General features: G+C 51.2%; 1 long non-coding RNA gene and 1 pseudogene across 1 annotated transcript; both read right to left on the minus strand.

Moving 5' to 3' along the window:
• Window positions 1-15,326: 15,326 nt before the first annotated feature.
• LOC142069107 (uncharacterized) lies at window positions 15,327-21,348 on the minus strand. The gene is made up of 4 exons (XR_012664958.1): window positions 20,164-21,348; window positions 19,488-19,603; window positions 17,191-17,241; window positions 15,327-15,487 (listed from the first exon to the last, which is right to left on the minus strand). It is a non-coding gene; the product is annotated as an uncharacterized LOC142069107 (long non-coding RNA).
• A 1,664-nt stretch (window positions 21,349-23,012) lies between these two features.
• On the minus strand, window positions 23,013-30,452 carry LOC142068972 (zinc finger protein RFP-like; annotated as a pseudogene).
• Window positions 30,453-70,898: the final 40,446 nt, after the last annotated feature.

The raw sequence follows: 70,898 nt of genomic DNA on the forward strand, positions 1-70,898 counted from the left end.
AGGACTGAGCTAGGCTTGAGTCAAGTTCTTCTTGTCCTGGTTCAGTGTTGTCCCTGGGCCTTTAAGGGGACCATGCTCCAGCCCCTGCTTGGCATCCCAAAGCAGGTGCGGGCTCCCTTGGCAGCAGAGCAAATGAAGGGTCGATCTCAAGCTCCTGTCCCCCAGCATCTCCTGCAGAGGGGCTAAGAGGAAGGAGCCCTCTGGCCCAGGGGGGACAGGGAGCTGAGAGGAAAATGCTGATGGAGTCCCCTCTGCTCTCCCTTCCCTTAGATCTCAGCCGAGTTCCCTCGGATGGGTCACCATGTGGCCCAGCTGGCTCTATTTGTCAGCGATCCAGACAAGGACATCAGCCGGCAGGCCAGGGAGGGGACTTACCGGCTCTACCAGCTGCTGCTCCAACAGAGGGGTAAGGAACCCAGCTGGGAGACGGAACCCAATAGGGGACTGAGAGTGACCACAGGTTGATAATGGGACCCCAGACCATTTCTCTCAGACTGACCCCAGCCGGAGGACAAGTCTCTCTCTGCCTCTGTTCTTCTCCACTCCACTGTGCAGCCACCAATGGGCTTGGAAGGACATGGAAACTGCAACCAGAATGAGGAGAAAAGTCTCTCTCTCTCTCTCTCTCTTCCAGGCCTGACCATACATGAGGCGGAAGATCTCTGGTGCTATGACTGGCACCAGGACAGCAGGCTCTTGGGCTACAAGAACACAGCCAGAGTGGGGGAGGTAAGGGCACTGTGCCAGGGCATGACACAGCTCAGGGAGTGGGGCTGGCTGGGTTCCCTGTAGTGGATGCCTCCTGGAGACAGGAAAAGAGCCCACTCCTTATTTCCAGCTCAGAGTTCCTCATCCAGCAGCCAGTGGGACAGGCTGGTGCTAAAGGTCCCACATTGGAACCTCGCTAGTTGCCGTGATTTGAGGAGAATCTCCCGTGGGTGAGTTAAGATAGGATTATGGCTCTGGGTGTCTCTCTGCTCCTTGTCCCCCTGGCTGATCCCCAAGTGTCTGAGAGGAGAGCACTGGCTCAGCCAGTCACGATTGCTTGATCAGACCCTTGTTTCATTCCCTGCACCCTGTAGAAGCAGAGAAAGGAGGTGGGGTTTGCCCAATTCCATTGCCGGTCAGGAAGCAGAATGCCCCAACCTGGGAACTGGGTAGGGGACATAGTGAGCTCCAGAGCCAATATGGACCACATGGGCCCCCCTCATGTCTCCAGACCCGGCCAGGGAATGGCAGAGTATCTGGACCTCAGCCACTGTTCCAAAGAAGCACATTGTCACTGAGCCAAGTTGCGGCTCCTTGCTGCACAAGTAGAAAATCAAAGACACCTCCCACCCCCGTCTCACAACTGTGGTGAGAATATCCAAACCTTCGAACACACCGGAACACAGGGCCCCCAGACTGGAGTCAAAGGTGAAATGGGTGATTTCCACAACATCACAGAGGAGGCCTTGGAATGGCTCCTGGATCGACAAGGGCATCTACAGAACGCTCCTCCACAGACGCCCCGTGAGAGAGACTGTGTGAGCTTGTCCCGCCTCCCACAAGCTGAATTGCTGCAGCAGAAGAAAAGTCTCCGAGGAGCATCTGGGACGGGGACTGGGCCATGAGTCTCCTTGTCCTTGTCAGGCTGCAGGTTGGATTTCACTTGAAGAAACCAAGGAGCTGCAGAGGCCATAGACAGCAACTAGAGAAATTACTTAGCTGGGGGAAGAGACCTCTGGTCTGTCAGCTCCAACCCCCTCCCCCCCACAACAGCACACACAAACTCCTCTAGCCGCTGAGGTGCAGGAGATCTCTCTGCTGGAAGCAAGACAGGGTCCCCTGTCGTCTCTGTGCCCTGCACAGCAGAGTGGGCCTGCTCACACACATTAGAGATCCATTTCCAGCCCATCCTGGCCCCTGCCATAAATTGCCTTCCCGAAAGAGCCACCGGAGGCTTTGGTCCCTCAGCATCTGCGACCTTTTAATAAAGGGGCTTCCCTGAGCCCTGGGACCCTGAAAGCCTCCTGGGGAATGAAGTGCCTTGGTCACAGCAGCTCTCTTCCCCACCCTTTGGGGCACTAGACACCATTGTACTGCCAGGACTTGGAGGCTGGCTCTGGGCAATCTGCTTGATCCTTGTGTCCTCTTGGTTTTAGGTCTTTGGTAAATTTTTCTCCATCGAGCAGAGAAGATCCTTCCTGCGGACAGCAGTGCTGGCCATCCACGACCCCCTGCTGCGTATCAGCCAGGCTGGGCTGGTGCTTGTCTACTCCCTCCTGGGGGAAGCCCAGCAACTGATGGGGGACACAGTAAGCAGCTGCAATCGACTGAGGAGCTTGGGGTGGGGCCCAGGGCCCCATTCCCATCCTATCGGCATTCGCTGGTCTGGTAGCAAGGAGCCTAGTGGGGACTTCTGGACTATGAGGACTTCTGTTCTTAGGATGTGGTGCTCTGCTACCACTCCTGGGAAGGACAGGAGAGTCCCCTAAGTGCCCTCTGTGAACCTTTCCTACCCCACAGAGCTGCACCCATTTCCCCATGGCCTAGTGTCCATGTCACCCGAGCCACTATTGAGAGTTGCTCCCTTCCCTGGCAGCCTGGGAGGCCAAGGACTGACTGGTGATGGCGACTGAGCAGGAAGGGCTGAGGCACATGGGCGTGGGAAGCTGGTCTTGCTGCTGGTAGGGCTGGACCCGCTCTCAAGAGATTGGGAGGATTCAGTCAGCAGGGGTTGCTGACCTGCCCCGTTCACCAGGGCTGCCATCAGCTTTTGTCACTGGGGTGACTTGGGGAAAGGTCTCAAGCTCTCCCCATCCCACGTCACTGCTGCCAGAATCCCTCCTGCCCCCCGCCACCCTTCTAGAGCCCCCTCTCTGCCCTACCTGGGTGGGGATGGAGGTGGGGGTGGAGGAGAGGGTACTCCGAATTTGAGCGGTGTCCCCAGGTGTGTTGGAGGTGGAACAGCTGTCAGGGGCACTGATGGGGAGGTGGCAGGAGCTCACCCGACAAGGAGGGGGGTTGGCACTGGAGGTCACTAGAGAGGACAGCAAGCCTCCATCCTGGGGGTCAGGAGGGTGAATCCACCACTCAGACATGAGCAGCTGCTGGGTGGAAATGATGGCGCTGGTTCCAGGTGCCCTTCATCCTCCCTGATTCCTGGGGAGTGTCTCAGTCTCTGACATGTTCTCGTTCCCCTGCAGCACGAGGATGTCACAGCCAAGGTCATGGGCCAGCTTCACATCATCCGGCACTTGCACCAGATGCCCGAGGCGCTGCAAGGGCTGTGGCTCATCTGATGCTCTTAAAGGTTCCTCTCCCTGTTCAGCAAGTCCCGCTCCCTGCTGCAGGTACTGCTGTGTCTCACTATAAATGGGGGACTAGTGGAAGCAGAAATGGAGGCCCCTGGCACTCACAGAAACTCTCTCCTCTCTGTGGAGCTGGGTCCTTCCCTCGGCCCCCCAAATTCCTTCATCTGGGGCAGGAGCTCTTTCCCTCACACCCACATCCCTCCCCTCTTTCCTTGATCTCACCCCCATCCCATTCCCCGTGCTCCCAGGCAGAGATCTTCCTGCCCCATATGGCGCAGAAGGACCTTTGTGTCAGGGCAACAGACTGTCTGCCCAACTGAAGCTCAGGAAGCTCAACATTTGAGGAGGTGAGGATGGGACAGAGGCTCCGGGCTAGCTTCATCTCCTGCCCTTTATTCTTCCTTTGGCCCTTCTCTGGGCTCTCAGAGTCTGACATGAAGAGGAGCCTCCTCCCCCCGTATCTTCTAGGCCCTGGAGTGTGTGACACCCTCCCAGATGGGTGCAGTCAGAAGCTGAACCACCTCAGGGAGCAGTGGGGACAGGTCCCTTGTCCTAGGAAACCAAGCAGTGGTAGTTCTCAAAGAGGCTGAGAGGGAAGAGCCCGCTCCCTCATGGAGGTAAGAGCCATTGACTTCTTTGGGCATATGGGTTTCTTGGGGGAGAAATGGGATCCCTGCTGCATAGCCTGGCTGGGAGCTTCCCCCATTCCTGGGACAGAGACATCTCCATCAGTGTGCCACCCTTGTTTTTTTCCTAGCAAGAGGCTCCTCAGAGAGCTCCTCAAACCTGTTCTCCTGGGAGCATTTCTGGGAGGAGGCTCCCGTCCCTCAGTCTCCAACTCCATCACCTAACATCTTTCACCTAACATCTCCGCTCTCCAGCTCCACTTCCCGCAGCGGGAGAAATGGACCTTCAGCTCCCAGAGAACAGACTCTGACCTCCTTCTGATCAGCAATGGGGTTTCACCATCCCCTTCAGCCAAGCTGTCAGCTGGGCTGGACCGGATTTGAAGGAGGAGGGTATCTAACAGGGTGGCTTGGCCTATGGCTGCCTAGCCTGGGGCTAGGCCAAATTGATGACCAAGTGAGCCCCACCTGAGGGGACACAAGCGAAAACAGCAGCAAAAGTACAGAAGCAGAGTGAGCTGTTCAGTAGACGGCCTTGGTCCAAACCCTGGAGTCCAGGGTAGGACTGGCTTCTCTCACCGTCCCTAAGGAAGGGGACATAGAAGACCCTAAAACCAAGAAGGGCAGACCGAAGCAAAATCAGGCTGAGGAAGAACTCCCCACGAGGGTGGAAGGCCTTGTTTCTGTTCAAGACATTTTTGGACTTTGTTTGCAAGGAGCTTGACCCAGGAAGGAGTGGAGTAAAGGACAGTCACCTGGTTGGAGGGCTGAGTTCCCAGCCAACAAAGTGCAAGAGTGAGTATCAGCGGGGTTGCTAGCCCAGCGAGAAAGCGGTGACACGAGGCCTGGTCAGCATCTAGCGGTGAGTGAACTCTGGTACACACCCAAAGTGGCTGTGTCTTGAGCCCTGGTAGCCTCTTCTGTGGGAAGTTCCCATGGGTCAGTGGGGCCGGAATCTCTCCTGCTCCTTTGGTCTCTTTGGGCTTCACATGAGATGTCTGGTGAACTGCCCTTGGACTCTGGGCCCAGCACTGCTCAGAAATTATTCGCTACCTTCAGAGAGACAGGGCACAGCTCAGCCTGTTAGGTAGGCTGGAGACTCACACTTCACTGGAACACACAACACTGAGGTGGTTTGGGAAGCATAGTGACAAAGAGAGATTTAAGTGATACTAAGCAAGAGAAAGAGACAAATTTCAAAGAGAGAAACAAAACACAACACACTTTGTCATGACTAAAACTGAATCTTAACAAGTCACAACCTTTGCCTTAGCAGTTTCCAGACTAACATCTCAGCTTTCCTAACAGACCTTCTTTGATGTCCCTGTAGGGTAGAAAACTTCTCTGTCGAATCCGCTGATTTGATTGCTTCGTCTTCTGGTTTCAGACCCTCTGTTCTCCTTCTGGGGTGCCTGGACCCTGATTGTAACATCTCTCTGGCCCAGCCTCTTACACAGATGTGTGCTGCAGCCAGCCCAGCACAGGGAGCAGTGGGGACAGATGATCTCCTCCTGTCAGACCAAGCAACAGGGGTCCCCTTGAGGCTTAGATGGAAGATCCCAGGCATCTCCTGGAGGTAAGAACTGTCCACTCTTCTGGGCACTTGGGGCTGTTGCAACAAAGAGGGGGCTCCTGTTCCATAGCCTATTTGTCCTCATGACTGTGTTTTTTTTCTTCTCAGAGGATGCATCCGGGACCCTGGAGACTGTTTCATGCAGGAGGTTTGAGCTGGGAGAGATCACTCACTGTCATGACCCATGGGTCATTAACCCGGGTCTGCAGGGTTTCTGGGAGCAGCCACCCTCCAGGACGCCACCTGGAAGCCTACGAAAAACTGCTTAAGCTCGGCTGACGAAGTCCAGACCCAGTTTGAGGCTCCTATTGGCAGAGTCCCAGGGCAGCTAAATGGCCCCCAGGAGCTCATTAAACCAGCAGCAGGAAGAAGAAGCTGTCTGAACAGCCGCGCTCCTCCCCGGCTCTGGACCGTTTGTTGGCTGTTCCTGCTCCCACTCCCCAGGCTTGATTTCCTGGCATCCGGACTCGGGTTGACTCATCTGATTTGAGGTTCTGAACACAATTTGGTTTTTTGCTTCTGCTCTTCCCGTGTCCTGACCCAGCTGACTCTCGACTCCTGTCTTGTGAGTGTGGACTCTGCCTCTGACCACTAGGTCTGGGTGCCCATGACCCAGCCATGACACTGACTTTTCTTCAATTCCTCCAATGCCCTTTTCTGCTCTCCAGCTCTGCTCTCCCAGCAAGAGTGCCCAGTGACTGAGCCGGCAGCTCCTTGAGAGACTCCTGGGGGCAGCGTAGTCGTGTTTCACGGTGACGGTGTGGCATTGAAGAGACTCTCCTGCTGTCCCAAAGGGTTTCTGTTCTCCTGCACGGTCAGACCGTGGGGCCAGGTTGCAGAATGGGGAAGAGCTGTTTGGCGATGAGTCGGAGGATTCACCATACAGGTGGCTGCAGCTGCCGAACCTGGAGTCCCTGTGGTAGGGTTACCATGCATCCAGATTTTCCCAGACATGTCCAGGCTTTTGGGGTTTTAAATTGCCCTCCGGGAGGAATTTGTCAAACTCTCCAAAGGTCCAGGATTTCCCTCCCAATGCAGCACTCTGGAGGCCGGGGGGGGGAGCTGCACGCTCTGCGGGAGAGCGCTGAACTGTGTCTGGCTCCGCACCCCAGACACAGTGCTCTGAGCCGCAGGGTACGGGGGCTGGGGGGGCTGGAGAAGGGGCATGGGGTCCCAAGGGACAGCCAGGGAGCAGGGAGGGGTTGGATGGGTCAGGGGTTCTGGGGGGAGCCTGTCAGGGGGTGGGCATATGGAGAGGGGATGGGGGAGTCAAGGGACAGGGAGCAGGGGGGGTTGGATGGGGCGGAGGTTTGGGGGGAAGTCAGGGGCAGGGAGCATGGGGGATTAGATGGGTCAGGGGTTCTGCGGGGGCAGTCAGGGGACAGGGAGTGGTTGGATAGGTGTGGGAGAGCCGGGGGTCTGTCAGGGGGCGGGGGTGCGGATAGGGGGCAGGGCAGTCAGGGGACACGTAGGGGGTGGAGTTCTAGGGGGGCAGTTAGGGTGGAGGGGTCTCAGGAGGGGGCAGTTGGAGACAGGGAGAAGGAAGGCTTAGATAGAGGGCAGGGTCCTGGGAGGGGGCGATCAGGGGACAAGGAGCAGGCGGGGTTGGATGGGTTGGCGGTCCTGTGGTGGGCAGTCAGGGGGCAGGAAGTGGTAGGGAGGAGATAGGGGGCAGGGCTACCACTCCCCCCCCCCCCCCCCCCGCCACCGGAGTGTCCTCTGTTTTGAAAGTTCAAATATGGTAACCCTACCCTATTGGCCCAGCCTCCACTCCTAAGAGTTCAGGCGAACCTCCCCCTGTTCTCAGGGAGTCTTTGGCTTTGGCGGCTGGGCCTGCCTGCAGAGACAGAGGACTCAGTGTTTCCATCAGGCTGCTCAGTTGCAAATGCAGCCATCCAAAGACGTGAAGAATGGAAGCGAAAGAGCAAAGCTGGACCATCCGCTGAGCTCCTGCAATCAAGTGAGCCCAGCCTGGGACAGACCAGGGAAAGCTCCAAGGTGGCTGATGGGTGCAGGAATCCAGGGGAGGAGAAATAAATAGTTCATGATGAAACCTACGGGCTTTTTCTTGTGTGGTGAAGGGTTTAAAATGGGTCTAGTTACAATCACATTCAACTTTACAATCGCTGTGTCTGATTGAAGGGCAGGTCTAGAAAGGTCAGAGGTCACTCAAGGAGCTTCAAGTCTCAGATTCTGTCCCTATTGCCTGCTTTGACCAGCTGATCTCAACCCAACACATCCCTCAGGTGGTAGCAGTGGTGAGCTCTTTCCCTCTTTTTCTGAATTAGCCACCAGCATGGGGACAGGATACATGTGGCTAAGGAAATGGAGAGGCGTGGGGGTCACGTGCAGAGGCATGCAGATAACTTGCAGAGTTGCCTGTTAATGCAGCTCCCATGGGGGAAGAACGGTAGGGTACCGTGCACTCCGGGGCACCATTTCCAATTTTGGTGGTGGCGGGGAGGATAATTTCACCCTGATTCCAGGGGCTACTTAGGCACCTGAAAACTCTAGTGTTTTGACAGATAACTTAGCAATGAGCTGACAGAAACACTTGCCAGACTCTTTTCCGGGGAAGACAGCTATAAGAATGGATCCAGGGAATGGTTCTGTATCTCTGAGCTGTTTGGACACTTTCAGGGAACATTCCCGATGCAAGACAGAGATTCCCAAAGTTATCCTGGGGAACCCTGAGAGACTTATGGAAAACTAGCAGATCCCACATCTCTGCTGTCACTTTGCACGGACAAACTTGGACTGTCCCAACCTGTTCATGTATTTTACCTACTTTAACCTCTCAAGAACTTTCACATATGAAAGAAAGAAAATTAAATAAATGACGTAGTTACACTGATATAGGGCTGTAGCGTAAACCCGGCCTCAGAGTTGTCCCATTGAAATGGAAGTATTCACAGCAGTAATTAAAGTGAAACATGCACGTAAGTGTTTCCAGGGCCAAGATTAAGGCCACAGCTTATGAGAGGTGCAGACGCAAGAAGAGAAGAGCTGTGCAAAAACTGAAATGCCACTCGGAACTTGGCCCAAACAATGCATCACGAAAAATAAACTCATCCTGTTATACAGTAATAGAGCTGGTTCAAAAGGGTTTTACACTGACAATGCAACCTTTGAACTAAAAATGCCACTTTGGATTACATTGACCATTTGAACAAAGTTCCCTTTTTAAAAAAAACATTTTGGATTTCTCTGCCCACTTGAGAGAGAACGTGGAGTTTTTCCCACCAAAACTAAACAAAACTTTGATCATTAAAAACATTTGCAAATAAGTTTGAAGACTATGCGGGGGGGGGGGGGGGGAGGCAGGGGGGCGAGTGGTTTCTTCTTCAATTTTCATGAACCTCTCCACCCTTGCTATTTTTGACCAGTTCTAATTGTGAATAAATGTCTGTATGTACATGAATAATAAATATGTCTGCTACTGAAACATTTACAAACAACGGCTCTCATCAGGAGCACTGAGGTCACATTGCGCAGAGAAACACCCAGGCCTGCAGGGTTCATATTCTCAAAGACATAAACTGCCCCAGGACGGGAATGTAACACACAACACAGCCTGACTGGCACGGGTTGGTTAGGTGCATGTTTTGCTGTTGCTGGCAAATTGTGCTTTTTTGAGGTGGGGGGGAGTTATATTTGAAAGGAGTTCTTCATCCTCTCCCACTCTCATCCAGGGGTGCCACTCTCATCCACTCTCATCCAGAGGGGAGACCAGGGCCCACCACTTTTTACTGGCCATAAGTGTGAGCGACTGGATGAGTGGGGAGAGAAGGGAATGGGGGGGCGGGGGGTTGTTTGGGGGCAAGGGGCGGTGTGAAGTGGGAGCTCAGAGAGAAAGGCTGCGTGAGGGGGGGCCCCAGGGAAAGGGGCAGTTTGAGGGGGCAGGACCTCGAGGAGAAGGGGTGGCAGAGGGGCTGGGCCACAGTTTGGGTGCCAGCAGCCCCCCCACACTTTTAGGAAGCTTTTGCCCATCCTGCCCTCATCCCAAATTAATTTATTACAGTAAGAAAACTTTGAGCAACAAGGAGACTCAGAGACCCACAATAGAACTGCCAAAATCCTCACCCGCCCCTGGAGCTGGGAAAACAGAATTTTTTGGTCGCTGGCAATTCCAAAAAAAGAGATGGAAAAAAACTGGTTTCAGGCTGAACAAAACTAACATTTTTCCAAATTTTTGAGGAACCAAAAAGCTTAAAAAAAAAAAACCACCCAGGAACATTTCAAGGGTTGTAACTTTTTGAATTTTTAAAATAAAACTGAAAGACATTTTTAAACAAAAAATTATTTCAAGCTGAAAAATCAAAATGGTTTGTTTGGAAAGTGTCTAAACGAAATGCTTTGACTTGTGAAGAACGGGGGGAGGGTCTGGACGTGAACCATTCAGCAGACCGGATACGAATTCGCAAACTGCTGAATCTACATTTTTCACCTCAAATAGGTTTAGATGAAAAGTTTCACCCAGTCTAGTCCCCACCATTGAGGGGCATCGTAGGAGGGATCAGCTCTTCTCGCTGGTTCCCGAGCCCAAGTCTGTCTCCATTTAATGGGCCCCTCCCCCCACTCCGGTTTAGGGTTGCCAATTTTAATTGGACGTATTCCTGAAGATTTTATCACATGACATAATCTTTCATTCAAAATTAATCTTTAATTCCTGCAGACTCCCGGTCACCCTGGAGGATTGGCAACGCTGCTCCAGTTTCCTGGGCCACACCCGTGTCCCCACCTAATGGACCCCTTCCTCTGGGTTCCTGGGGGAAGCGTCTGTCCTCCATTAGCAGGTCTCCTTCCCCATTCTCCAGGGCTGGGTCTTGATTCCTGTTTCTGGTTCCCTGGGCCTGGTCCCCGTCCCTGTCACACACTGCGGGGAGCTCCGGTTCCTGGGAATCCTGCCGACTTCCAGGCTGCGGGGAGGGATGAGTCAGCAGCTTCCTGAAGACGAGTTGCGAGTAGGCAAACACTTTTCCTCTACCTTTCCAAAACCCACATCGGTACAGTAAGACTAGCACCCCCACCACTGCCACCACTCCACGCACCAGGAGACGATTCCAGGACGCTGGCTCTGAAACAAAAGCGAGAGAAAGGCCCCATGACTAAGGGACTCCGTTAAATCATCCCACTGCTGCCATGAGGATCCCAGAAGATGAAGACGTTCCTGGGATACAGGAAGAGCTGAGCTGGGTCGTGTGCACATGGGCAGCACTCAGAGCAGTGGGAATGAGATCTCCAGGCTCATTATCCCCATCGGCCAACCTGACGGAGGGAGAAAGGTGAGCCCGGCAAAGCAGCCATTACCATCTACCAATGTGATATATGCCATCATGTGCCAGCAATGCCCCTCTGCCATGTACATTGGTCAAACTGGACAGTCTCTGCGTAAAAGAAAAAATGGACACAAATCAGATGTCAAGAATTATAACATTCATAAACCAGTCGGAGAACACTTCAATCTCTCTGGTCACTCGATCTCAGACCTAAAGGTCGCAATATTCAAACAAAAAGACTTCAAAAACAGACTCCAACGAGAGACTGCTGAATTGGAATTAATTTGCAAACTGGATACAATTAACTGAGGCTTGAATGGAGACTGGGAATGGATGGGTCATTACACAAAATAAAACTATTTCCCCATGTTTATTTCCTCCCCTCCACCCCCCACTGCTCCTCGGACGTTTCTGTTAACTGCTGGAAATGGCCCACCTTGATTATCACTTCAAAAGGTTTTCTCCTCCCCCGCCCCGACCCCCGCTCTCCTGCTGGTATTAGCTCATCTTAAGTGATCACTCTCCTTACAGTAAAAAGAAAAGGAGTACTTGTGGCACCGAATAGAAACACAAGTAAGGTGCTTTGCATGTTCTTGTCTTTGTTTAATTGTTGTTTCTTTTGCTTTTTTGGTTGCTTTTTTTTTTTTTTGCAAGCAAGTAAGTCTGCTGCTGTGAAAAGTGATGTTTGTACGTTTGTTAATATCACGTCTCACAGCAGGAGACTTGCTAGCGAGCTGGGAGGCAGCGAAAAGTGATTCACAAACATACAAATATCACTTTGCACAGCAGCCTTCCTCAGACCCAGCAAGCTGGGGGACAAATTAAGGCCTGGATGGGAGGTGGTCAGGGTCCAGGGCTGGCCTGACCATGAGGCGAACTGAGGCGGCCGCCTCAGGTGCCAGACTGTGGGGAGGCACCACTAGGACCCAGAGCGTAGAAAACTGTGTCTGGTGCTGGGGCATCTGTATTCTCTGCTCGAGATGCCCAGAGATGGGGGAGTGCTGTGCTGGAGGAAGGAGGGCACAAGAGACCTAACAGGCAGGCAGGAGAAAAGGTGAGGGGAAGAGCAGAAAGCAGCAGGAGCTGCAGGGAGAAAGAGGAGGAGGAGCCTCTTATGTACCTCTCTAGCACCCCCAGGAGGCTGGCCTGATTAACCCCAGCTTCTCAGGCAGCTTCCTGTTTCCTGCTGCTTCCCTGAACCCACCTGGGGAGAACAGGCAGTCAACTGAAACAGTAGGAGCCAGTTAGGCCCTTAAGACGCTGATATCTTCCCTCACTCAGGCCTGTTACCAGCCTGCTTATTTGTCCCCTTCAACTGAGTGTTGAAGGCCACTATAGCTGGCACAGAACAGCAGTCATGAGTGAAAGAAGAAAACGCCCCTCTGGGGCAGCACTCAGAAAAAGAAAGAAAGTGAAGGAAGCTTTTCTATCTAAGCAGGAAGGAGCTCTCCTGAGATACACAGACACAAATGTTCACGGTGAGCCTTCCGGCCCCAGTGAGGATGTGAGTGGTGAGGAGATGTCTGATCTTCCAGTTAGTCGGAGTGCAGGTGACCTGGCAGCTACTGCAGCATCCCTGTCTCCATCTCAAATGGATGTAACCATGCACATTCCAGAAGAAAAGTGTAGATCAGAGAAGAGTGTGGTGGAGGCGCAAGAAACAGCTGCTCCTGAGTTTAGTTCCTTAAGTCTAGATGATCCAGGACTGTGGACCCACTTGAGCAGTAACCCAAGGGACTTCCTTGTACTGCATTGGCCTCAACAAGTCAAAAACTTCATGTTCCCCAAAGACAATGAAAAGAGAAGTTTCCAATCAACACTTTACTGGCGTGAAATCCCCAATGGTGACAAAGTGGAGAGGCCATAGCTTATGTACTCAAAAACCCAGAATGCTGCATACTGGTTTTGTTGCAAACTCTTCCCGTCTAATGTTCCAGCCACATTGGGTTCTACAGAAACAAAGGACTGGAAAAATCTGGCTAGAAATCTGGCATGCCATGAGAAGGCAGCAAATCACCAGAGAGCATTCCATAGGTGGAAAGAGCATGAGATGAGACTAAGGTTAAAGGCCACCATAGATGATCAGCATCAAGAGAAGATTGCATCAGAGTCTCTTTACTGGCAAAATGTTGTGAAAAGGCTCATTGCCATTGTGAGAATGCTTGCTACCCAAAACCTAGCACTGCGTGGCACTTCAGATCAGCTGTATGTGCCAAACAATGGAAATTAACCTTAACTGACCTTAAAATTGTGGAGCTGATGGCTGAGTTTGATGCTGTATTCTAGGAGCAGCTAAGAAGAGTCACCACCCAAGAAACGTGTACACACCACTACCTTGGAAAAACAATTCAACATGAGATCATACAGTTACTGGCAACAAAAGTCAAACAGAAGATGGTGGCAGATCTGAAGTCAGCAAGATATTACCCTGTTATTCTGGACTGCACACCTGACATCAGCCATACAGAACAAATGACTTTAATGGTGCGTTTTGTAACAACAACAGAACCTAGTGAAAATGTCCCTGCAATGGTGACTGTCAGAGAGCATTTTCTAGAATTTATTGACATTGATGATACCACAGGAGCTGGTATGACAGATGTGCTTCTTAAAAAGCTGGAAGATACGGGAATTGCGAAGGCTGACATGAGAGGTCAGGGCTACGATAATGGTGCCAACATGAGAGGAAAGAACAGAGGAATACAGACACGGATCCGAGAGTTAAACCCTCGAGCTTTTTTTGTCCTATGCAGTTCTTATTCATTGAACTTGGTGGTCAGTGATGCAGCATCAGCTTCTAGTGAGGCTGCTGAATTTTTTAATGTAATTCAAAGCGTCTATGTATTTTTCTCGGCATCAACTCATCGATGGCAAATTTTGAAGCAACATCTGGGAACATCCTCTCTGATACTGAAACCACTGTGTGCCACTGTGACGAAGCGGGACTGTTCGTACTGTTTCCTCTGAATATTGTGGGGGTGCCTCAGTTTCCCCTAGGCAGTTCTTAAGTATCTAGGTGGTGGGATAAGGGCATATGATCGTTGCAGAGCCCTAGAGGGCAGGTATGTGCAGGGTCTGGACACAGAGAATGGCCAACACCCTGTTTCCTGGCAACTGATGGCCTGGGCCCTTCCCCCCTGCAAGGTGAGAACTAAAGGGTTGGAGAACAAAGGAATCAGGTGACCTCCTGGCCCGGGAAATGGACAAAGCCCAGAAGAGGAGGGGCTGGAGGGAGTTTCAGTTTTGAGGCTGGCTGGGGACATGGAGTGAAGTACAGATGTGGTTGTCTGGCTCACTGCCCCCCAAAATGGACCCAGCTGAGGGGTCCTGGTCTCTGCACCTACAAGCTCTGTGTTAGACCATGTTCCTGTCGTCTAATAAACCTCTGTTTTACTGGCTGGCTGAGAGTCACATCTGACTGCGGAGTTGGAGTGCAGGACCCTCTGGCTTCCCCAGGAGCCTGCCTGGGCGGACTCGCTGTGGGAAGCGCACGGAGTGGCAGAGGATGCTGAATGCTCTGAGGTCAGATCCAGGAAGGTGGAAGCTGTGTGAGCTGTGTGTCCTGCAGACAGTCTGCTCCCAGAAAGGAGACTTCCCCAGAGTCCTGACTGGCTTCGTAGGGAGCAGTTCCAGAGCATCACCCAGGGACTCCGTGACAGCCACACAATAGGAAAGTTGAGTGGAGGCGATAAAGCCTATCAAACACCAAATTGGGAAGATAGATGATGCCATAGTTGCTATTATGGAGGATAATGCTATGACAGGAACTGTTTGTGGGAGAACAGTGGCAGAGGGAAATGGAATCACCAGAAACATACATAACTTCAAATTTCTGTGTAGCTTAGTGTTGTGGCATGACATAATGTTTGAAATAAATGTTGTAAGCAAGAGACTCCAAGGTGTTGACCTTGACATATCTGGAGCAATGGAACAACTGGACAAAGCAAAGTCATACCTACAGTTTTACCGCTCAGATGAGGGATTTCAAAATGTTTGAAAAGTGCAGAGAAGTTGTTAGAGGAACTTGACACTGAAGCTATTTTCCCACCCATTCAAGGATATAAGAGTCACCACAGAAGAAGACATTTTGATGACGAGGCACGGGATAATCCCATCAGAGACCCCAAACAACAATTCAAAGTTGAATTCTTTAACCAGGTGCTAGATTGTGCAATACAGTCAGTTGAAGAACATTTCATGCAGCTGAAGGAACACAGCAGTATGTTTGGGATGTTGTATGATATTCCAAAACTCCTCACTGTCCCTGAAGAAGACCTACACCAGCAATGCAGGGCACTAGAGACAGTGTTGACACATGATGATATTGATGCGAGTGATTTAGGTGATGAACTGAAAGCCCTTTCAAGATACATTTCAGCAGGATCAGCTCCAAAGGCTGTCCTGGAATATATGTGCACAAAGAAGATGACTCACCTCTTTCCAAATGCTTTTGTTGCTCTGCGCATACTTCTAACACTTCCTGTAGCAGTTGCCAGTGGAGAACGCACCTTCTCCAAGCTGCAGTTAATAAAAACGCATCTGTGCTCCACAATGACACAGGATAGGCTGGTCGGCCTTGCAACCATCTCAACAGAGCATGAGCTGGCCCAGACGGTGGACCTTCAGCAGGAAGCAGTTCAAATCTTTGCAGCCAAGAAGGCATGGAAAGCACCACTTTGATTATTCAAACAGACAAAAATGCCAGTGTTCACTCTGCAGACAAGAAAAGTTACATTTGCTGTTCAGGCGTTTAAAAGTTAAATGTTACTTAAAATTTTGGAACAAGGCATTTTAAGTTGTTAGTTCAACGCTACGAACTGCTGCCTGCACAATTTGCGACCTGTAGTTGCTACTGACATCTCTATTCTCCCTTTTACTGCCATGAAACAATTTGCTGCCTTTGCCTTTCCCCATCCTGCCGTCCAGAGGGAGCATTCCCATCGCAACTTGCTACCTGTCACCTTTCCCCATCCTCTACCTTTCCCCATCTCCTGGCCCAGGGGTAACAGAGCGCGATGATGGGGGTTCCCCTCTCACAGTAGTGCTACCTCTCCCTTTCCTCATGCTCTGGTCCAGGGGCAGCGCGTTATAGGTTTAAACCTATCGCCTATTAATTTGAAAAATATGAAAAAAGAAAAGGAGGACTTGTGGCACCTTAGAGACTAAAATTTATTTGAGCATGAGCTTTCGTGATCTACAGCTCAAAGTGAGCTGTAGCTTATGCTCAAATAAATTTGTTAGTCTCTAAGGTGCCACAAGTACTCCTTTTCTTTTTGCGGATACAGACTAACATGGCTGCTACTCTGAAATTTCATTTGGTGACCCCTAGTTTTTATGTTATGAGAAGAAGTAAACAACACTTCTTTATTTACTTTCTCCACACTCGTCATGATTTTATAGACCTCTATCATATCCCTGCTTAGTCGTCCCTTTTCCAAGCTGAAAAGTCCCAATCTCATTAATCTCTCCTCATATGGCAGCTGTTCCATACCCCTAATAGTTTTTGTTGCCCTTTTCCGAACCTTTTCCAATATATCTTTTTTGAGATGGGGCAACCACATCTGCACGCAGTATTCAAGATGTGGGCGTACCAGGGATTTATATACAGGCAATATGATATTTTCTGTCTTATTATCCACCCCTTTCCGAATGATTCCCAACATTCTGTTTGCTTTTTTGACTGCCGCTGCAGTCCTGATTCTCTGCCTGGTTCAGTACTGGCCTTAGCGTGGTCTCCCCGCAAGGGACCTTCCACCAGCTGGGGATGGATAGAGCCCAGCACGAGTCCATGCTCCTGACGCTAGGGTGAGAGGGAAGTATAGCACAGGAACTGGTGGGAGACACTTCCTTAACTCTTTATTTCCCAGTTTTCAGAGGTTGACATATGGGTTCCTTTCATGTTCTGGGAGAGTACAAGGCACTGATGGTCAACCTGCACTCTGTGTTAATGATGTTTTCCAGTAGTGAAGCTTGTCTTTCATATAAAAAATAAAAATTGAGCAAATTTCTAGTCCTTATAATTGCCGAGAGAAGCAGAAAAATGTGACCTGAGTGTGCCCTAAAGGCTGATTATTGGACCTAAAAAATGTACCCTACTTTCCAATTGTAAATAGTATGTGCACGTTCATACATCACAAAATGGGAATGGGCGATGGGCTGGATGATTCCCTGTTCTGTTCATTCCCTCTGGGGCACCTGGCATTGGCCACTGTCGGAAGACAGGATACTAGGCTAGATGGACCTTTGGTCTGACCCAGTCTGGCCATTATGATATAATGGTTCCTTCTAACCTTGGAATCCATAGCTCTGTATTGGTGGAAACCTCTCTTGTTTGAATTCAGAAGTGTCTTCTAAAAAATTAATCTGGAGATTTTAATTAATAATTGTCGTAGGAAAATATCCTTATGAAAACTTACCCTCTTTCTCTGCCTTGGAGATCAGAAAGTTCAGTTGATAGGGCAGGGTCTCTAGAGGAAGAAAAGATCAGAGGAGAGGTGATTTGCCCCTTTCTTGTAGGAAAATAGCCTCATGAAAACGGGGCTGGATTCACAAAGAAATTTAGGCAAGCTGACGCTTAGCATCACAACACCCAACGCTTAGGCACCTAGAAAGTCACTGTGATTCACAAAGCCAGAGTCAGGCTCCCAGGCAATCTGCACCATGAATGGGGAGAGAGATGCGCCTTGGAATGAGCTTCATAAAAGCCAGCATGCTAGGCGACTCCCTGCTTACGCCAGCCAGTGGGAAATGCCAAGGTGCGGGGGTGTGCTAAGCCCTGTCCCCCTCAGGGAGTTCGGCGACCGAATCTGGGCAGCACCGTAGGCGCCTCCCTCGGCGTGGGATTCTCAGCTGCGAGCCCTCTCTTGATGACCGGCACCTGTGCCATTTTTTTTGGCAAGAAGCCTGGCGGGGGAAGGAAACCCACCTCGCTCGTAACTTTTAGCCCTGTGGTTAGAACACTCAGCTGGCCTTTGGGAGACCCCTGGTTCAAGTCAAGCCTGTGCCGCAGAGGGAGCAGGGATTTGAAATGGGATCTACCACCTCTCAAGGAGTGCCCTAATCTCTGGGCTGCAGGATTGTCTGATACTGGGTGCCCACATGCTCTCCTGTGGGAGAGGTTCCACTGGGGATAATCAATAATTCATTGGGCCAGAGGCAGAGAGAAATCATGAGAACGTCCCAGGTGGTTAGAGCATGCTCTTGGGAGGGATGCCCAGAAGCCTGTCCCGCTGCTCAATTATTTATACACAGTGGATCAGATTCAAAAGGGGCAACAGAGAGGCCTATATCAGACCCCTGTTGGAATCCCTTCTTCCCCTCAGGGGGACAGAGGATTGGAACTGGGGATCTCCCACATCCCAGGTCAGTACCCTAATCACAGAGCTATACATTATAAGGGAGCTCCTCTTTCCCTAGAGCCTGGTTCTTTTGGGTAAGTTCACATATAGGGCCCGAGTCAGTAAGCGAGCTCAGAGCAGGCATTTCAGATTGTGGCCCTGTAGGTGAGTTAGGAGGAGGAACCCCTTTCTTTCCCCAGTTCGTGTATCTCTCTGGGGCTTAGGTGTCTTGGTAGCTGGACTGGAACTGCAGTGCGCATGCACAGAGGCAGAAACATAGGTGCCTAGGGGACTTTTACCGCAAAAATAGAGGTGATGAGTAATTTTAGGCACCTACAAGGTTTGGTTGCAGCTGAGTGGGGGGTCTTTGTGAATCCCAGTGTGGTCTGATTCTGGGACTGAGGTGCCTAAAATGGCAAGTAGACCCCCTCACCCCAAGTCCTTTTGTGAATCTAGCCCATACCCTTTCTCTCTGCATTTGAGCTCAGTTCATAGGGCTGGGTCTCAAGAGAAAGGAAGGATTGGAAGAGAGGTGATTTCATGTTGTCTTGACTCTGGTGACATTTCTACCGTTAATTAATGTAACCGTGATTGAGAGAGACAAGCTTTGGAGCTTACTCAGAGCTCTTCTTCAGGTCCGTGTAGCTCAAAAGCTTGTCTCTGTCACCAACAGGAGTTGGTCCAATAAAAGCTATGTCCTCCCCCACCCTGTCTAATATCCTGGGGCTGACACGGCTGTCGCAACATGGCATGGAACCGTGCTGTAATTCTGAGACACAGCCCAAAGGAAAAGACCACAGAATGAGAGGCAGGTCGGAATGGGGAGACCTTTCCAGTGAGACCAAACTAAAGTGAAATCATCGTCCAAAATATATCGTCCATCTCCTGCCTTACTCCAATGATCTCAAAGCACTCGGTGGCATTCACTACTTAGCACAACAAGGTAGGATGGCCATTATTTCCTCCTTTTTCAAGATGGAGGAACTTGAGGTACAGAGTCTGGGATTTTCAAAAGGGCTGAGGCCACGTGGTGGCCAACTCCCATTGACAGTCAGAGAGAGATGGGGCCTAAATCCCCTAGGTCCCTTGGAAAATCCCAGCCATGGAGGTGAAATTCAACATTTTCTAAAACATCTGGCGATTGTGTGTCTCTGAAATGCTGAGTGGCCAATTTTGACACCCATGGTTGGGTCTGAGACAATCCAAGTGGAGGCCTGGCAAACTGGCATCAGCCCTGAGCCCTCCCCATCCCACCCACAGACGTCTAGCTGTGACGAGCTGAGAACTAATAGGCCAGAGTCCAACTCCTTCCACAGTCAGAGGCACATCTCGATGTGCCATCGCCATATCATGAGCCCAAATAACTGTTAAGTTACCTTTGAATTTCTTCAGAGCCTCCTGTAGACAAACATTTCTTTGGGAAGAGACGCCAATTCTCTCGCTCACATCCTGTGACACAGCCATTGGTTTCTTGAACTTCACCTTCTCACACCTGGGGGGGGGGGAGGGGGAAACACCCTAAATCTTTTCTTTCTTGAGAATGAGCTACCAGAGGCTGCTCTCTTGTGGGCTCAATGAGAGCTTCTAACTCCCACTGGTGAGACAATTCATCTCCTCACTGGAGTTTTTAAATGCCTAGCTCCTCCAATGGGAGTTAAAGAGAGTAAGGGGTCCACAGGCTGCCCCTCAGAGAGAAGGGCCTAATCTCATGGGAAAGGATGCTCCAGTGGTTAAGGGGTTGCTGTAGGACTCTGGAAACCTATGTTCCACTCCCTGCTCTGCCACAGCCTCCCTGCATGGCCTTGGGCAAGTCACTTAAGGCTTGATTTTTAAAGGTGCCTCCTGGGATTTTCAAAAGCACCTAACCAAGTCAGGCTCCCAACTGCCACTGACCACAATGGGAGGTGCCTAACTCGCTTAGCTGCTTTGGAAAACCCCACCAAGTGCCTAGCTACGTCTCAGGTGACTAAATGCCCTGCAAAATCTGACCCTGGGGGGAAGTCCCCTTCTAGCACCACGACGCGTGAGGGGGAGTGGGAAGGAGTCACATACCTGCTCCAGGTGCTTTTGATGTCCTAGAAAAGAGAAAGAGTTCAGTCCCAAGTGCCACAAGATGCGGATCGCTTCTGCTCTGCAGGGGACTTGCTTTGCCATCCCTAGTTGAGCTCGAGATGCAGTTCTCTGCAGTTAGCAACTTCAAAAGTCCATTCACAGATTTCGATGGAATGGGACCCCTAAGCACACACCATGACTGTGGGTTTTCTCCTTCTAAATTCTATGGCATTTGCTCAAACAGACTGATCAGACGCATGAATCCTTGACTGCCACATGCAACTGCTGTGTCCAGAGCGTTTGCCTTTCTCCATGTATGCAATTCTGCTCAGCAGTTCTGGAAGCTGGATTCATTCTCATTTCTTAATAGGCCCTGCAAAGAACTTTGCTTTCCTAATCTCTCACTTCCTAGAAAGTGGAGTTGTGCCTTTTATTGCTTTCATATCGTTAGGGCCCTTCATTTTCAGTTTTTATTTTAGTTAATTTTTCCTGGGATTTTATCAGTGTTTATTACCACAATAAAAACAGGTGCAAATCAGTGCAGAAAACTATTAAGTTTTCTGGTTAAATATCGGGGTTTGTTTTGGTGGATGGAAAGACAGGGAGAAAAAGTATTCAGTAGATGAATGCTTTGAATTCTGTTCATCCCTGTGGTTTGCTGCAGAACTAAAACAGAACTCAAAGCACAAGGGCCCCCCTGAGTTTAAGAAAACAATATATCTGTAATCCCCAAATAAAACGTTTCATTTGAACAAACAGGTTACTGGTGTAGAATCACAGAATATCAGGGTTGGAAGGGACCTCAGGAGGTCATCTAGTCCAAGCCCCTGCTCAAAGCAGGGCCACTCCCCAGCTAAATCATCGCAGCCAGGGCTTTGTCAAGCCTGACCCTAAAAGCCACTAAGGAAGAAGATTCCACCACCTCCCTAGGTAACCCATTCCAGTGCTTCACCACCCTCCTACTGAAAAAGTTTTTCCTAATATCCAACCTAAACTTCCCCCACTGCAACTTCAGACCATTACTCCTTGTTCTGGCATCTGGTTACCACTGAGAACAGTCTAGATCCATCCTCTTTGGAACCCCCTTTCAGGTAATTGAAAGCAGCTATCAAAAAATCCTCCCCCATTCTGCTCTTCTGCAGACTAAGCAATCCCAGTTCCCTCAGCCTCTTCTCATAAGTCATGTGCTCCAGCCCCCTAATCATTTTTGTAGCCCTCCGCTGGACTCTTTCCACATCCTTCTTGTAGCGGGGGGCCCAAAACTGGACACGGTACTCCAAGTGAGGTCTCACCAATGCCGAATAGATGGGAATGATCACGTCCCTCAATCTGCTGGCAATGCCCCTACTTATACAGCCCAAAATGCCGTTGGACTTCTTCACAACAAGGGCAGATTGTTGACTCATATCCAGCTTCTCGTCCACTGTAACCCCTAGGTCCTTTTCTGCAGAACTGCTGCCTAGCCATTCGGTCCCTAGTTTGTAGCAGTTCATGGGATTCTTCTGTCCTAAGTGCACTTGTCCTTGTTGAACCTCATCAGATTTCTTTTGGCCCAATCCTCTAGTTTGTCTAGGTTCCTCTGTATCCTATCCCTACCCTCCAGCATATCTACCCCTCCTCCCAGTTTAGTGTCATCTGCAGGTGCAATTGCTGAGGGTGCAATCCACACCATCCTCCAGATCATTAATGAAGATATTGAACAAAACCGGCCCCAGGACTGACCCTTGGGGCACTCTGCTTGACACTGGCTGCCAACTAGATATGGAGCCATCGATCACTACCTGTTGAGCCTGACAATCTAGTCAGCTTTCTATCCACCTTATAGTCCATTCATCCAGCCCATACTTCTTTAACTTGCTGGCCAGAATGCTGTGGGAGACCGTATCAAAAGCTTTGCTTAGAACGATTAGTCTATAAATATTCACCTTCGATAATTGGGCCACACCATTTGCAGCGCATACGCTCAACTTCATCCTTCTCTCCTGTTGTTGTTTCTTTAGCCCTTTTGAATACTTCCTTGTGTTCTGAAATGTATTCTGATGTAGATTTTCATTTTCTTCCCATTTTAGTGCGTCAAATCTTTAACCCATTGTCTACTAACAGTTTGAAATGTGTACTTGGTGGGCGTGTGATTTATCAGTAGGTTCAGACGCACACGCACTTCAGAGCTTGCGTGCGTGCCTGTTGGTTTATTGTGTGCATCTGCTAGAACAATACGCTCTTTCTTCAGCGGGCAGCTTTGCATATACACACAGACTAATGTATTATCGGAATACAGAGATCTCATGCAATGTATTGTATTTTCTTAATAAAACAAGTTTTTTGTATATATTTGAATGATAAAAAAGTAGGATGAAAATCAGAAAAACCTCAATAATACTTTTTTGTAAAACCCAGAAATTTTTTGGTAAAAATTGGTTTAAACTGAAAATGAAAGGGCTTACACAGGATGTCTCAAAAAGGCCTGAACCATCTGCCTTTAAAACAGCAAAACTGTTTCCACATTGGAAATATTAGAAATGTCACATTTTGTTTTCCCTCACTTCGCTAAAGGACACACTGACAGTCTCCATTGTGGAGTAGGACCTCTCCAAGAACTTAATAAACTCCAAAGCTAATCAATCAGAATCTCTCCCTTCCCTGGGCAGGGATCTGGGTGTCTCTAACTGTCTCACCTGCAGGAATTCACTTGTTGGCTGCTGACACTTCTCTTCTATCTCACTGATCAAGTCACCGAGACGGGAAATCTTTTCAGACAGTTTGGTGACATTTTCATCCTGTATCTTCACAATTTCCTTGTCCAGCTCTTCCAGTTGGGCCAGCAGGAGTCGCTCTTGCTCATCCAGGAACTACCGCAGTTGCTCAAATTCAGACATGATCTTCTGCCTCTCAGCTTCTATCTTTCCCTATAATGAAGGGACAGAAACAGGAAAGGACAGATCAAAGACAAGGGTTGCCAGATGTCCAGTTTTCAACTGGGAAGTCCAGTCAAAAGGGAAACCTGGCAGTGTCCGGTCAGCACTGCTGACTGGACATGAGAAGTCCGGTTACCCACAGTAACTGGCTTCCACCACCAGAGGGCGAGAGGAGCAGCAGATGCTGCTGGAGCCTGGAGGAGCACTCAGGGATGGCTCCATGGGGGGGAGAAAAGTACCGGCATCTCCCCCATCCTGCTCCAATCACCCCTCCACCCCTGGAGCGTGGCCCTCCCTCTCCCACCCTGCCCCAGTCACCTCCACCACACCCCTAGAGCTCTGCTCAGCTGGCAGGGGGAGGGAGGTGGAGAGAGCAGCAAGCGACAGTGGGAGAGGGACAGAGGAGGGGGGGGCGGGACCTCGAGGGAAAGTGGCGGCAGGGCACAGGGCAGGTTCCAGTGCTCAGCATCCGGTTTTCACAAATGAGAAAGTTGGACATCCCAGACTCTCCCCATGTCCCTGATAGGAACAGTTCTTAGAGCCCTCTTTTCATATCAACCTACTACAAACACATGGTTGAGATTTCAGGAGAATATGCCTGACAGTCTCTCAGCTGGCCTGAATGAACAACATGTTCCGAAGTGCCTTCGGGACGTACGCCTCCAGTTCCCATTTTCAAAAGGTCACTTTGGATGCTAAGGAGCCTAAGTTTCTTTGAAAGTGACTTTTGAAAATAGGACAGCTCTCCCTGCATTTTAAGCCCCTAAATACCTTTGAGAATCTGGCCCTTAACCACTTGCAAAATTGTTAACCCTAGGCTCCGAAATCACTTAGGCACTTCTGAAAATGGCACCCAATCTCTCTAAAATGATGAGTTTTCAGGTCTGAGTGGCTCAGTATATTCTGTTGATCATCTAGAATCTTCCAATAGCAGAAAGGTTGGAAGGGGGGAGGTCTGACTCAGAATCAGAAATACATTGGCAGAGAGTTGTGGAGAAGACTGAAGAAGGAAAGGGTTCTGCTGGTTATCCACATAAAACACCAGTTACAAAACACACCATGCAAAATGCTTCTTCTCCAGCTTTTGCATGTTTCATCTGGCATTCTGTTAATTACACTGTCCCAGAGGAAACCAGTTGTGCCTGGTGGAGATTCAGGAGGAAGATTTCTGAGATACAAAATAGCCACTGGGTGCCTAAGTCCTGCTGACAGTCCATATGAATTAGGCACCTAATCACCATACGTGCCTTTGAAAATCTCCCCTGAAATCAGAGTTTGTAGCTGGATGTGTGGGGAATAAGATCAGTGCTTTGAGTTGAAACTGGAAGCCAGTGGAGGAATGAGCCCAGAGGGATGATAAACAAAGATAAACATGATCACACCCTGCAAGGGTGTCTCAACAAGAGACAAAGTGCTTGAGGTTATCAAGATGATGTTTAAAAAAACTGTGAATGGTACAGAGTAGAACCGTGGTTCTCAAACTTTTTTACTGGCGACCCCTTTCACATAGCAAGCCTCTGAGTGCGACCCCCCGAATAAATTAAAAATACTTTTTAATATTTTTAACACCATTATAAATGCTGGAGGAAAAGCGGGGTTTGGGGTGGAGGTTGACAGCTCACGACCCCCCATGTAATAACCTTGCGACCCCCTGAGGGGTCCCGACCCCCAGTTTGAGAACCCCTGGAGTAGACGTTTCTGGATACCAGGGAATAATGTACGGATTATCAAGAGGAGCGAAGTTCGGTTTCAGATCGAGAGGCGTAAGGAATCCATACTCTGCAATATCCCCGATTGGGGGTAAGAGGTTAAGGGGTCAAAGTACAGACACTGAGACATGAGGGTACGTTGTTTATATAATAGCTATGTTCAGGTGTGGTGTATAATGGGTGGACACAATCATGAGGATGGACTGACCCTCATTTTGTGAGATTTAACGTTCAGTGAGTTTATGGTTCCAGTTCATATGGTCCAACGGACAAAGTCTCTCGGTCCCCAATACATCACAGCTCACCCTGATCTGAGCTTGACCTTGCTCCCAGTTAGCACATTTTATCTCAGTTTAACTGGACAAGGTGAACCCTACACACCACACTAGGGTCAAATTAAACTAGGTTCAAAATGTTTGCCTGTGAGGGCCTTGCACCAGAACAAAGACATTACATTAAAAAGTGATTTGAGGTACATCTGTACTACACAAATGTTGTGGTGGTGTGTAGAGGACGTACACTATATGCACCCGCTAACATGGGCATAAATAGCAGTGTAAATGGCGAGGCATGGCTTAAGCAAGTAGAGTCGCAATATGCCTGAACCCTCTGGGTATAAACCCTACACACAGGGCTCTATACGCCCCCAAGCAGGGCCTCCCCCATCTACACTGAGTGTCCCGCTGCTTCCCCAGTGCCAGAGCCTTTCCCCACCACAGGAAAAGGCTCCAGGGAGTGGAGGAAGGCTCCGGCCGCTCCGCTGCCTCCCCCTGCTGGAGTCTTTTATTCACACATGTAGCTACACATGACAGTGTGGACACAGCCTGTTTCTCACTGTGCTGTGTAGCTACACATACCCTACAGGATGCCCCCAGCGGTGTGCCGTGTAGACGTAGCCATAGCTAAATCAAAGCAGTGCTGCGTGTAGACAAGGGCTGACACTCTCCCCACAGAGAGAAATATCACCCCTGACTGATGTAACTTCTGGACCATAACAATGGGGACCTACCAGATATTCCTGGCTTTGCGTCTCTGCATCCTGTTTCCACTCCAGAAGTTCTCCTCTCTCTTGCTTCAGTGTGTTCAATTGGGTTTGAATTTGTTCCTGAGGCAAGAAAAAACAATGTTGGGGTGGGGGGGGGGGAAGGTCAGCCTGCTGAGGAGTCTGTCCTCTGTGCAATTTATATACAGTGCAGTGCTGATTTCATTATCTGAAGCTGGGATTTTCAAAGAAGTCTCATGAAGTTGGGTTCTCAGCTACCATTGACTTTCCATCTCCCTCTCAAGTTGCCCCAGGACGGTGCTCATGGCAATGTCACAATTGACTCTTGAGAGGTGGGAGATTCAAATCTCTTCTCCTCACCAGGCAGAGGGAGAACTTGAACTGGAGTCTCCCCATACAAGGTGAGTGCCCTACCCGCAGGCTAACAGTTATGAAGAAAGTCTTCAACCTCTTCCCCGGCCACGTTGTGCGGAGCAACACAGGTGCAGAACTCCATCTTGCATGAAACAGCTTAGGTAGCTAAGCCACTCGACTCCAGGAGAGGGGTTCCCAGGTGTGGATCAGAGACAGGCCCATTCCTACACCAAACTCTGAGGGAGTTGGGGCTTAGGACACACCCCTCTCATCAGTATCTCCGGAGGGCTAGTCTCCCCAGCTAGCACGCTGGCTTTTGTGGATGCCTCTCTCCCCCCACATGCCTAATTCAGGATTTGTTGTTCCAAACTGTACCAGATGACTGGAGGATAGCTGATGGAAAGCCAGCTTTTTTAAAAAGGCTCCAGAGGAAATCCTGGCAATTACAGGCCGGCAACTGTAAGGGCTTGTCTGATTGTCAGATGCTGGGACTGGGCAACAGGGAATTAATCCTTTGATAACTGCCGGGTTCTGTTCATTCCCTCTGGGGCACCTGGCATTGGCCACTGTTGGAAGACACGATACTGGGCTACATGGACCACTGGTCTGACTCAGTGCAGCCGTTCTTATGTCCTTAGTGATTTTCTAGGTGCCTAAAAGTTAGGCATTGCAGCGCTGAGCATCACAACACCCAAGTGCATTTGGGGATTCGGGCCTAAATCTCCTTTGCAAATGGGACTTCGGCCCTAAAGTCAGTTGGTGCTCTTGAAAATGTGCTCGAAGGATCTTCTTCTGTAATTCACCGGGGGTGAGGTGTTGCAGAGCCACAGAGAGGATTTAAAAGCACAGCTCCCATTCATTTCATGGCAGCTGGGCATCTCAGGCCCCATTGTCAGCCCTGCTTACTTTCCTTCTATGCTGTATATGTCATGCTGCCAGGGAAGAGAGAGGCCTTGGGGGCACCAGACCTAATATAGAGACTTAGGGACTCTGTCTAGAACAGCCCTTTGCCTCCAGCGAATCCTCCAAGTGCTGCAGGGCAAAGGGTTGAAGTCGTATCCATTTTGCAGCAGTGTAGGGTAGGGTGCCCTGCTCCCAGGCAATGACAGAGAAAACTATATGAAGAAAGCTGGACATCAGAGAGTTAAAGCTGAGCAACTTAAAGGGAAGGGAGTTTTGGTAAGAATGTTTAACACACTTTAAAAAAAAATAGTACATTAAACTCCAGTGCCTAATGAACACTTGGGAGAAAGAGACTCCTGGTTAAAAATCCAACACACTCACAAGGTGCATAAATATTGTGCTCGATTGTTCGGCATGGGGGAAAGGGCTTGTTCAACATGGTCCTTGGAATCAGCCATTTTCTTCCTTTAATCTTATTGTGGCACTACTAGAGCCCACTTCGTCCTTACAGCTAGCGTGGCGTACAGCACAGCGGATTCTGCCCCGAGGGGATTGCTCTGTCCAACAGGCTTTTTAAGGTTCCAATCCACTTGGGCTTCATGGGCCCTAGAATGTTGCAAAACTTCAAAGGTTGTATGGGCAGGACGTGAGCCACTGGTTCAGGGAGGCTAACCCCCAGTCTGGCCCCTTCTGCCAGAGGCCCCCCCAGACCAGCCATGGGGGAAGAGCTGCAGATCCCCGGCAGGAAGCAAGAGGGAGTCTGGGGGTGGAGGGGGCCACGCAGGGCTGTGCCTCCCCTGGCCCGTCATACCCGTCGCCCATGATTTCTGCTTCAGGAGCAGCGAAGTGACCATCCTTCAGCAAACCCGGGAAAACGGGAATTCATCATCCTGGTTTTTCCTTGAGGAAAAGGTTACGCAGATTAACCTTTGTTTCTTAAACAGAAATCTTTCAGGGCACCTTATGCGTCAGAAAGTAGCAGAGAACAAACTCCTTGAGAACACTGCTGACCATGTGTTATTTTTCTGTGGCTCGCCTGAAAGCAGCGGTCATCAGCTGTGAAATGCTCAAGCTGGGGCGCTACGGCTCCAGTCTGCAGCTGTGCTGAGATGTTGGTAATGTGACGGTACAGAACTGCATGACAGGAGTGATGAGAGGCGGTGTGGTCGAGTGGCTAGGGTACTAGGATGGGCATGGGGAGGCCAGGGTTTAATTCCTGGCTCTCCTACTGAGCTGCTTTGTGGGCTTGGTTAAGTCACTGCCGCTTCTGTGCCTCTGTTTCCCTCCCACTCCTTTGATTTGTCTCCGAGCATGCCCACCAGATCAGGCCCCGTAGAGGAGAGAAGCAGAATGCCTGGTTTTCCCCAGCTCATGGATTGCTCTGGGTGTGGCCAGGAGACAGGCAGCCAGATGCCATGGGGGGCAGCTGTGCACATGCCCAGAGACAGAAACACAGGCACTGAAAGAAGTTGTACCCTGAATACACAGGCACTGAGTGAGTCTGGGCTCCTCCATAATGACAGGTTTCAGAGTAGCAGCCGTGTTAGTCTGTATTCGCAAAAAGAAAAGGAGGACTTGTGGCACCTTAGAGACTAACCAATTTATTTGAGCATGAGCTTTCGTGAGCTGCAGCTCACTTCATCGGATGCATAAAAGTGGATTATCATACACATTGTAAGGAGAGTGATCACTTTAGATAAGCTATTACCAGCAGGAGAGTGGGGTGGGGGGAGAAAACCTTTTGAAGTGATAAACACCCATTTTTTCATGCTCTGTGTGTATAAAAACATCCTCACTGCATTTTCCACTTTTATGCATCCGATGAAGTGAGCTGTAGCTCACGAAAGCTTATGCTCAAATAAATTGGTTAGTCTCTAAGGTGCCACAAGTACTCCTTTTCTTTTTGGGCTCCTACAGGAATTCTGGGGATTGCAGTGGAGCCTCAAACTGGCATTTAGGTGCCTAAACTCCAGATTTATCCACTTAAATCTGGGGTATAGACACCTTAAGTACCTTTCAGAATCCCCAGCCTTTGTCTACCTTGACTGTTTACATCAGTGGTCCCCAAACTGGAGCACAGAGGAACATTTGAGGGAGCATGGCAGGGCCAAGACCAGCCCCCACAAGGGGCAGGAAGGGAGTGCCACTCAGATCTGCTATGGCCCCCTTGGCCCTGGCTCCTACCCCAGCTCCACTCCCAGCCCCAGTCTTGACCCTGGCTCTGCTCCCAAACCCAGTTTGAGCCCCCGACTCCCGGCCCAGCCCCACTTCCAACCCCAAGACACCCCCACAGCTGTGGCCCCAGCCTCTGATTGTGGCCCCACTCACAGTTCCCAACTGCAGCTGCGGGTGGGGGGCCATAGCCAGGGTAAGGGAGAGCCTGAGGGGAAAAATTTGGGGACCACTGGTTTAGACTCTCTGTGTGTTTGTACAGAGCCTCGCACAACAAGGGCCCTGATCTCGGTGCCGTTAGGAGCTATTGTAATACAAATTGCAAACATGCCCAAACCGAAGTAATTACCCTGCACAGCAGATTCCTACCTTGTAGGCCTGGGCAGCCTCCTCTGTGGGGACCACCCTGTGAGTACGGTGAGCCCGGGACTCTCTGCAGATCACACAGATGAGCATTTGGTCCTGGTTACAGAAGAGTTTGAAAGGCTCCTGGTGCGCCTTGCACCAACCTTCTCCTGCTGCTGTTTGGAAACTCAGCTGCTTGGCTATTTCCACAAAGTTCCCCAGTTGTCTGTTCGGCCTGAGGGTCCTCTGGGGAAAGTCCTCTGCACTGAGGACAGGAGACAGCTGTATCCGATCCCTCTCAGCACTGGGTGATGCAGGCTTGGCAGAAACCGTGCCAGCAATCTAAAAACACGGGATCCTTATAAAAACTCAGACAGATGGAGCAAGTTGCTTCATCTTGGAAGCTTTTCAGAGGATTCACTGCAGCCATGGCTCCCTGCAGACAGTGTCACAGGGATCTAAGATGTGGTTTAACCCCAACTGGGCGTTTTTCACGTGGCTTCTTTGGGGGCTTTTTTGGCTGCTTTTTTTTTTTTTAAATGTCCTGCCGGAGAACATGATTGGCTCCCTGTTGCCCAATCCCTCTCCCAACACCCAAAGCAAGGAGAGGGGAAGAAACCAGGACTCTGAGACTGACAGTTCCCAGGGCCAATGGGGGAGAGGCCAGTGCGACAGGTCAGCCTGATAGGGCATTACAGATGAAGGAGGGAACCTGGAATCCAGCTCAGTCAGCTGTGGGTTGGGTTCGTCTTCCCTAAGTGAGGTCCTCGCGGTGAGAGTGTTGCATGATGCGTGTGTGTGTGTCCGTGCCCTGCAGTGCCTACTCTCTCCCCACCGCCTGCCTCCTGCCTGGACTGCTCGGGGGGTTGGGTGAGCTGATAACAGTGGGCTGTGGTCAGTGATCTTTCTGTTGGTGCATTTCTGGTGGTGGTGTTGCACCTGCATGGGGGAGGGGGGACGCAGGCAGTGGGTGACAGGGGGTTGCAAAGCTGGGGGGGGCTGCAGCACAGCTTGGGCCAAGTTGGGGCTGGGGAGGACTGGGGAGTGGCCAGGCTGGGTTTGGGGGTTGTGGGGGGAGGGAGTGGCGTGCACAGCACCACCGCTGTTGGCCAGTGATGCTTGGGGCATTTCTGGTGGGGTGGTGCGCTGTTGAGGGGGGTCTTTTGGGGGTCCGGTGTTATTACGGCTGTACTAGCGGTCGGCCACTGGCATGATGGACATGGACCGGTGCCGACCCAAAGCAGATTGGCTTGTTTTGGGTGATTTGGAGGGGTGGGGAACGTAGGCAGAAATTAAACCTTGTCTGTCTGAGGAGAGGAATGAAACTGATGTGTAAAAAGTTGCTTAAATCCACCTCCGATTTTGCTTTGGTTTAGTGTCTATAATGGGGCTACTCAGTCTGCTGCCTCAATTTTGTCACTGGAACATAGTGACGCTGATCCAGGCTGGATCAAATCCAGGGCCCAACTACACCAGAATCCTGTCTCCAGCAGCAGTCGGCCCCAGGTGTCTCTGAGGAAGATGGAAGAACCACACAGTCGACAGATTCTACACCACATAGTAAACCCGGGCTCAGATTCAGGTTTAAGGCCAGACCCCTCTCTGGACCTCAGTTTCCACACCTCTAAAATGGGGTCAATGATAGTGACAATGATAGGCTCAGCTCCCAACCCTAGCAGCTTGGCTGTTCCATGCCCTACTGTGTACCGAAACTGACTTGAAAGGACTATCCAAGCCCCTCCCAGGCCTGTTCCCATTGTGGGTCTCTCTCCTGGCCGAGCACAGGCTGTTCTTATATCGTCCAACAGGCTTGGATCCTAGTTACATGCTGCTCCTTCTCATGTGACCCCTGCACTTATTCCCTTCACCTGGGGATAGGTTCAGTTGAGCTACTTCCCCTTTCATGGCTATCTCACCCTGGGACAGCCTGAAACTGGAAACCTGTGCTCGAACAGTAACTGTTTGCTAGGAAAGGTGCTGAAGACACAATGGAAGAGGAAATCCTTTGGACTGGATTGAAATTATTCCAAAGGAAAGTGAATGAGAGAAAATGTCCAGCGTTATCCTCCTAGCGAAAGAAATAATTGAAGGTCAGAAAGGACCATTCTGTCCATCTTCTGTGTAACACAAGCCCTAGAACGTCACCGAGTGCTTCCTCCAGAAAACCTACTACGTGGGACTGAGCCAGATCACGACTTCTGGAAAGACATCTCCAAGCATTAGAGCCAGCTGGTCAGAAACAATCTTTCTTCTCCAGTGACGTGAAGTTAAAGGACACGGAGAAGAAGAAAACCTCGACTCAGGTTGTTACTGGAGCTGAAGCAGAGAGACCAGGACAAACACGGCTAGGGCCCAGGACTGACTATCAGCAGATCTGCCATTTTCTCTTCCTGGCTTTTTGACCATGAGCGAATCTCTTTGCTTCTGTGTGCCTCAGTTTCCACGACTATAAAATAAAGTTACTCAAGGTTATGTTTTTTCCTCTCCTGTTTTTCAAGGCGGGACACTTAGATACATTTGGGGCCTGTCTACGCTACCGGTCTAGAGTGTATTTGTAAGCTGATGACCCCCACATGTTGTTCAGAAGCTGTGGATGACACAAGCTCCCTATGTTTGTTCTGTGCTTAGCCCCTAGGGCACAGCTGGGCTGGGCGGCTTTTTCTCGCTGTGCTGTGCGGAGCAGGTTCTGAGCACGAGGGATACGAAGAGGCTCTCAAGGACTAATTCTTGAAAATAAATATCAAAGAATCATAGAATATCAGGGTTGGAAGGGACCTCAGGAGGTCATCTAGTCCAAGCCTCTGCTCAAAGCAGGACCAATCCCCAATTTTTGACCCAAATGGCCCCCCTCAAGGATTGAGCTCACAACCCTGGGTTTAGCAGGCCAATGCTCAAACCACTGAGCTATCCCTCCCCCCAAATAGAACTGCTATCCCTCCCCCCCAAAATAGAACTGCAACCCAAATAAAAAATCACTGCTGCTAACATTGGTGGGTGATAAAATAGTAGCAGAGTGGTAATTAAGGATGAGGAGAGGGCAGTGACACAGAGCAATCGGATCCCTTGATAAGCTGGAGCCATTCAAAGAAAACAAGTTGGAAAAGAACCAAATGAAGGGTCCTATAGCTAGCGACAAGCATGCAGGCCACACCTACAGAGTGGGGAAGTGTATCCAGGAAAGCACTGACTGTGAAGAGGATTTAGGGCCATGCTAGGCAAGCCATTCAACATGAGCACCCAGGGGGATGCTGTGGTGAACAGGGCTAAAGCCATCATTAGATGTATGAAAAGAGCAGTGAGGAGCATAGGGAGGTGACACACCATGAGGAAGACAGATCATGGAGTCCTGCATTCAGTTTTGGCGTCCACCTTTGAAAAAAGATTTGGAAATATTGGAGATGGGGCAGCAAAAAGCAATGAAACGTTTTGTGGGCTGGAGAAAAATGCCTGTAAATGAGCTATTGAAAGAGCTCAGCCTGTTTAGATGATAAAAAAGATCGGGAGGTGACGTCATTGAAGTGTTGACGTGACTTCACGGAGAGAAAATATCGGGTATGAAAGGGCTCATTAATCTAGCCGAGAAAAGCATAACAGTGGCTGGAAACTCAAAAGAGACCAATTCGTATTCAAAAGAGGGCACACATATTCAACCGTGAGGATGAATCACCAAAGGAACAAACTAGAAAGGGAAGTGGTGGGAATTCCCCACCACTTGATGTCTTCTAATGAAGACGAGATGCCTTTCTGGAATGTGTGTAGTCAAAAACTAGCTACTTTGCTCTCCAGAAAGCATGTGATATGCAGGGGGTGAGATGACATGCTCTAATTGTCTCTTCTGTCCATAAAGTCTGCTCATGTATGAAAAACTGAGCATAGCATGGGGAGAAGCCTTTGATGTTTTACTGTGTTGGGCTTGAGCCCACAATGAACGCTCATTGCGTGGGGTGATCCAGGGGAAGCAGCTGAAACATCCAATGTGGCTGGACAGGGGCAGGACATCAGCACTGCAGGGGAGGGGTGGGTGTGGCAGTGACATCACAAGGGCCTTTGGCAGGACCTCAGCCTATTGGACAAAGGTGGTGGGGAGGCGATGATCTCACAGAGAGATCTTGACATCAGCCAGGCAGGACAGGGGTGCAGGACAGGGGCAACCTTGGAGATCCCTGTGGCTTTGCTTCAGCACGTCTCCTTCTCGAGGTCTCTCCTGGAGGACTGAGAGAGCATTCACTTGTACGTTCGTGAGCGCAAGGAGGACCCTCTTCGGAGTTTTCTCCTTTTCTTGTAGTGGTTTTGCTCGAAAACAGACGTCCCTATAGAAAAGGTAAGAGCCTCGGAGAGGTTTGGAACCTGTTCAGTCTGATCTATCACGTGCCGGCTGATTTTTAGGAAAGGAAAAGCCTCGATTGTGGGGGCAGTATTTTATTTCCGACCTAGGACTTTGTCCCTTAGAATTACTGGGGACGTTGGGGTTTCTCCTTTTTGTTTTCCCTTTTCCTGTCTCTCCCTCTTTTCTCGTCTTCTCTTGCATCTTTGTCCCTTTCCCCTGCTTTCCTTTCACCACCAGGACCTGTCTGTGCATGTGGAGTTGGGGATGGAGGGGAGGCGGGGGGGGTTTTGCATTCCAACTCTCATTGCGGGAGGCCCTCCCAAAGACAAGTGGCTGGAATGGTGCTCTAAGAGTGACTCCCTCCGGTGGTGACCCGGGACATCTGGTGAGAACTCTCAGCTTTCTGCTTCTCAGAGTCTCAATGCTGATTGGGGGAGCTTGGGGCTATTGTGAGGGAGGAGGCTCAGGTCTTTGTTACCCTCTTTTAAGACCAAGGAAATAGGCTGTAACCAAACATGTATTTGATTGCTCTTTCCGCTTTTCTCCATTCATTGTCTTTGAGTAATTCACGATTCTCTCTCTAATGGGCTAGTTCTTCTAAAACACTTACTAAAGAATTAGGTTTTTATAAAGCCAAATGCAACCCCATAGCTCCAGTTACAAAGGAGTCAGGTGGCACCCTACAGAATGGGGGACAATCCGCTGGAAAGCATTGACCCTGAAAAGGATTTCGGGGCCATAGTGGACGAGCTCCTCAACATGATCTGTCAGTGTGAAACTGTGTTAAAAAAGGTGAAAGCCATTCTTGGCTGGATAGAGTAGTGAGGATGGAAAGGGAAGTGAAAGAGCATTGGTGAGACTGATGTTGGAATGTTGAATCCAGTTCTTGTGTCCACATTTTGAATATTATGTTAAAACAATTGGAGAGGGTACAGAAAAGATTTGTAAGTGAGTGATGGGGATGATGCCTTCTAATGAGACATTGAAAAAGCTCAATCTGTTTAGTATATACAAAAGAAGAAGGAGAGGTGAGTTGCTTGACTTCATGGAGAGAAAATGTTGAGTGTAAATGGCTCTTTTTATGTAGCAGAGGCATGACAAGACCCCATGGATGGAAGCAGAAATCAGAAAAAGTATAATGACAATAAGACCCAAATTTGTAAGAGGGTGGTTCGTCATTGGCACAAAGAACCAAGAGAAATGATGGCTTCTCCATCTCTTGATCACTTTGAATAAAGACGAGATGCCTTTCTGGAAAACGCTGAGTAAAAGAAAAGCCCAGCTCTTCTGACATACAGGAGGCCTTAGGATACGCAGGGGATCAGATTAAATGCTCTAACGGTTCCTTCTGGCCATAAAGTCAACTAACTTGTGAAAACCTAATTGCGGCCTGGGGAAGAACCTCTGTGTTCGACTGTGTAGTCGGTGTCACCTCACAAGGAAGAGTCATTGAGTGGGATGATCCAGGGGAAGCAGCTCAAACATCCAGTGTGGCTGGACAGGGGCAGGACATCAGCACTGCAAGGGAGGGGTGGGTGTGGCATTGACATCACAAGGGCCTTTGGCAGGACCTCAGCCTATTGGACAAAGGTGGTGGGGAGGCGATGATCTCACAGAGAGATCTTGACATCAGCCAGGCAGGACAGGGGTGCAGGACAGGGGCAACCTCGGAGATCCCTGTGGCTTTGCTTCAGCACGTCTCCTTCTCGAGGTCTCTCCTGGAGGACTGAGAGAGCATTCACTTGCACGTTCGTGAGCGCAAGGAGGACCCTCTTCGGAGTTTTCTCCTTTTCTTTTAGTGGTTTTACTCGAAAGCAGACGTCCCTATATAGAAGGTAAGAGCCTCAGAGAGGTTTGGAACCTGTTCAGTCTGATCCATCAGGTGCCGGCTGATTTTTGGGCAAGGAAAACATTAGATTGTGGGGGCAGTATTTTATTTCCGACCTAGGACTTTGTCCCTTAGAATCACTGGGGACGTTGGGGTTTCTCCTTTTTGTTTTCCCTTTTTCTCTGTCCCTCCTACTTTTCTCTTCTTGCTTCCTTTTTTCTTTTCCTCTGCTCTCCTCCCACCACCAGGAGCTCTGTGTGTGGAGCGGGGGCCGGACGGGGGGGGGGGGGGGGTGTTGTGGGAGGCCCACACAGAGAGGTGAGACTGGAATAGTGCTCCGAGAGTGATTCCCTCGGGGGTAACCAGGGCCATTCTTTGGGCTATTTGTTGAGAACCCTTAGCCTCCCACCCCTCAAAGTCTCAACCTTGATTGGCTGAGGAGGGAGCTATTGACAGGGAGGAAACTCTAGTCTTTGTTGTTCTCTTTTATGACCAAGCAAATAAGTCACAACCAGTTAAATGTTTGACCAATGTGGATGCTGCTCTCCATTCATTGTCTCGGAGCAGTTCGTGATCCTCTCCAACATTCCAATTCTTCTCAAATACTTGCTGAATAATTACTATGAACCATTGTTGGTCTGTAGCTCATTTGAGAGCAACTCTGCTACTGACTGGCTGCATCAGCTAAGACAAGTCCCTGCTCCTTTCTCAGCCTTCGTTTCTCCTTCTGTCAAGAACGAATAACAATCCTCTCCCACCTACCTCGCCATGGGTGGATGCTGGGGATCCACTGAAGAGTGTCACTCGGAGCAGTGCAGACTAGGGGTGTCCTATCACACTGAGCCATATCCGATTATGACCTAATATTCTATTGGATTTGTATTTTATTCTTTTGAAATTGTGAAGAGCAGCAACTACTTAGCTCAGACTGAAGCATCTCATCTAATTTTCTAGATCATAGTTGGTTTCAGAGTAGCAGCCGTGTTAGTCTGTATTCGCAAAAAGAACAGGAGGACTTGTGGCACCTTAGAGACGAACCAATTTATTTGAGCATAAGCTTTCGTGAGATACAGATGCATCCGATGAAGTGAGCTGGAGCTCACGAAAGCTTATGCTCAAATAAATTCGTTAGTCTCTAAGGTGCCACAAGTCCTCCTTTTTCTTTTTGCTAGATCATAGTGTCTCCCCTTTGTGAACGACGAGACAGTTTAATGCACTGTGACAAACAGGAGATGCTCTTATTTTGCAAACAAATATTTTTGCAAAGAAATTTCATCCTACTTCTTATGATTTCAAGAAACAAAGTGGTTTCGTCTGAATGGATTTTCTGACAGAAAATGGTTTCCATGAAAATGTTCACACCTGATTTCCTGGGCTTTATCCTGCCTCTGGGGGGTTGTTGTCTGTTTGTTTGAACAGGAGTCAGGACTGTTGTCTTCTCTTTCTGGCTCTGTCACCGCTTTGCTGTGTGACACCTTGGGTAGGTCCAATGGGAACAGGGTCAATTCTCTAAGTCCAGGCAGCAGGGAGCCTGGGTGAGATAAGGGATGTTAAGGCCGTCTGCGAAGGAGAAAGGGATGTTTCCAGGTGATGAATGTCAAGAATTCTAAACTTTGCTAAAATGGCTATTCTTGAGAAAGAAGAACTAGTTGGGGCCAAACTTTAACCATTGTTTTTTTTAAAGCCCATTCAGGGATGTGAGTCCCAGAGAGCCATAGAGAGGGGGAGCAACTTGCCCAAAGTCCCACAGATCAATAGGCAGCAATGGAAGCAGGAGTGACCCTCTCTCTCAAAGTCAGGGGGACCAGACATTAGGGCCTGGTTGCAATTGCCAGCTGTGGGAGGGAGTGTGCGGCAGTGGTTAGTGAAGGGGTCCATCCATGGCTCTGACATTCAGTGTGGCCCTGAGCCGGTAGCTGAGGCCCGTTTGCCATCAGTAGGGTTGGGGTCCCATGGCTACAGCCCAGTGGGTTTGGGAGGCTCCAGGAAGGTGTGTAAAGTGCTGGGATGTCAGGATCCCGGAGGCGCTGTCACCTCCACCCTAGGGCCGTGTTCTGCACCCCCCTGCTGCTGGCTGAGTTTCTCCGTCCCTTGGCAATCAGACAGACTCTTGTTTTCACAGCCAGTCGATCGCCCTCGTGTCATCACCCTGCCTGCTGGCTGGGCAGGGTAACTCCTGAGGTCACCACCCTCTCCAGCCTGCCTTGGGCTTGGAGAGTGAGGAGGAGGGCGAGGGACGTCTGCTGACCCTGAACATCCGCCATCCATCATCCCATCACTGAGAGCAAGTGAGTGGCATTCGGGTTCCTCGGTGGCTTCCCCTGTCTGTCTGGGGAGAGGCAGAAACGGGGAGAGACTATCTCCAAAGGGGGATTTCCTTTGCAAACAGCCCCCAAGAGCCCCTCACTCTTGGGCCAGGCAGGGGCTTCTCCAGAGCCATCTCCAGTGTGTTTGGAAAGGTTCCAGCAATGGGGCTCCCAGCCCTTCCCTTGTGGGACACTGTTCCCCAGGCTGAGAGTCTCCCTGTGAGCTGCTGAGCCTGGAAATCAATGGGGAACGAGGAGGGCCCTGGTCTTCCTGTGCCTAGGCTCTTTGTGACTTTGACGTGGTGAATGGTTTCCCAGGAGAAGTCCAGACTCCTGGGTTCTCTTCCTTCTCTAGCCTGGGTGGGAGAGTGGCCTGGGACGACAGGAGCGGGCTGCTTGTCCAGAGGAACCGGTGGTGTTTGGGACTGACCCCACTGCTCGAAAAGGATGAGACTTCCTGGATATTGCAGCAGCAGGGATTATGAGGGGGAACGTTGGGAGCAGATCATGCAATGAACTCCTGCTTGTGTGTGTAGATGGCACTCCCTGCACTCCTGTGGGGGCAGAGGGGGCTGCTGTGGTTGGAGCAGGGAGGAGGAGGGACAGAAAAGGCCCAGGAATGAAAGGCTGCCTTGAGCCCAGATTCACCCCTGCTCCCCGCTCGGTTCCAGGATGGCCAGGCTCCTGCGGATGTTGCGGAGGAAGGCTCTGCAGGTGGCCCCAGAGCCTGAGGGAAGCAGCTGCCACCTTCCCAAGGGGCAGAGCAAGCCCTGCGTCCCCGCTGGCGGGGAAGCAGGTCCCGTCCAGGCCAGACGGCGGAAGTGCCCGGCCTTCTGGAAAAGGACCCCGGCTCCCGGTGCAGGCGCCGAGCTGGGAGAGGCCCCGACCAGGCCCCAGTGGAGCTGGCCCAGGCTGCGGTTTGGCAGACAGGACCCAGCCCAGGAGGGGCGCCGGGCAGGGTGGCTCTGGGGCTTGTTGTGTGGGCAGCAGCGGCCCCAGGAGCCCAGCCCTCGTTCCCATCAGGAGGCATCGCCCTGCCCGGTCTCTGAGGACCTTCCAGCCCCCGCCGGCCAGGAGGCGGAAGGTCCCTGTCCCAGCACCGGCAGCTCAGCCTGGGACAGCGGCAGCACCTGGGCCTCTGGCAGCAGCCAGGCCGATGGAGGCCACTGCTTTGTTCCAGGTGAGGAGCCAGGCTGGGCTCCGGGAGGGGTGAGGACGGGATGTGAACACCCTGGGCCCAGACGCTCTCCCAGGGATAGGGGGAGGGGTCCCCAGCCCAGGTGTCTGGCCTGAGCCCCGCGAACCCCACGGACAGCAGCAGCCGTCACACAGCTGCCCCTTCTGCACGGGGACCTGGGGGTGGGGGTGTGAAGAGCTGCTGCCACTTTGGTCCTTGCTGCTCCGGGGCCGGGGGAATCGGCACCTCCCCTGGAGTCCTGGGCAGTGGAGGGGGGGCTCTGCTCTGGGCTTCTGAAGCTGTTGGGGGCTGAAGGCATCCCTGAGAGGGAGGTTTGGGGCCCGATCTGCCCTGGGTGCCTGAGGTGGGAAGGGGGGTCTTGAATCCTGCTCTGCCCACCACGCCCCTGTCCTTCCCTCCCTGGTGCAGGGACCCCCCTGGATTCGGAGCAGGAGGAAGGGGTGGACATGGCCAAAGATGAAGCTGCTCTCAAAGTCATCCGAGAGCAGCTCCAGTGCAGAGATAAGGTACAAATGTTCCCCACCTGGGCTGGAACCAAGATTGCCCTGTCCCTTCCCAGCATCCCCACCCCCTGCCAAGGGTCTTGTCCCTCCTGATCCACCACCCCTAATGGGGCCCTTTTACATCCATGATGTGGGACCCCCAAGATGGGGGTGATTGTCCCACAACAGCCCAGGTCGTCTCCCCCCACAGGCACTGTCCCAGTTCCTGATCCTGCTTGTGTAGGAGTGGTGGGGGATTTGGACAGTAGGCGGGTCCCCACAATCCCCCATTGAAACCTGAGCCCTGGAGCTGGTTTGGGTGGTGCAGGAAGGTCCCTAGCTAACAGGTTCTCTCTCGCTATACCCCACTCCCGGTGGGTCCAGGACGAGGGGCAGCAGCTCCTGTTCCTTCAGGCCATCTACCCCGCATGTCTGGCTGCACAGGAGAGAGGGGAGGACACGCTGGAGCCGCGCTGCTGCAAGGCGGCTGTGGTGAAGAGGATCGTGGTGAGTGAGACACGCCATACGGCAGCTGGAGGGAGGAGGGAGACATGGGATTGGCAGGGGTATGGCCGGGCTAATGGGTGGGGGCCGGGTGGTGTTGGAGGGGGCAGCAGAGGACAAGGATTGCTGGGGCTGAAGACTTGGGAGAAGAGAACGGAGAAATTGTGAGATTGGTCATTAGTGGGCAGGGGGGGAATTGTGGGGCTGGAAGGCAGCTGAGAGTTGGGGAGAAGGAATCACATGGTTCCAGCTCGGTCGTCGGGATGGGGCTGAATGGGGGCAGTTTTGACAGGGAGGAGGAGAGAAGGGGATTGGGAGTGAGCTGGGCAGGAATCCGGGAAGGGGGACAAGTCTGATGGGCAGGAAGGAATTGGAGGAGCGGGATGTGGTGGGGGATCCTGCTGGCCATGTGGGGCACTGGCTGTGTCATCTCCTCACTGGGAGGTGTCAGTCGGGCCTGAATCTCACACGCTCCTTTGTCTCCTTCGCCTCTCACAGGAGCTCATCGAGGAGCTTCCCGATGACTCGTCACCCAGCGCCGTCCTCGCTCACTCCCTGGCTGCAGTGGGCTACCTCTGGTACCGAGACAGCCCCCCATCCCCACCCCACCGGCTCCCCTCACCCCAGTGCTGCTCAGGCCCAAGGCTGGGAGTCACCATCACTGTCCCTCCCAAGTCACCTCCCAAGAGTGGCACCTCTGGCAGAGATGGTGGGGTGGGAAGGGTCACTCTCTCCATGACAGGGGCCTTGGGGAGGGTCTCACTCCTGGGCTCAGATACAGGAGGGGCAGCAGGTTCCAGGGAACAGGAGCTATTCCTGTCCTGCCCACTGTCTGTCTGTGACGCCTTGGCCTTGTCATTCCCTAGCTAAGTGCCTCAGTTTCCATTCTCGCCAGCCTGTGCCTCCATCCCTGTGGCTTGGTGTCCGTGTTGGCGACAGTCCCACCCCTATACTGCACAGTCTAATACCAGCTCCTCTCTCTTGCCAGCACCATGAAACCTGCCCTGGAGCCAGCCCTAGAGACCCACCTCTTGCGAGCTGCCCTTCACTCCGTCTTCACCCTGGGCACAGAGAAGGACACCACCGGCATCCAGGTACCTCCTCGTCCTCCATCCTCCTCCTCTTCCCGTGTAGTCCTTGGTCCCTGCTCCCTTGATTCGCTGGAGCTCCACCTTTAGGGGTGGGGTAGCGGAGATGGAACAAGCTGCAGGGTTGGATCCTTCCCTCCAGCAGGGAAGAGATTACCCCTCCCTGGGGGATTTCTTTCTTTCTTTCTTTCTTTCTTTCTTTCTTTCTTTCTTTCTTTCTTTCTTCATAAGCCGTGTTTTGCCCAGAAGCCCAGCTTCCATCCAAAGCAACTTGGCTGTTTCATACTCTTCTGCCTACAAGGCCCTCTGCAGAGACCTGCTAAGCTCATGGATCAAAGGTCCAGAGGTCATCAATTCTTGCGAATTGCCTGCAGTGCGATGTGAAGGAGAGAGGCCGGGAGATGTTTTTGGGAGTCTCCCCAGTGCTTCCCAGAGAGCCCTCTTCCCATCCTGTGGCAGGTGTAGGCCCAGGTTCCCTAACTCTGACCCATGCTTTGCAGGCTCTCCACAAAGTCATCCCAGAGGTCCTGGATGCCATGCTGGGGAACCTACTGGCAGAGTCCCCAGACACAGACAGGCTCCACTTCATCTTGGAGGTGAGCCCCATTTGACCATAAGTCTTTGGGGGACTGGTAAGGAGAGACTGGAAGATGCATTTTCTACTCTCCTAGCTGGGTCCCCAATGGGCCGTCCTTGGTTTGGGAGGTCAGAGCAATGTAGTGTCAGGTCCTTCCTTCTTGAGGGACAGAGGAAGGAGCTGGGACTTCAAGCCAGAGCTCTGCCTGGTTCTGCTGAGCACTAAGTACAGGGCTCCTGGCTGTCCTGGGGAGTGAGAGTCTGAAAATGCACCCTTCCCCCACCCCTCCAACACACAGAGCCCATGAGATTTGGGAGATGGTTCTTTGAGAAGAGGCATATGCTCCTTCCTAGAGAAACAGGAGGAGCCCAGGGAATCAGCCCTTCCCTCTGATCTGCTCTGAAATTCCTGGGGGGATTGTGCTCTCAGTCACTCCCTACATCCCCCCAAGGATTTGCATAGCAGGGAAGGGCCAAGGGTTCAGTCTCCTTTCTGGTGAACTGTTCAGGAATTAGGCGTTCTGGGAGGATGGGACCAGCCCCGACCCCGAACATTGTCCCAATCTAGAGAGACGCTGAGAAGTTGTGACCTGAAGGGTACAAGCTGCATCTTGGGGGAAAGAATCCCCTTCTAAAGCTCTGCCATCAAGGACTCAGATATTGCCCCCTGCGCAGAATGTCTCAGGCCCCTGGGGCTGGGGGCATGGGGCTCATTTGCAAAGCAGGTGCAGCTGACCACTGAGTCTGACCTGCCTCCTTTCCCCACAGCATGTCAACCTCTGGGTCATGTCTAGGGTGTCGCCGGAGCGAGCCAGGGCTATCAGGAGCAGCACAGCCCTGCTGAGATACACAGTCACCCTCCCTGAGTTTGACGTAAGTGAGCTCCGAGCCCAGCTTGCTGGCTCCAGGGGGAGGCGGGCTGGTTCCAGTGGGCTGCAGGATCTGCTGCTGCCGGGGCTGTGGCTTAGGAGGGTTCTTCATGGGGAGGCAGTCAGAGCAGGACTGAGCTAGGCTTGAGTCAAGTTCTTCTTGTCCTGGTTCAGTGTTGTCCCTGGGCCTTTAAGGGGCCCATGCTCCAGCCCCTGCTTAGCATCCCAAAGCAGCTCCGGGCTCCCTTGGCAGCAGAGCAAATGAAGGGTCGATCTCAAGCTCCTCTCCCCCAGCATCTCCTGCAGAGGGGCTAAGAGGAAGGAGCCCTCTGGCCCAGGGGGGACAGGGAGCTGAGAGGAAAATGCTGATGGAGTCCCCTCTGCTCTCCCTTCCATTAGATCTCAGCTGAGTTCCCTCGGATGGGTCACCATGTGGCCCAGCTGGCTCTATTTGTCAGCGATCCAGACAAGGACATCAGCCGGCAGGCCAGGGAGGGGACTTACCGGCTCTACCAACTGCTGCTCCAACAGAGGGGTAAGGAACTCAGCTGGGACACGGAACCCAATAGGGGACTGAGAGTGACCACAGGTGGATAATGGGACCCCAGACCATTTCTCTCAGACTGACCCCAGCCGGAGGACAAGTCTCTCTCTGCCTCTGTTCTTCTCCACTCCACTGTGCAGCCACCAATGGGATTGGAAGGACACAGAAACTGCAACCAGAATGAGGAGAAAAGTCTCTCTCTCTCTCTCTCTCTTCCAGGCCTGACCATACATGAGGCAGAAGATCTCTGGTACTATGACTGGCACCAGGACAGCAGGCTCTTGGGCTACAAGAACACAGCCAGAATGGGGGAGGTAAGGGCACTGTGCCAGGGCATGACACAGCTCAGGGAGTGGGGCTGGCTGGGCTCCCTGCAGTGGATGCCTCCTGGAGACAGGAAAAGAGCCCGCTCCTTATTTCCAGCTCAGAGTTCCTCATCCAGCAACCAGTGGGACAGGCTGGTGCTAAAGGTCCCACATTGGAACCTCGCTAGTTGCCGTGATTTGAGGAGAATCCCCCGTGGGTGAGTTAAGATAGGATTATGGCTCTGGGTGTCTCTCTGCTCCTTGTCCCCCTGGCTAATCCCCAAGTGTCTGAGAGGAGAGCACTGGCTCAGTCAGTCACAATTGCTTGATCAGACCCTTGTTTCATTCCCTGCACCCTGTAGGAGCAGAGAAAGGAGGTGGGGTTTGCCCAATTCCATTGCCGGTCAGGAAGCAGAATGCCCCAACCTGGGAACTGGGTAGGGGACACAGTGAGCTCCAGAGCCAATATGGACCACATGGGCCCCCCTCATGTCTCCAGACCCAGCCAGGGAATGGCAGAGTATCTGGACCTCAGCCACTGTTCCAAAGAAGCACATTGTCACTGAGCCAAGTTGCGGCTCCTTGCTGCACAAGTAGAAAATCAAAGACACCCCTGCCCCGCCCCCGTCTCACAACTGTGGTGAGAATATCCAAACCTTCGAACACACCGGAACACAGTGCCCCCAGACTGGAGTCAAAGGTGAAATGGGTGATTTCCATAACATCACAGAGGAGGCCTTGGAATGGCTCCTGGATCGACAAGGGCATCTACAGAACGCTCCTCCACAGACGCCCCGTGAGAGAGACTGTGTGAGCTTGTCCCGCCTCCCACAAGCTGAATTGCTGCAGCGGAAGAAAAGTCTCCGAGGAGCGTCTGGGACGGGGACTGGGCCATGAGTCTCCTTGTCCTTGTCAGGCTGCAGGTTGGATTCCCCTTGAAGAAACCAAGGAGCTGCAGAGGCCATAGCCAGCAACTAGAGAAATTAGCTGGGGGAAGAGACCTCTGGTCTGTCAGCTCCAACCCCCTCCCCCCCACAACAGCACACACAAACTCCTCTAGCCGCTGAGGTGCAGGAGATCTCTCTGCTGGAAGCAAGACAGGGTCCCCTGTCGTCTCTGTGCCCTGCACAGCAGAGTGGGCCTGCTCACACACATTAGAGATCCATTTCCAGCCCATCCTGGCCCCTGCCATAAATTGCCTTCCCGAAAGAGCCACCGGAGGCTTTGGTCCCTCAGCATCTGCGACCTTTTAATAAAGGGGCTTCCCTGAGCCCTGGGACCCTGAAAGCCTCCTGGGGAATGAAGTGCCTTGGTCACAGCAGCTCTCTTCCCCACCCTTTGGGGCACTAGACACCATTGTACTGCCAGGACTTGGAGGCTGGCTCTGGGCAATCTGCTTGATCCTCGTGTCCTCTTGGTTTTAGGTCTTTGGTAAATTTTTCTCCATCGAGCAGAGAAGATCCTTCCTGCGGACAGCAGTGCTGGCCATCCACGACCCCCTGCTGCGTATCAGCCAGGCTGGGCTGGTGCTTGTCTACTCCCTCCTGGGGGAAGCCCAGCAACTGATGGGGGACACAGTAAGCAGCTGCAATCGACTGAGGAGCTTGGGGTGGGGCCCAGGGCCCCATTCCCATCCTATCGGCATTCGCTGGTCTGGTAGCAAGGAGCCTAGTGGGGACTTCTGGACTATGAGGACTTCTGTTCTTAGGATGTGGTGCTCTGCTACCACTCCTGGGAAGGACAGGAGAGTCCCCTAAGTGCCCTCTGTGAACCTTTCCTACCCCACAGAGCTGCACCCATTTCCCCATGGCCTAGTGTCCATGTCACCCGAGCCACTATTGAGAGTTGCTCCCTTCCCTGGCAGCCTGGGAGGCCAAGGACTGACTGGTGATGGCGACTGAGCAGGAAGGGCTGAGGCACATGGGCGTGGGAAGCTGGTCTTGCTGCTGGTAGGGCTGGACCCGCTCTCAAGAGATTGGGAGGATTCAGTCAGCAGGGGTTGCTGACCTGCCCCGTTCACCAGGGCTGCCATCAGCTTTTGTCACTGGGGTGACTTGGGGAAAGGTCTCAAGCTCTCCCCATCCCACGTCACTGCTGCCAGAATCCCTCCTGCCCCCCGCCACCCTTCTAGAGCCCCCTCTCTGCCCTACCTGGGTGGGGATGGAGGTGGGGGTGGAGGAGAGGGTTCTCCGAACTTGAGCGGTGTCCCCAGGTGTGTTGGAGGTGGAACAGCTGTCAGGGGCACTGATGGGGAGGTGGCAGGAGCTCACCCGACAAGGAGGGGGGTTGGCACTGGAGGTCACTAGAGAGGACAGCAAGCCTCCATCCTGGGGGTCAGGAGGGTGAATCCACCACTCAGACATGAGCAGCTGCTGGGTGGAAATGATGGCGCTGGTTCCAGGTGCCCTTCATCCTCCCTGATTCCTGGGGAGTGTCTCCGTCTCTGACATGTTCTCGTTCCCCTGCAGCACGAGGATCCTCCCTCGGCGTGGGATTCTCAGCTGCGAGCCCTCTCTTGATGACCGGCACCTCTGCCATTTTTTTTGGCAAGAAGCCTGGCGGGGGAAGGAAACCCACCTCGCTTGTAACTTTTAGCCCTGTGGTTAGAACACTCAGCTGGCCTTTGGGAGACCCCTGGTTCAAGTCAAGCCTGTGCCACAGAGGGAGCAGGGATTTGAAATGGGATCTACCACCTCTCAAGGAGTGCCCTAATCTCTGGGCTGCAGGATTGTCTGATACTGGGTGCCCACATGCTCTCCTGTGGGAGAGGTTCCACTGGGGATAATCAATAATTCATTGGGCCAGAGGCAGAGAGAAATCATGAGAACGTCCCAGGTGGTTAGAGCACGCTCTTGGGACATGGGAGACCCAGAAGCCTGTCCCTCTGCTCAATTATTTATCCACAGTGGATCAGATTCAAAAGGGGCAACAGAGAGGCCTATATCAGACCCCTGTTGGAATCCCTTCTTCCCCTCAGGGGGACAGAGGATTGGAACTGGGGATCTCCCACATCCCAGGTCAGTACCCTAATCACAGAACTATACATTATAAGGGAGCTCCTCTTTCCCTAGAGCCTGGTTCTTTTGGGTAAGTTCACATATAGGGCCTGAGTCAGTAAGCGAGCTCAGAGCAGGCATTTCAGATTGTGGCCCTGTAGGTGAGTTAGGAGGAGGAACCCCTTTCTTTCCCCAGTTCGTGTATCTCTCTGGGGCTCAGGTGTCTTGGTAGCTGGACTGGAACTGCAGTGCGCATGCACAGAGGCAGAAACATAGGTGCCTAGGGGACTTTTACCGCAAAAATAGAGGTGATGAGTAATTTTAGGCACCTACAAGGTTTGGTTGCAGCTGAGTGGGGGGTCTTTGTGAATCCCAGTGTGATCTGATTCTGGGACTGAGGTGCCTAAAATGGCAAGTAGACCCCCTCACCCCAAGTCCTTTTGTGAATCTAGTCCATACTCTTTCTCTCTGCATTTGAGCTCAGTTCATAGGGCTGGGTCTCAAGAGAAAGGAAGGATTGGAAGAGAGGTGATTTCATGTTGTCTTGACTCTGGTGACATTTCTACCGTTAATTAATGTAACCGTGATTGAGAGAGACAAGCTTTGGAGCTTACTCAGAGCTCTTCTTCAGGTCCGTGTAACTCAAAAGCTTGTCTCTGTCACCAACAGGAGTTGGTCCAATAAAAGCTATGTCCTCCCCCACCCTGTCTAATATCCTGGGGCTGACACGGCTGTCGCAGCACGGCATGGAACCGTGCTGTAATTCTGAGAGACAGCCCAAAGGAAAAGACCACAGAACGAGAGGCAGGTCGGAATGGGGAGACCTTTCCAGTGAGACCAAACTAAAGTGAAATCATCGTCCAAAATATATCGTCCATCTCCTGCCTTACTCCAACGATCTCAAAGCACTCGGTGGCATTCACTAATTAGCACAACAAGGTAGGTTGGCTATTATTTCCTCCTTTTTCAAGATGGAGGAACTTGAGGTACAGAGTCTGGGATTTTCAAAAGGGCTGAGGCCACGTGGTGGCCAACTCCCATTGACAGTCAGAGAGAGATGGGGCCTAAATCCCTTAGGTCCCTTGGAAAATCCCAGCCATGGAGGTGAAATTCAACATTTTCTAAAACATCTGGCGATTGTGTGTCTCTGAAATGCTGAGTGGCCAATTTTGACACCCATGGTTGGGTCTGAGACAATCCAAGTGGAGGCTTGGCAAACTGGCATCAGCCCTGAGCCCTCCCCATCCCACCCACAGACGTCTAGCTGTGACGAGCTGAGAACTAATAGGCCAGAGTCCAACTCCTTCCACAGTCAGAGGCACATCTCGATGTGCCATCGCCATATCATGAGCCCAAATAACTGTTAAGTTACCTTTGAATTTCTTCAGAGCCTCCTGTAGACAAACATTTCTTTGGGAAGAGACGCCAATTCTCTCGCTCACATCCTGTGACACAGCCATTGGTTTCTTGAACTTCACCTTCTCACACCTGGGGGGGGGAGGGGGAAACACCCTAAATCTTTTCTTTCTTGAGAATGAGCGACCAGAGGCTGCTCTCTTGTGGGCTCAATGAGAGCTTCTAACTCCCACTGGTGAGACAATTCATCTCCTCACTGGAGCTTTTAAATGCCTAGCTCCTCCAATGGGAGTTAAAGAGAGTAAGGGGTCCACAGGCTGCCCCTCAGAGAGAAGGGCCTAATCTCATGGGAAAGGATGCTCCAGTGGTTAAGGGGTTGCTGTAGGACTCTGGAAACCTATGTTCCACTCCCTGCTCTGCCACAGCCTCCCTGCATGGCCTTGGGCAAGTCACTTAAGGCTTGATTTTTAAAGGTGCCTCCTGGGATTTTCAAAAGCACCTAACCAAGTCAGGCTCCCAACTGCCACTGATCACAATGGGAGGTGCCTAACTCGCTTAGCTGCTTTGGAAAACCCCACCAAGTGCCTAGCTACGTCTCAGGTGACTAAATGCCCTGCAAAATCTGACCCTGGGGGGAAAGTCCCCTTCTAGCACCACGACGCGTGAGGGGGAGTGGGAAGGAGTCACGTACCTGCTCCAGGTGCTTTTGATGTCCTAGAAAAGAGAAAGAGTTCAGTCCCAAGTGCCACAAGATGCGGATCGCTTCTGCTCTGCAGGGGACTTGCTTTGCCATCCCTAGTTGAGCTCGAGATGCAGTTCTCTGCAGTTAGCAACTTCAAAAGTCCATTCACAGATTTCGATGGAATGGGACCCCTAAGCACACACCATGACTGTGGGTTTTCTCCTTCTAAATTCTATGGCATTTGCTCAAACAGACTGATCAGACGCATGAATCCTTGACTGCTACATGCAACTGCTGTGTCCAGAGCGTTTGCCTTTCTCCATGTATGCAATTCTGCTCAGCAGTTCTGGAAGCTGGATTCATTCTCATTTCTTAATAGGCCCTGCAAAGAACTTTGCTTTCCTAATCTCTCACTTCCTAGAAAGTGGAGTTGTGCCTTTTATTGCTTTCATATCGTTAGGGCCCTTCATTTTCAGTTTTTATTTTAGTTAATTTTTCCTGGGATTTTATCAGTGTTTATTACCACAATAAAAACAGGTGCAAATCAGTGCAGAAAACTATTAAGTTTTCTGGTTAAATATCGGGGTTTGTTTTGGTGGATGGAAAGACAGGGAGAAAAAGTATTCAGTAGATGAATGCTTTGAATTCTGTTCATCCCTGTGGTTTGCTGCAGAACTAAAACAGAACTCAAAGCACAAGGGCCCCCCTGAGTTTAAGAAAACAATATATCTGAAATCCCCAAATAAAACGTTTCATTTGAACAAACAGGTTACTGGTGTAGAATCACAGAATATCAGGGTTGGAAGGGACCTCAGGAGGTCATCTAGTCCAAGCCCCTGCTCAAAGCAGGGCCACTCCCCAGCTAAATCATCGCAGCCAGGGCTTTGTCAAGCCTGACCCTAAAAGCCACTAAGGAAGAAGATTCCACCACCTCCCTAGGTAACCCATTCCAGTGCTTCACCACCCTCCTACTGAAAAAGTTTTTCCTAATATCCAACCTAAACTTCCCCCACTGCAACTTCAGACCATTACTCCTTGTTCTGGCATCTGGTTACCACTGAGAACAGTCTAGATCCATCCTCTTTGGAACCCCCTTTCAGGTAATTGAAAGCAGCTATCAAAAAATCCTCCCCCATTCTGCTCTTCTGCAGACTAAGCAATCCCAGTTCCCTCAGCCTCTTCTCATAAGTCATGTGCTCCAGCCCCCTAATCATTTTTGTAGCCCTCCGCTGGACTCTTTCCAATTTTTCCACATCCTTCTTGTAGCGGGGGGCCCAAAACTGGACACGGTACTCCAAGTGAGGTCTCACCAATGCCGAATAGATGGGAATGATCACGTCCCTCAATCTGCTGGCAATGCCCCTACTTATACAGCCCAAAATGCCGTTGGACTTCTTCACAACAAGGGCAGATTGTTGACTCATATCCAGCTTCTCGTCCACTGTAACCCCTAGGTCCTTTTCTGCAGAACTGCTGCCTAGCCATTCGGTCCCTAGTTTGTAGCAGTTCATGGGATTCTTCTGTCCTAAGTGCACTTGTCCTTGTTGAACCTCATCAGATTTCTTTTGGCCCAATCCTCTAATTTGTCTAGGTTCCTCTGTATCCTATCCCTACCCTCCAGTATATCTACCCCTCCTCCCAGTTTAGTGTCATCTGCAGGTGCAATTGCTGAGGGTGCAATCCACACCATCCTCCAGATCATTAATGAAGATATTGAACAAAACCGGCCCCAGGACTGACCCTTGGGGCACTCTGCTTGACACTGGCTGCCAACTAGATATGGAGCCATCGATCACTACCTGTTGAGCCTGACAATCTAGTCAGCTTTCTATCCACCTTATAGTCCATTCATCCAGCCCATACTTCTTTAACTTGCTGGCCAGAATGCTGTGGGAGACCGTATCAAAAGCTTTGCTTAGAACGATTAGTCTATAAATATTCACCTTCGATAATTGGGCCACACCATTTGCAGCGCATACGCTCAACTTCATCCTTCTCTCCTGTTGTTGTTTCTTTAGCCCTTTTGAATACTTCCTTGTGTTCTGAAATGTATTCTGATGTAGATTTTCATTTTCTTCCCATTTTAGTGCGTCAAATCTTTAACCCATTGTCTACTAACAGTTTGAAATGTGTACTTGGTGGGCGTGTGATTTATCAGTAGGTTCAGACGCACACGCACTTCAGAGCTTGCGTGCGTGCCTGTTGGTTTATTGTGTGCATCTGCTAGAACAATACGCTCTTTCTTCAGCGGGCAGCTTTGCATATACACACAGACTAATGTATTATCGGAATACAGAGATCTCATGCAATGTATTGTATTTTCTTAATAAAACAAGTTTTTTGTATATATTTGAATGATAAAAAAGTAGGATGAAAATCAGAAAAACCTCAATAATACTTTTTCGTAAAACCCAGAAATTTTTTGGTAAAAATTGGTTTAAACTGAAAATGAAGGGGCTTACACAGGATGTCTCAAAAAGGCCTGAACCATCTGCCTTTAAAACAGCAAAACTGTTTCCACATTGGAAATATTAGAAATGTCACATTTTGTTTTCCCTCACTTCGTTAAAGGACACACTGACAGTCTCCATTGTGGAGTAGGACCTCTCCAAGAACTTAATAAACTCCAAAGCTAATCAATCAGAATCTCTCCCTTCCCTGGGCAGGGATCTGGGTGTCTCTAACTGTCTCACCTGCAGGAATTCACTTGTTGGCTGCTGACACTTCTCTTCTATCTCAGGTTTCAGAGGAACAGCCGTGTTAGTCTGTATTCGCAAAAAGAAAAGGAGTACTTGTGGCACCTTAGAGACTAACCAATTTATTTGAGCATGAGCTTTCGTGAGCCACAGCTCACTGATGAAGTGAGCTGTGGCTCACGAAAGCTCATGCTCAAATAAATTGGTTAGTCTCTAAGGTGCCACAAGTACTCCTTTTCTTCTATCTCACTGATCAAGTCACCGAGACGGGAAATCTTTTCAGACAGTTTGGTGACATTTTCATCCTGTATCTTCACAATTTCCTTGTCCAGCTCTTCCAGTTGGGCCAGCAGGAGTCGCTCTTGCTCATCCAGGAACTGCCGCAGTTGCTCAAATTCAGACATGATCTTCTGCCTCTCAGCTTCTATCTTTCCCTATAATGAAGGGACACAAACAGGAAAGGACAGATCAAGGACAAGGGTTGCCAGATGTCCAGTTTTCAACTGGAAAGTCCAGTCAAAAGGGAAACCTGGCAGTGTCCGGTCAGCACTGCTGACTGGACATGAGAAGTCCGGTTACCCACAGTAACTGGCTTCCACCACCAGAGGGCGAGAAGAGCAGCAGCTGCTGCCGGAGCCTGGAGGAGCACTCAGGGGTGGCTCCATGGGGGGGAGAAAAGTACCGGCATCTCCCCCATCCTGCTCCAATCACCCCTCCACCCCTGGAGCGTGGCTCTCCCTCTCCCACCCTGCCCCAGTCACCTCCACCACACCCCTAGAGCTCTGCTCAGCTGGCAGGGGGAGGGAGGTGGAGAGAGCAGCAAGCGACAGTGGGAGAGGGACAGAGGAGGGGGGGGCGGGGCCTCGAGGGAAAGTGGCGGCAGGGCACAGGGCAGGTTCCGGTGCTCAGCATCCGGTTTTCACAAATGAGAAAGTTGGACATCCCAGACTCTCCCCATGTCCCTGATAGGAACAGTTCTTAGAGCCCTCTTTTCATATCAACCTACTACAAACACATGGTTGAGATTTCAGGAGAATATGCCTGACAGTCTCTCAGCTGGCCTGAATGAACAACATGTTCCGAAGTGCCTTCGGGACGTACGCCTCCAGTTCCCATTTTCAAAAGGTCACTTTGGATGCTAAGGAGCCTAAAGAAAAGGAGTACTTGTGGCACCTTAGAGACTAACCAATTTATTTGAGCATGAGCTTTCGTGAGCTACAGCTCACTGAAGTGAGCTGTAGCTCACGAAAGCTCATGCTCAAATAAATTGGTTAGTCTCTAAGATGCCACAAGTACTCCTTTTCTTTTTGCGAATACAGACTAACACGGCTGTTCCTCTGAAACCTGTCATTAAGGAGCCTAAGTTTCTTTGAAAGTGACTTTTGAAAATAGGACAGCTCTCCCTGCATTTTAAGCCCCTAAATACCTTTGAGAATCTCGCCCTTAACCACTTGCAAAATTGTTAACCCTAGGCTCCGAAATCACTTAGGCACTTCTGAAAATGGCACCCAATCTCTCTAAAATGATGAGTTTTCAGGTCTGAGTGGCTTAGTATATTCTGTTGATCATCTAGAATCTTTCAATAGCAGAAAGGTTGGAAGGGGGGAGGTCTGACTCAGAATCAGAAATATATTGGCAGAGAGTTGTGGAAAAGACTGAAGAAGGAAAGGGTTCTGCTGGTTATCCACATAAAACACCAGTTACAAAACACACCATGCAAAATGCTTCTTCTCCAGCTTTTGCATGTTTCATCTGGCATTCTGTTAATTACACTGTCCCAGAGGAAACCAGTTGTGCCTGGTGGAGATTCAGGAGGAAGATTTCTGAGATACAAAATAGCCACTGGGTGCTTAAGTCCTACTGACAGTCCATGTGAATTAGGCACCTAATCACCATACGTGCCTTTGAAAATCTCCCCTGAAATCAGTGTTTGTAGCTGGATGTGTGGGGAATAAGATCAGTGCTTTGAGTTGAAACTGGAAGCCAGTGGAGGAATGAGCCCAGAGGGATGATAAACAAAGATAAACATGATCACACCCTGCAAGGGTGTCTCAACAAGAGACAAAGTGCTTGAGGTTATCAAGATGATGTTTAAAAAAAAACGTGAACGGTACAGAGCAGAACAGTGGTTCTCAAACTTTTTTACTGGCGACCCCTTTCACATAGCAAGCCTCTGAGTGTGACCCCCCCTAATAAATTAAAAACACTTTTGAATATTTTTAACACCATTATAAATGCTGGAGGAAAAGCGGGGTTTGGGGTGGAGGTTGACAGCTCACGACCCCCCGTGTAATAACCATGCGACCCCCTGAGGGGTCCCGACCCCCAGTTTGAGAACCCCTGGAGCAGACGTTTCTGGATACCAGGGAATAATGTACGGATTATCAAGAGGAGCGAAGTTCGGTTTCAGATCGAGAGGCGTAAGGAATCCATACTCTGCAATATCCCCGATTGGGGGTAAGAGGTTAAGGGGTCAAAGTACAGACATTGAGACATGAGGGTACGTTGTTTATATAATAGCTATGTTCAGGTGTGGTATATAATGGGTGGACACAATCATGAGGATGGATTGACCCTCATTTTGTGAGATTTAACGTTCAGTGAGTTTATGGTTCCAGTTCATATGGTCCAATGGACAAAGTCTCTCGGTCCCCAATACATCACAGCTCACCCTGATTTGAGCTTGACCTTGCTCCCAGTTAGCACATTTTATCTCAGTTTAACTGGACAAGGTGAACCCTACACACCACACTAGGGTCAAATTAAACTAGGTTCAAAATGGCTTTGCGTCTCTGCATCCTGTTTCCACTCCAGAAGTTCTCCTCTCTCTTGCTTCGGTGTGTTCAACTGGGTTTCAATTTGTTCCTGAGGCAAGAAAAACAATGTTTGGGGTGGAGGGGAAGGTCAACCTGCTAAGGAGTCTGTCCTCTGTGCAATTTATATACATTGCAGTGCTGATTTCATTATCTGAAGCTGGGATTTTCAAAGAAGTCTCATGAAGTTGGGTTCTGAACTACCATTGATTTTCCATCTCCCTCTCAAGTTGCTCTAGGACGGTGCTCATGGCAATGTCACAATTGACTCTTGAGAGGTGGGAGACTCAAATCTCTTCTCCTCACCAGGCAGAGGGAGAACTTGAACTGGAGTCTCCCACATACAAGGTGAGTGCCCTACCCCCAGGCTAATGGTTATGAAGAAAGTCTTCAACCTAGGGGTGACAGTGGATGAGAAGCTGGATATGAGTCAGCAGTGTGCCCTTGTTGCCAAGAAGGCCAATGGCATTTTGGGATGTATAAGTAGGGGCATAGCGAGCAGATCGAGGGACGTGATCGTTCCCCTCTATTCGACATTGGTGAGGCCTTATCTGGAGTAGTGTGTCCAGTTTTGGGCCCCACACTACAAGAAGGATGTGGATAAATTGGAGAGAGTCCAGCGAAGGGCAACAAAAATGATTAGGGGTCTGGAACACATGACTTATGAGGAGAGGCTGAGGGAACTGGGATTGTTTAGTCTGCAGAAGAGAAGAATGAGGGGGGATTTGATAGCTGCTTTCAACTACCTGAGAGGTGGTTCCAGAGAGGAAGGTTCTAGACTATTCTCAGTGGTAGAAGAGGATAGGACAAGGAGTAATGGTCTCAAGTTGCAGTGGGAGAGGTTTAGGTTGGATATTAGGAAAAAATTTTTCACTAGGAGGGTGGTGAAACACTGGAATGCGTTACCTAGGGAGGTGGTAGAATCTCCTTCCTTAGAAGTTTTTAAGGTCAGGCTTGACAAAGCCCTGGCTGGGATGATTTAATTGGGGATTGGTCCTGCTTTGAGCAGGGGGTTGGACTAGATGACCTCCTGAGGTCCCTTCCAACCCTGATATTCTAGGATTCTATGATTCTTCCCCAGCCACGTTGTGCGGAGCAACACAGGTGCAGAACTCCATCTTGCATGAAACAGCTTAGGTAGCTAAGCCACTCGACTCCAGGAGAGGGGTTCCCAGGTGTGGATCAGAGACAGGCCCATTCCTACACCAAACTCTGAGGGAGTTGGGGCTTAGGACACACCCCTCTCATCAGTATCTCCGGAGGGCTAGTCTCCCCAGCTAGCATGCTGGCTTTTCTGGATGCCTCTCTCCCCCCAAATGCCTAATTCAGGATTTGTTGTTCCAAACTGTACCAGATGACTGGAGGATAGCTGATGGAAAGCCAGCTTTTTTAAAAAGGCTCCAGAGGAAATCCTGGCAATTACAGGCCGGCAACCGTAAGGGCTTGTCTGATTGTCAGATGCTGGGACTGGGCAACAGGGAATTAATCCTTTGGTAACTGCCGGGTTCTGTTCATTCCCTCTGGGGCACCTGGCATTGGCCACTGTTGGAAGACACGATACTGGGCTACATGGAACACTGGTCTGACTCAGTGCAGCCGTTCTTATGTCCTTAGTGATTTTCTAGGTGTCTAAAAGTTAGGCATTTCAGTGCTGAGCATCACAACACCCAAGTGCATTTGGGGATTCGGGCCTAAATCTCCTTTGCAAATGGGACTTCGGCTCTAAAGTCAGTTGGTGCTCTTGAAAATGTGCTCGAAGGATCTTCTTCTGTAATTCACCGGGGGTGAGGTGTTGCAGAGCCACAGAGAGGATTTAAAAGCACAGCTCCCATTCATTTCATGGCAGCTGGGCATCTCAGGCCCCATTGTCAGCCCTGCTTACTTTCCTTCTATGCTGTATATGTCATGCTGCCAGGGAAGAGAGAGGCCTTGGGGGCACCAGACCTAATATAGAGACTTAGGGACTCTGTCTAGAACAGCCCTTTGCCTCCAGCGAATCCTCCAAGTGCTGCAGGGCAAAGGGTTGAAGTCGTATCCATTTTGCAGCAGTGTAGGGTAGGGTGCCCTGCTCCCAGGCAATGACAGAGAAAACTATATGAAGAAAGCTGGACATCAGAGAGTTAAAGCTGAGCAACTTAAAGGGAAGGGAGTTTTGGTAAGAATGTTTAACACACTTTAAAAAAAAATAGTACATTAAACTCCAGTGCCTAATGAACACTTGGGAGAAAGAGACTCCTGGTTAAAAATCCAACACACTCACAAGGTGCATAAATATTGTGCTCGATTGTTCGGCATGGGGGAAAGGGCTTGTTCAACATGGTCCTGGGAATCAGCCATTTTCTTCCTTTAATCTTATTGTGGCACTACTAGAGCCCACTTCGTCCTTACAGCTAGCGTGGCGTACAGCACAGCGGATTCTGCCCCGAGGGGATTGCTCTGTCCAACAGGCTTTTTAAGGTTCCAATCCACTTGGGCTTCATGGGCCCTAGAATGTTGCAAAACTTCAAAGGTTGTATGGGCAGGACGTGAGCCACTGGTTCAGGGAGGCTAACCCCCAGTCCAGCCCCTTCTGCCAGAGGCCCCCCCAGACCAGCCATGGGGGAAGAGCTGCAGATCCCCGGCAGGAAGCAAGAGGGAGTCTGGGGGTGGAGGGGGCCACGCAGGGCTGTGCCTCCCCTGGCCCGTCATACCCGTCGCCCATGATTTCTGCTTCAGGAGCAGCGAAGTGACCATCCTTCAGCAAACCCGGGAAAACGGGAATTCATCATCCTGGTTTTTCCTTGAGGAAAAAGTTACGCAGATTAACCTTTGTTTCTTAAACAGAAATCTTTCAGGGCACCCTTCCTTAGAAATTTTTAAGGTCAGGCTTGACAAAGCCCTGGCTGGGATGATTTAATTGGGGATTGGTCCTGCTTTGAGCAGGGGGTTGGACTAGATGACCTCCTGAGGTCCCTTCCAACCCTGATATTCTATGATTCTATGCGTCAGAAAGTAGCAGAGAACAAACTCCTTGAGAACACTGCTGACCATGTGTTATTTTTCTGTGGCTCGCCTGAAAGCAGCGGTCATCAGCTGTGAAATGCTCAAGCTGGGGCGCTACGCCTCCAGTCTGCAGCTGTGCTGAGATGTTGGTAATGTGACGGTAGAGAACTGCATGACAGGAGTGATGAGAGGCGGTGTGGTCGAGTGGCTAGGGTACTAGGATGGGCATGGGGAGGCCAGGGTTTAATTCCTGGCTCTCCTACTGAGCTGCTTTGTGAGCTTGGTTAAGTCACTGCCGCTTCTGTGCCTCTGTTTCCCTCCCACTCCTTTGATTTGTCTCCGAGCATGCCCACCAGATCAGGCCCCGTAGAGGAGAGAAGCAGAATGCCTGGTTTTCCCCAGCTCATGGATTGCTCTGGGTGTGGCCAGGAGACAGGCAGCCAGATGCCATGGGGGGCAGCTGTGCACATGCCCAGAGACAGAAACACAGGCACTGAAAGAAGTTGTACCCTGAATACACAGGCACTGAGTGAGTCTGAGCTCCTCCATAATGACAGGTTTCAGAGTAGCAGCCGTGTTAGTCTGTATTCGCAAAAAGAAAAGGAGGACTTATGGCACCTTAGAGACTAACCAATTGATTTGAGCATAAGCTTTCGTGAGCTGCAGCTCACTTCATCGGATGCATAAAAGTGGATTATCATACACATTGTCAGGAGAGTGATCACTTTAGATAAGCTATTACCAGCAGGAGAGTGGGGTGGGGGGAGAAAACCTTTTGAAGTGATAAACACCCATTTTTTCATGCTCTGTGTGTATAAAAACATCCTCACTGCATTTTCCACTTTTATGCATCCGATGAAGTGAGCTGTAGCTCACGAAAGCTTATGCTCAAATAAATTGGTGAGTCTCTAAGGTGCCACAAGTACTCCTTTTCTTTTTGGGCTCTTACAGGAATTCTGGGGATTGCAGTGGAGCCTAAAACTGGCATTTAGGTGCCTAAACTCCAGATTTATCCACTTAAATCTGGGGTATAGACACCTTAAGTACCTTTCAGAATCCCCAGCCTTTGTCTACCTTGACTGTTTACATCAGTGGTCCCCAAACTGGAGCACAGAGGAACATTTGAGGGAGCATGGCAGGGCCAAGACCAGCCCCCACAAGGGGCAGGAAGGGAGTGCCACTCAGATCTGCTATGGCCCCCTTGGCCCTGGCTCCTACCCCAGCTCCACTCCCAGCCCCAGTCTTGACCCTGGCTCTGCTCCCAAACCCAGTTTGAGCCCCCGACTCCCGGCCCAGCCCCACTTCCAACCCCAAGACACCCCCACAGCTGTGGCCCCAGCCTCTGATTGTGGCCCCACTCACAGTTCCCAACTGCAGCTGCGGGTGGGGGGCCATAGCCAGGGTAAGGGAGAGCCTGAGGGGAAAAATTTGGGGACCACTGGTTTAGACTCTCTGTGTGTTTGTACAGAGCCTCGCACAACAAGGGCCCTGATCTCGGTGCCGTTAGGAGCTATTGTAATACAAATTGCAAACATGCCCAAACCGAAGTAATTACCCTGCACAGCAGATTCCTACCTTGTAGGCCTGGGCAGCCTCCTCTGTGGGGACCACCCTGTGAGTACGGTGAGCCCGGGACTCTCTGCAGATCACACAGATGAGCATTTGGTCCTGGTTACAGAAGAGTTTGAAAGGCTCCTGGTGCGCCTTGCACCAACCTTCTCCTGCTGCTGTTTGGAAACTCAGCTGCTTGGCTATTTCCACAAAGTTCCCCAGTTGTCTGTTCGGCCTGAGGGTCCTCTGGGGAAAGGTCTCTCTGCACTGAGGACAGGAGACAGCTGTATCCGATCCCTCTCAGCACTGGGTGATGCAGGCTTGGCAGAAACCGTGCCAGCAATCTAAAAACACGGGATCCTTATAAAAACTCAGACAGATGGAGCAAGTTGCTTCATCTTGGAAGCTTTTCAGAGGATTCACTGCAGCCATGGCTCCCTGCAGACAGTGTCACAGGGATCTAAGATGTGGTTTAACCCCAACTGGGCGTTTTTCACGTGGCTTCTTTGGGGGCTTTTTTGGCTGCTTTTTTTTTTTTAAATGTCCTGCCGGAGAACATGATTGGCTCCCTGTTGCCCAATCCCTCTCCCAACACCCAAAGCAAGGAGAGGGGAAGAAACCAGGACTCTGAGACTGACAGTGGCCAGGGCCAATGGGGGAGAGGCCAGTGCGACAGGTCAGCCCGATAGGGCATTACAGATGAAGGAGGGAACCTGGAATCCAGCTCAGTCAGCTGTGGGTTGGGTTCGTCTTCCCTAAGTGAGGTCCTCGCGGTGAGAGTGTTGCATGATGCGTGTGTGTGTGTCCGTGCCCTGCAGTGCCTACTCTCTCCCCACCGCCTGCCTCCTGCCTGGACTGCTCGGGGGGTTGGGTGAGCTGATAACAGTGGGCTGTGGTCAGTGATCTTTCTGTTGGTGCATTTCTGGTGGTGGTGTTGCACCTGCATGGGGGAGGGGGGACGCAGGCAGTGGGTGACAGGGGGTTGCAAAGCTGGGGGGGGCTGCAGCACAGCTTGGGCCAAGTTGGGGCTGGGGAGGACTGGGGAGTGGCCAGGCTGGGTTTGGGGGTTGTGGGGGGAGGGAGTGGCGTGCACAGCACCACCGCTGTTGGCCAGTGATGCTTGGGGCATTTCTGGTGGGGTGGTGCGCTGTTGAGGGGGGTCTTTTGGGGGTCCGGTGTTATTACGGCTGTACTAGCGGTCGGCCACTGGCATGATGGACATGGACCGGTGCCGACCCAAAGCAGATTGGCTTGTTTTGGGTGATTTGGAGGGGTGGGGAACGTAGGCAGAAATTAAACCTTGTCTGTCTGAGGAGAGGAATGAAACTGATGTGTAAAAAGTTGCTTAAATCCACCTCCGATTTTGCTTTGGTTTAGTGTCTATAATGGGGCTACTCAGTCTGCTGCCTCAATTTTGTCACTGGAACATAGTGACGCTGATCCAGGCTGGATCAAATCCAGGGCCGAACTACACCAGAATCCTGTCTCCAGCAGCAGTCGGCCCCAGGTGTCTCTGAGGAAGATGGAAGAACCACACAGTCGACAGATTCTACACCACATAGTAAACCCGGGCTCAGATTCAGGTTTAAGGCCAGACCCCTCTCTGGACCTCAGTTTCCACACCTCTAAAATGGGGTCAATGATAGTGACAATGATAGGCTCAGCTCCCAACCCTAGCAGCTTGGCTGTTCCATGCCCTACTGTGTACCGAAACTGACTTGAAAGGACTATCCAAGCCCCTCCCAGGCCTGTTCCCATTGTGGGTCTCTCTCCTGGCCGAGCACAGGCTGTTCTTATATCGTCCAACAGGCTTGGATCCTAGTTACATGCTGCTCCTTCTCATGTGACCCCTGCACTTATTCCCTTCACCTGGGGATAGGTTCAGTTGAGCTACTTCCCCTTTCATGGCTATCTCACCCTGGGACAGCCTGAAACTGGAAACCTGTGCTCGAACAGTAACTGTTTGCTAGGAAAGGTGCTGAAGACACAATGGAAGAGGAAATCCTTTGGACTGGATTGAAATTATTCCAAAGGAAAGTGAATGAGAGAAAATGTCCAGCGTTATCCTCCTAGCGAAAGAAATAATTGAAGGTCAGAAAGGACCATTCTGTCCATCTTCTGTGTAACACAAGCCCTAGAACGTCACCGAGTGCTTCCTCCAGAAAACCTACTACGTGGGACTGAGCCAGATCACGACTTCTGGAAAGACATCTCCAAGCATTAGAGCCAGCTGGTCAGAAACAATCTTTCTTCTCCAGTGACGTGAAGTTAAAGGACACGGAGAAGAAGAAAACCTCGACTCAGGTTGTTACTGGAGCTGAAGCAGAGAGACCAGGACAAACACGGCTAGGGCCCAGGACTGACTATCAGCAGATCTGCCATTTTCTCTTCCTGGCTTTTTGACCATGAGCGAATCTCTTTGCTTCTGTGTGCCTCAGTTTCCACGACTATAAAATAAAGTTACTCAAGGTTATGTTTTTTCCTCTCCTGTTTTTCAAGGCGGGACACTTAGATACATTTGGGGCCTGTCTACGCTACCGGTCTAGAGTGTATTTGTAAGCTGATGACCCCCACATGTTGTTCAGAAGCTGTGGATGACACAAGCTCCCTATGTTTGTTCTGTGCTTAGCCCCTAGGGCACAGCTGGGCTGGGCGGCTTTTTCTCGCTGTGCTGTGCGGAGCAGGTTCTGAGCACGAGGGATACGAAGAGGCTCTCAAGGACTAATTCTTGAAAATAAATATCAAAGAATCATAGAATATCAGGGTTGGAAGGGACCTCAGGAGGTCATCTAGTCCAAGCCTCTGCTCAAAGCAGGACCAATCCCCAATTTTTGACCCAAATGGCCCCCCTCAAGGATTGAGCTCACAACCCTGGGTTTAGCAGGCCAATGCTCAAACCACTGAGCTATCCCTCCCCCCAAATAGAACTGCTATCCCTCCCCCCCAAAATAGAACTGCAACCCAAATAAAAAATCACTGCTGCTAACATTGGTGGGTGATAAAATAGTAGCAGAGTGGTAATTAAGGATGAGGAGAGGGCAGTGACACAGAGCAATCGGATCCCTTGAGAAGCTGGAGCCATTCAAAGAAAACAAGTTGGAAAAGAACCAAATGAAGGGTCCTATAGCTAGCGACAAGCATGCAGGCCACACCTACAGAGTGGGGAAGTGTATCCAGGAAAGCACTGACTGTGAAGAGGATTTAGGGCCATGCTGGGCAAGCCATTCAACATGAGCACCCAGGGGGATGCTGTGGTGAACAGGGCTAAAGCCATCATTAGATGTATGAAAAGAGCAGTGAGGAGCATAGGGAGGTGACACACCATGAGGAAGACGGATCATGGAGTCCTGCATTCAGTTTTGGCGTCCACCTTTGAAAAAAGATTTGGAAATATTGGAGATGGGGCAGCAAAAAGCAATGAAACGTTTTGTGGGCTGGAGAAAAATGCCTGTAAATGAGCTATTGAAAGAGCTCAGCCTGTTTAGATGATAAAAAAGATCGGGAGGTGACGTCATTGAAGTGTTGACGTGACTTCACGGAGAGAAAATATCGGGTATGAAAGGGCTCATTAATCTAGCCGAGAAAAGCATAACAGTGGCTGGAAACTCAAAAGAGACCAATTCGTATCCGAAAGAGGGCACACATATTCAACCGTGAGGATGAATCACCAAAGGAACAAACTAGAAAGGGAAGTGGTGGGAATTCCCCACCACTTGATGTCTTCTAATGAAGACGAGATGCCTTTCTGGAATGTGTGTAGTCAAAAACTAGCTACTTTGCTCTCCAGAAAGCATGTGATATGCAGGGGGTGAGATGACATGCTCTAATTGTCTCTTCTGTCCATAAAGTCTGCTCATGTATGAAAAACTGAGCATAGCATGGGGAGAAGCCTTTGATGTTTTACTGTGTTGGGCTTGAGCCCACAATGAACGCTCATTGCGTGGGGTGATCCAGGGGAAGCAGCTGAAACATCCAATGTGGCTGGACAGGGGCAGGACATCAGCACTGCAGGGGAGGGGTGGGTGTGGCAGTGACATCACAAGGGCCTTTGGCAGGACCTCAGCCTATTGGACAAAGGTGGTGGGGAGGCGATGATCTCACAGAGAGATCTTGACATCAGCCAGGCAGGACAGGGGTGCAGGACAGGGGCAACCTTGGAGATCCCTGTGGCTTTGCTTCAGCACGTCTCCTTCTCGAGGTCTCTCCTGGAGGACTGAGAGAGCATTCACTTGTACGTTCGTGAGCGCAAGGAGGACCCTCTTCGGAGTTTTCTCCTTTTCTTGTAGTGGTTTTGCTCGAAAACAGACGTCCCTATAGAAAAGGTAAGAGCCTCGGAGAGGTTTGGAACCTGTTCAGTCTGATCTATCACGTGCCGGCTGATTTTTAGGAAAGGAAAAGCCTCGATTGTGGGGGCAGTATTTTATTTCCGACCTAGGACTTTGTCCCTTAGAATTACTGGGGACGTTGGGGTTTCTCCTTTTTGTTTTCCCTTTTCCTGTCTCTCCCTCTTTTCTCGTCTTCTCTTGCATCTTTGTCCCTTTCCCCTGCTTTCCTTTCACCACCAGGACCTGTCTGTGCATGTGGAGTTGGGGATGGAGGGGAGGCGGGGGGGGTTTTGCATTCCAACTCTCATTGCGGGAGGCCCTCCCAAAGACAAGTGGCTGGAATGGTGCTCTAAGAGTGACTCCCTCCGGTGGTGACCCGGGACATCTGGTGAGAACTCTCAGCTTTCTGCTTCTCAGAGTCTCAATGCTGATTGGGGGAGCTTGGGGCTATTGTGAGGGAGGAGGCTCAGGTCTTTGTTACCCTCTTTTAAGACCAAGGAAATAGGCTGTAACCAAACATGTATTTGATTGCTCTTTCCGCTTTTCTCCATTCATTGTCTTTGAGTAATTCACGATTCTCTCTCTAATGGGCTAGTTCTTCTAAAACACTTACTAAAGAATTAGGTTTTTATAAAGCCAAATGCAACCCCATAGCTCCAGTTACAAAGGAGTCAGGTGGCACCCTACAGAATGGGGGACAATCCGCTGGAAAGCATTGACCCTGAAAAGGATTTCGGGGCCATAGTGGACGAGCTCCTCAACATGATCTGTCAGTGTGAAACTGTGTTAAAAAAGGTGAAAGCCATTCTTGGCTGGATAGAGTAGTGAGGATGGAAAGGGAAGTGAAAGAGCATTGGTGAGACTGATGTTGGAATGTTGAATCCAGTTCTTGTGTCCACATTTTGAATATTATGTTAAAACAATTGGAGAGGGTACAGAAAAGATTTGTAAGTGAGTGATGGGGATGATGCCTTCTAATGAGACATTGAAAAAGCTCAATCTGTTTAGTATATACAAAAGAAGAAGGAGAGGTGAGTTGCTTGACTTCATGGAGAGAAAATGTTGAGTGTAAATGGCTCTTTTTATGTAGCAGAGGCATGACAAGACCCCATGGATGGAAGCAGAAATCAGAAAAAGTATAATGACAATAAGACCCAAATTTGTAAGAGGGTGGTTCGTCATTGGCACAAAGAACCAAGAGAAATGATGGCTTCTCCATCTCTTGATCACTTTGAATAAAGACGAGATGCCTTTCTGGAAAACGCTGAGTAAAAGAAAAGCCCAGCTCTTCTGACATACAGGAGGCCTTAGGATACGCAGGGGATCAGATTAAATGCTCTAACGGTTCCTTCTGGCCATAAAGTCAACTAACTTGTGAAAACCTAATTGCGGCCTGGGGAAGAACCTCTGTGTTCGACTGTGTAGTCGGTGTCACCTCACAAGGAAGAGTCATTGAGTGGGATGATCCAGGGGAAGCAGCTCAAACATCCAGTGTGGCTGGACAGGGGCAGGACATCAGCACTGCAAGGGAGGGGTGGGTGTGGCATTGACATCACAAGGGCCTTTGGCAGGACCTCAGCCTATTGGACAAAGGTGGTGGGGAGGCGATGATCTCACAGAGAGATCTTGACATCAGCCAGGCAGGACAGGGGTGCAGGACAGGGGCAACCTCGGAGATCCCTGTGGCTTTGCTTCAGCACGTCTCCTTCTCGAGGTCTCTCCTGGAGGACTGAGAGAGCATTCACTTTCACATTCGTGAGAGCAAGGAGGACCCTCTTCGGAGTTTTCTCCTTTTCTTTTAGTGGTTTTACTCGAAAGCAGACGTCCCTATATAGAAGGTAAGAGCCTCGGAGAGGTTTGGAACCTGTTCAGTCTGATCCATCAGGTGCCGGCTGATTTTTGGGCAAGGAAAACATTAGATTGTGGGGGCAGTATTTTATTTCCGACCTAGGACTTTGTCCCTTAGAATCACTGGGGACATTGGGGTTTCTCCTTTTTGTTTTCCCTTTTTCTCTGTCCCTCCTACTTTTCTCTTCTTGCTTCCTTTTTTCTTTTCCTCTGCTCTCCTCCCACCACCAGGAGCTCTGTGTGTGGAGCGGGGGCCGGACGGGGGGGGGGGTGTTGTGGGAGGCCCACACAGAGAGGTGAGACTGGAATAGTGCTCCGAGAGTGATTCCCTCGGGGGTAACCAGGGCCATTCTTTGGGCTATTTGTTGAGAACCCTTAGCCTCCCACCCCTCAAAGTCTCAACCTTGATTGGCTGAGGAGGGAGCTATTGACAGGGAGGAAACTCTAGTCTTTGTTGTTCTCTTTTATGACCAAGCAAATAAGTCACAACCAGTTAAATATTTGACCAATGTGGATGCTGCTCTCCATTCATTGTCTCGGAGCAGTTCGTGATCCTCTCCAACATTCCAATTCTTCTCAAATACTTGCTGAATAATTACTATGAACCATTGTTGGTCTGTAGCTCATTTGAGAGCAACTCTGCTACTGACTGGCTGCATCAGCTAAGACAAGTCCCTGCTCCTTTCTCAGCCTTCGTTTCTCCTTCTGTCAAGAACGAATAACAATCCTCTCCCACCTACCTCGCCATGGGTGGATGCTGGGGATCCACTGAAGAGTGTCACTCGGAGCAGTGCAGACTAGGGGTGTCCTATCACACTGAGCCATATCCGATTATGACCTAATATTCTATTGGTTTTGTATTTTATTCTTTTGAAATTGTGAAGAGCAGCAACTACTTAGCTCAGACTGAAGCATCTCATCTAATTTTCTAGATCATAGTTGGTTTCAGAGTAGCAGCCGTGTTAGTCTGTATTCGCAAAAAGAACAGGAGGACTTGTGGCACCTTAGAGACGAACCAATTTATTTGAGCATAAGCTTTCGTGAGATACAGATGCATCCGATGAAGTGAGCTGGAGCTCACGAAAGCTTATGCTCAAATAAATTCGTTAGTCTCTAAGGTGCCACAAGTCCTCCTTTTTCTTTTTGCTAGATCATAGTGTCTCCCCTTTGTGAACGACGAGACAGTTTAATGCACTGTGACAAACAGGAGATGCTCTTATTTTGCAAACAAATATTTTTGCAAAGAAATTTCATCCTACTTCTTATGATTTCAAGAAACAAAGTGGTTTCGTCTGAATGGATTTTCTGACAGAAAATGGTTTCCATGAAAATGTTCACACCTGATTTCCTGGGCTTTATCCTGCCTCTGGGGGGTTGTTGTCTGTTTGTTTGAACAGGAGTCAGGACTGTTGTCTTCTCTTTCTGGCTCTGTCACCGCTTTGCTGTGTGACACCTTGGGTAGGTCCAATGGGAACAGGGTCAATTCTCTAACTCCAGGCAGCAGGGAGCCTGGGTGAGATAAGGGATGTTAAGGCCATCTGCGAAGGAGAAAGGGATGTTTCCAGGTGATGAATGTCAAGAATTCTAAACTTTGCTAAAATGGCTAGTCTTGAGAAACAAGAACTAGTTGGGGCCAAACTTTAACCATTGTTTTTTTTAAAGCCCATTCAGGGATGTGAGTCCCAGAGAGCCATAGAGAGGGGGAGCAACTTGCCCAAAGTCCCACAGATCAATAGGCAGCAATGGAAGCAGGAGTGACCCTCTCTCTCAAAGTCAGGGGGACCAGACATTAGGGCCTGGTTGCAATTGCCAGCTGTGGGAGGGAGTGTGCGGCAGTGGTTAGTGAAGGGGTCCATCCATGGCTCTGACACTCAGTGTGGCCCTGAGCCGGTAGCTGAGGCCCGTTTGCCATCAGTAGGGTTGGGGTCCCATGGCTACAGCCCAGTGGGTTTGGGAGGCTCCAGGAAGGTGTGTAAAGTGCTGGGATGTCAGGATCCCGGAGGCGCTGTCACCTCCACCCTAGGGCCGTGTTCTGCACCCCCCTGCTGCTGGCTGAGTTTCTCCGTCCCTTGGCAATCAGACAGACTCTTGTTTTCACAGCCAGTCGATCGCCCTCGTGTCATCACCCTGCCTGCTGGCTGGGCAGGGTAACTCCTGAGGTCACCACCCTCTCCAGCCTGCCTTGGGCTTGGAGAGTGAGGAGGAGGGCGAGGGACGTCTGCTGACCCTGAACATCCGCCATCCATCATCCCATCACTGAGAGCAAGTGAGTGGCATTCGGGTTCCTCGGTGGCTTCCCCTGTCTGTCTGGGGAGAGGCAGAAACGGGGAGAGACTATCTCCAAAGGGGGATTTCCTTTGCAAACAGCCCCCAAGAGCCCCTCACTCTTAGGCCAGGCACGGGCTTCTCCAGAGCCATCTCCAGTGTGTTTGGAAAGGTTCCAGCAATGGGGCTCCCAGCCCTTCCCTTGTGGGACACTGTTTCCCAGGCTGAGAGTCTCCCTGTGAGCTGCTGAGCCTGGAAATCAATGGGGAACGAGGAGGGCCCTGGTCTTCCTGTGCCTAGGCTCTTTGTGACTTTGACGTGGTGAATGGTTTCCCAGGAGAAGTCCAGACTCCTGGGTTCTGTTCCTTCTCTAGCCTGGGTGGGAGAGTGGCCTGGGACGACAGGAGCGGGCTGCTTGTCCAGAGGAACCGGTGGTGTTTGGGACTGACCCCACTGCTCGAAAAGGATGAGACTTCCTGGATATTGCAGCAGCAGGGATTATGAGGGGGAACGTTGGGAGCAGATCATGCAATGAACTCCTGCTTGTGTGTGTAGATGGCACTCCCTGCACTCCTGTAGGGGCAGAGGGGGCGGCTGTGGTTGGAGCAGGGAGGAGGAGGGACAGAAAAGGCCCATGAGTGAAAGGCTGCCTTGAGCCCAGATTCACCCCTGCTCCCCGCTCGGTTCCAGGATGGCCAGGCTCCTGCGGATGTTGCGGAGGAAGGCTCTGCAGGTGGCCCCAGAGCCTGAGGGAAGCAGCTGCCACCTTCCCAAGGGGCAGAGCAAGCCCTGCGTCCCCGCTGGCGGGGAAGCAGGTCCCGTCCAGGCCAGACGGCGGAAGTGCCCGGCCTTCTGGAAAAGGACCCCGGCTCCCGGTGCAGGCACCGAGCTGGGAGAGGCCCCAACCAGGCCCCAGTGGAGCTGGCCCAGGCTGCGGTTTGGCAGACAGGACCCAGCCCAGGAGGGGCGCCGGGCAGGGTGGCTCTGGGGCTTGTTGTGTGGGCAGCAGCGGCCCCAGGAGCCCAGCCCTCCTTCCCATCAGGAGGCATCGCCCTGCCCGGTCTCTGAGGCCCTTCCAGCCCCCGCCGGCCAGGAGGCGGAAGGTCCCTGTCCCAGCACCGGCAGCTCAGCCTGGGACAGCGGCAGCACCTGGGCCTCTGGCAGCAGCCAGGCCGATGGAGGCCACTGCTTTGTTCCAGGTGAGGAGCCAGGCTGGGCTCCGGGAGGGGTGAGGACGGGATGTGAACACCCTGGGCCCAGACACTCTCCCAGGGATATGTGGGGGGGTCCCCAGACCAGGTGTCTGGCCTGAGCCCCGCGAACCCCACGGACAGCAGCAGCCGTCACACAGCTGCCCCTTCTGCATGGGGACCTGGGGGTGGGGGCGTGAAGAGCTGCTGCCACTTTGGTCCTTGCTGCTCCGGGGCCGGGGGAATCGTCACCTCCCCTGGAGTCCTGGCCAGCGGAGGGGGGGCTCTGCTCTGGGCTTCTGAAGCTGTTGGGGGCTGAAGGCATCCCTGAGAGGGAGGTTTCGGGCCCCATCTTCCCTGGGTGCCTGAGGTGGGAAGGGGGGTCTTGAATCCTGCTCTGCCCACCACGCCCCTGTCCTTCCCTCCCTGGTGCAGGGACCCCCCTGGATTCGGAGCAGGAGGAAGGGGTGGACGTGGCCAAAGATGAAGCTGCTCTCAAGCTCATCCGAGAGCAGCTCCAGTGCAGAGATAAGGTACAAATGTTCCCCACCTGGGCTGGAACCAAGATTGCCCTGTCCCTTCCCAGCATCCCCACCCCCTGCCGAGGGTCTTGTCCCTCCTGATCCACCACCCCTAATGGGGCCCTTTTACATCCATGATGTGGGACCCCAAGATGGGGGTGTTTGTCCCACAACAGCCAAGGTCGTCTCCCCCCACAGGCACTGTCCCAGTTCCTGATCCTGCTTGTGTAGGAGTGGTGGGGGATTTGGACAATAGGCGGGTCCCCACAATCCCCCATTGAGGCCTGAGCCCTGGAGCTGGTTTGGGTGGGGCAGGAAGGTCCCAAGCTAACAGGTTCTCTCTCACTATACCCCACTCCCAGTGGGTCCAGGATGAGGGGCAGCAGCTCCTGTTCCTTCAGGCCATCTACCCCGCATGTCTGGCTGCACAGGAGAGAGGGGAGGACACGCTGGAGCCTCGCTGCTGCAAGGCGGCTGTGGTGAAGAGGATCGTGGTGAGTGAGACACGCCATATGGCAGCTGGAGGGAGGAGAGAGACATGGGATTGGCAGGGGTATGGCCGGGCTAATGGGTGGGGGCCGGGTGGTGTTGGAGGGGGCAGCAGAGGACAAGGATTGCTGGGGCTGAAGACTTGGGAGAAGAGAAGGGAGAAATTGTGAGATTGGTCAGTCGTGGGCAGGGGGGGAATTGTGGGGCTGGAGGGCAGCTGAGAGTTGGGAACAAGGAATCACATGGTTCCAGCTCGGTCGTCGGGATGGGGCTGAATGGGGGCAGTTTTGACAGGGAGGAGGAGAGAAGGGGATTGGGAGTGAGCTGGCCAGGAATCCGGGAAGGGGGACAAGTTTGATTGGCAGGAAGGAATCGGAGGAGCGGGAGGTGGTGGGGGATCCTGCTGGCCATGTGGGGCACTGGCTGTGTCATCTCCTCACTGGGAGGTGTCAGTCGGGCCTTAATCTCACATGCTCCTTTGTCTCTTTCACCTCTCACAGGAGCTCATCGAGGAGCTTCCCGATGACTCGTCACCCAGCGCCGTCCTCGCTCACTCCCTGGCTGCAGTGGGCTACCTCTGGTACCGAGACAGCCCCACCCCCCCACCCCGCCGGCTCCCCTCACCCCAGTGCTGCTCAGGCCCAAGGCTGGGAGTCACCGTCACTGTCCCTCCCAGGTCACCTCCCCAGAGTGGGGCCTCTAGCAGAGATGGTGGGGTGGGAAGGTTCACTCTCTCCATGACAGGGGCCTTGGGGAGGGTCTCACTCCTGGGCTCAGATACAGGAGGGGCAGCAGGCTCCAGGGAACAGGAGCTATTCCTGTCCTGCCACTGTCTGTCTGGGACGCCTTGGCCTTGTCATTCCCTAGCTAAGTGCCTCAGTTTCCATTCTCGCCAGCCTGTGCCTCTATCCCTGTGGCTTGGTGTCCGTGTTGGCGACAGTCCCACCCCTGTACTGCACAGTCTAATACCAGCTCCTCTCTCTTGCCAGCACCATGAAACCTGCCCTGGAGCCAGCCCTAGAGACCCACCTCTTGCGAGCTGCCCTTCACTCCGTCTTCACCCTGGGCACGGAAAAGGACGCCACCGGCATCCAGGTACCTCCTCGTCCTCCATCCTCCTCCTCTTCCCGTGTAGTCCTTGGTCCCTGCTCCCTTGATTCGCTGGAGCTCCAGCTTTAGGGATGGGGCAGCGGAGATTGAACAAGCTGCAGGATTGGATCCTTCCCTCCAGCAGGGAAGAGATTATCCCTCCCTGGGGGATTCTTTCTTTCTTTCTTTCTTTCTTTCTTTCTTTCTTTCTTTCTTTCTTTCTTTCTTTCATAAGCCGTGTTTTGCCCAGAAGCCCAGCTTCCATCCAAAGCAACTTGGCTGTTTCATACTCTTCTGCCTACAAGGCCCTCTGCAGAGACCTGCTAAGCTCATGGATCAAAGGTCCAGAGGTCATCAATTCTTGCAAATTGCCTGCAGTGCGATGTGAAGGAGAGAGGCCAGGAGATGTGTTTGGGAGTCTCCCCAGTGCTTCCCAGAGAGCCCACTTCCCATCCTGTGGCAGGTGTAGGCCCAGGTTCCCTAACTCTGACCCATGCTTTGCAG

Source organism: Caretta caretta, chromosome 14, assembly GCF_965140235.1.
Source record: "Caretta caretta isolate rCarCar2 chromosome 14, rCarCar1.hap1, whole genome shotgun sequence".
Taxonomy (NCBI): domain Eukaryota; kingdom Metazoa; phylum Chordata; order Testudines; family Cheloniidae; genus Caretta; species Caretta caretta.